The following is a 71,685-nucleotide window of genomic DNA, read 5'->3' on the forward strand; positions in this document are numbered from 1 at the left end:
AGCTGCAGATGTAACGCATTTATCTTGTACTGTTTTGTTTTGCTTTTGCTTTTTTCTTTTTTTTGGCCATGCCGTGAGGCTTGTGGGGTCTTAGTTCCCCTACCAGGGATTGAACCGGGACCTCGGCAGTGAGAGCACAGAGTCCTAACCACTGGACCGCCAGGGAATTTCATCTTGTACTGGTTTCAATCTAGCCTAACTCCCATGCATTACAGGTCTAAAAGAATTCTGCACTAATGGGGCTGCCTGAATGCTAAATGCAAATGGTTGGCATGGAAGAGTGTACACACTTATATATCGTGTGTAACTCTTCTGCTCATGCTCCATTGTGCTTTCACTTATAAAACACAAGTTCAAGGGAAAAATTATGAAGAATTGCAAAATGGCGACAGTTGAACATTAAGTCAACTGCAAGGTCCTTCTGAAAGCAGGGCCCTATGCAACTGTACAGGTTACATGCCTACGAAGCCAGTTCTAGTTTAAGAGTTCCAGTTAATCCACAACCTTTTCAACACTTGGTATTGTCAACCTCTTAACTTTAGTCATTTGGTGAATGTGTAGAGATATCTCACTGTGGCACTGATCTGCATTTCTTTGAACATTGAGGGTAAGCATCTTTTTATATGTTTATTAGTCATTTAGTGTGTGTGTGTGTGTGTCTGTGTGTGTGTGTGTGTGTGTGTGATGCCTGTTTGCCTTTTTTCTGTTGGCTGCCTGTCTCTCTACTTTTCTTGATTTGTAACAATTGTTTTTATATTCTGGAAAGAAGCATTATGTACATTACATGGGTAGCAAATATCTTCCTCTGTTCTGTGACTTGCTTTTACTCTCTTATAGTGTATTTTGATTACTAGAAGTTCCTCATTTTAATATAGTTTAGTTTGTCAATCTTCTCCTTTGGGGTTAACTGCTAGTTTGTATCTGGTTTCAGAAATCTTTTCTTTCCTCCAAATCATATTTTCCTATATATCATCTTCTCAAAGTTTTATTGTTTTGTCTTTCACATTTATATCCACAATCCATCTGAAATTTACTTTTTGTAAATGGTAAGAGGTAGGAGATCAAACTTTGCTGATGGTGCTTTTAGTCAATAAGACAATGGGTTTGGACTTCCCTGGTGGCACAGTGGTTAAGAATCCGCCTGCCAATTCAGGGGACACGGGTTTGAGCCCTGGTCCAGGAAGAACCCACATGCTGCAGAGCAGCTAAGCTCCTCAGCCACAACTACTGAGCCTGTGCTCTAGAGCCTGTGAGCCACAATTATGGAGCCCACAAGCTACAACTACTGAAGCCCGCGTGCCTAGAACCCATGCTCTGCAACAGGAGAAGCCACCGCAATAAGCCTGTGCACCGCAACGAAAAGTAGCCCCCGCTCACCGCAACTAGAGAAAAGCCGGAGCACAGCGACAAAGACCCAACACAGCCAAAAAAAAAAAAATAATAAAATAAAATATATAAAATTTTTTTAAAAAGCAAAAGAGTATGACCTTAAAAAAAAAAAAAAAGATGGTGGGTTCCCAGGACAACTCTGGTTAGTTCTATATAATAAATCCTATTATGACTTTATATTAAAATGAGTAATGTATTTTTGAAATGCCTGTAAAATCATAAAAGGTAAGGTTTTTTTGCTTGTCTTTATGGAAATGAGGTTAGTTCTTCTTTTTGTTGTTTTATTTATTTTATTTAATTAATTTATTTTTGGCTGCATTGCTGTGCGTGGGCTTTCTTCTAGTTGTGGTGAGTGGGGGCTACTCTTCTCTGAGGTGCGCGGGCTTCTCATTGCAGTGGCTTCTCTTGTGGAGCACAGGCTCTAGGCACGCGGGCTTCAGTAGTTGTGGCACGCGGGCTCAGTAGTTGTGGCGCATGGGCTTAGTTGCTCTGCGGCATGTGGGATCTTCCCAGAGCAGGGCTGGAACCTGTGTCCCCTGCATTGGCAGGCGGATTCTTAACCACTGCACCACCAGGGAAGCCCTGGGGAAGCCCTGAGTTTAGTTCTTTAGACAAAAGCTTCCAATAACATCAAGTTTAAGGATTTGGTTTCAGAATAGACTGTTCCACAGCTATTCCGAGTTCTACTTGCTAAGTCTTTTGAGTGCTTTGGTTAAAGTGAGGATGGCAAATGTGGGTGTATCAAAGTAAATGCGTCATAAAAATTCCAAGGGATCCTGGGATGATATTACTCTGTGTATATCTACACCTCATCGTTGTCCTGAAATGACAGCAATACCATGAATATTCACTCTGATCCATCGTGTTTGCCACCATCATTTCTTTTATTAGTACAGCAACATCCCTTCTTCCCTGGCTGTGGTCATGACTCTACAATGTATTCTACATTTGGCAGACAGTGATCTGGCCTTTATCTATTCAGCCTCATACTTTGCCATCTGTGCCCTACTCATACTGAGCTTCGCTCTCTGCTCCCCGCCGTTTTGCAGATGTTGGTCCCTTGAGAACCTACCTACATCACTCCACTTTCCTGGTTGGCTCCGACTTGTCTTCCAGGATTAAACATTATCTCATTAAGAAAGCCTGGTTTATAGAAAGTGCTCAATAATTTTAGGGATTGTTATTATTAAAAATAGTGCAAATAAAATCAACTATACTTCAATAAAAATAATGTAATTAAAAGTGTCTCCCTAATGTGATTATTGACAGAGTATATGAATGAGATGGGTATTTGTTGAAAGGAAGGATGAATGGAACTTCGCTTTTATCACTTTTAGCAACTCACCAGGTCAGAAGATTGAAGAAGCTTGTGGGGGAAAATCTGAGAAAACCTTCGCTTCAGATGACGCCGAGAATGTAACTCGTTTTCTCTCCCACCTTCATCTGAAGCCATCTCCTTTTTCTCAGCCTAACTGAAGTTTTGAGGCGAGATCATCGATTAGTTGGGGCTTGGCTCGGCCGCAGCCGCTCGGCTAGTTGGGGCTGGACCGCTTCCTCCGGAAGTGGCTTGGACGCCGTTGTGCCGGTGTTGTCTCTCCTCGGAAAGGTACTTGGGTGTGCCGTTCTGACATGGCGGACCCTGATCCCCGTTACCCCTGCTCCTCCATCGAGGACGACTTCAACTATGGCAGCTGCGTGGCCTCCGCCAGCGTGCACATCCGAATGGGTACGTCGCCGGGCCCGTCTCGGCCGCCCCTAGTCGGTCCCGCCGCGCCGCCGGCCTCTGAGGCGAGCATTCTCACCGGCCGGGCTTGGGGGAGAGCGCGGGTGTCCTGGGGTTCAGAGGGCAGCCTTCCCTTCTCCTGCCAGCCCCGCCGGCTCGGAGGAAGAGCGTTCTCCCTCCGCAGGGGCTCAGCGGGAGAGGAGGTGGTTCCCCAGCTGTGCGCTCAGAAACCTGAACCCATCGTGCCTTAAACCCTGTCTTCGGTGGGGAAGGGGACAGTTGAAAACCTCAGTAGCCTGAATTTGGCATCTTTCAGTTAAGAGAAACCTGGGGTTATTTTTTCGGTTAAAATAAGTTTATTATATTATCATCGTGACATATACGTGAATGGAGTTATCTGCTTGGATGTTTTTGGTTTAGGGGGTGTGAACTTGTTTCCAGGTTCCAATGTTCTTGTCTTCTTTGCTGGATTGTAAGAACTGTGAGGGCAGGGACCGTATCTATCTCGTTTATTGTTTTCTCTCTGCAGGACCTAAAACTCAACATAGGTGTGAGGATTATTGAGGCATTTGCTGGAAATGGAAGTTTCCTAGGTCAATCAAAATGCCATGTTAGTTATAAGTTATTATGCAATATCCCGCGGGTAGAAATTATTTTGAATTTGAAATGCTCAGCTTCATGTAATTGGAATTCATTGTCCGCTCTAGTTCAGCCAATTGATAACAGAAGCTGCAGCAGATTTTCATCCTATCCGGCAGCTGGAACTTGTTCTGGGAGAGGACTTATGAAGCGCTCCTGCGCTAAGAATCTTGATCTGTATTTCTGGAAGTGAATTTTGGATCTATTTTGGCAATAGAACTCAGTTTTTTTAATAAAAATTTTTTGTAATTGTGATACATACTACATTAAAAATTTATCATCTTAACCATTTTTAAGTGTACAGTTCAGTGTGTAGTGTTAAATATATTCACATTGTTATGCAACAAATCACCAGAACTTTTTCATCTTACAAAACTGAAACTCTGTACCCATCAAACAACTTGCCACTTTCCAACCTCTCCCAAGCCCCACCACTCTACTTTTTTGTTTTATGAATTTGACCACTCTAGATAACTTCATATAAGTGGAATCATCAGTATTCGTCTTTTTGTGACTAGTATATTTCAATTAGCATATTTTCAGGGTGTGTTCATTTTATAGCATGCGTCAGAGTTTCCTTTTCAAGGCTGAATAATTTTCCATTGTATTATTTGTATATCAGGAAGATACAATTTTCCATTGTATTACTTCTATTATTGCACCCTCACCAACACTGAGATCATCAAACTTTTTAGTATCTGGCAATCTGGTAGATCAGGGGTTGGCAAACATTTTCTACAAAGGGCCAAATGGTAAATATTTTCAGCTTTGTGGGTTCTAAGGACACTGTGTCACAGCTCTGCCATCGTGGTGCAAGAGCCCCCATAGAGGACACACACATGACAGTGTGACTGTGCCCAGTAACGCCTACAAGGTCAGGTGATGTGCTGGGTTTCGCCCTTAGCTGTAGTTTACTGACTCTTGTTGTGTTACTGACTCTGTAGTTTACTGACTCTTGTTATCTTGTTTTAATCTACATTTCTTTAGCTAGGTGAGCGAAGGTGAGCGTTTTTCTTTGTTTACGCAACTTTATTGGGCTCCCTACCAATATTAGGGATATAGCAGTAACCAGATAATATTTCAGTTCTCTAGAGCTGTTATTTGGGTGGAGGAGTAGGGGAGATAGACCCTAAAGAGTCAAGCAAACAAATAGACTACTAACAGTGATAAGTTCTCTGAAGAAAAGAAACAGTGATGGAGTAGACTCCAGGGTCTAGAATAGCAGCAATTTTAGTTCAGGAATGGCCAGGAAAAGAACTTGTAAAGGAGATGGCCGTTGTGTTGTACTGGAAGGAGCTAGCCAGGTGTATTAGTTGTCTATTGCTTTATTAAAAATTACCCCAAATTTTAGACGCTTAAAACAACACATAGTTATTACCTCACACAGTTTCTGAGAGTCAGGAATCTGGGAGAGGTTTAGCTAGGTGGCTGTGGCGCAGGGTGTCTCATGAGAGTCCACTCAAGGTGTGGGCTGGGACTGCAATCAGCTAAGGCTTGACTGGTCTGGAGGATCCGCTTCCTGGAAACCTCATTCATGCAGATATTGACAGAGGCCTTAGTTCTTTGCCACGTGACATTTCCATAGGCTGCATGAGTGTCATGGGCATGGTGGCTGGCTTCCTCGAGAGCAAGCAATCCGTGAGAGACCATCGAGGAAGCTAGTGTCTTTTATGACCTAGTCAGGGCAGTCCCACACACCATCACATCTTCCTTATTGTATTTATTAGAAGCAAGTTCCTAAGTCCAGTCCACATTCAAGGGGAGGGTATTTAGGCTCCACCTTTTGAAGATGTGTCAAAGAACTTACAGGCATATTTATTTCCCTCTGGCTACAAATTATTTTTCTTTCTTCCACATGCAAGCTAAGACCCTCTAAAAGTCTTATCCTATTATAACATCAGCTCAAAGTTCAGAATCTTGTTATCTAAAGGTATGGATGAGGCTCCTTGGCTCTGGTTCCTTAAGTATAGCTCGTATGAGTACATTTCCTCTCAGACTCTGTGGAACTAAAGAATTTTTTAATTACCTGTATCCACACACCCAACATCCAAAGGTAAGACAAGCATAATTTGGTGGTATTTTTGCCAATAAAATTCTTCAGAAAACTTTGTGGGTCTCCTGTGATTCTTACTGAGGTTCACTCCATTAGATAAAAGCCACACCCAAATGTCTTAGAGTGAGTTTTGGCTGAGATGATGAATGACTGTTTCCTCAAGCCTCTCAGAAGCCCTATTGTTTGAATGATTTTTTCTGAGGTACAATGTTGGATATTTGTGAGGTTCGTCTTGTTTTGTTTTCTTTTTGGCCGCACCACGCGGCGTGCGGGATCTTAGTTCCCTGACCAGGGCTGGAACTCATGCCCCCTGCAGTGGAAGCGCAGAGTCTTAACCACTGGACCTCCAGGTAAGTCCCTTTGTGAGGTTCTAACAAAGGATTTTATCATCACATGCTGTGTCGTCTCTTGCATTTAGTATGAGCGGCAAGAAGGCAGCAAGTGCATGCTTTGTCTGGAAATCTTACTTTGATCACCACTTCATTAGGCACATCTACTTTCCATGTTCCCACAGGTGACAGTGTTGCTAAATTTTTTGCCAGTACATAACAAGGATTCTGTTTCCTCCAGTTTCCATAAGATTTTCCTCTCTTTACGTCCTTACCCACAGCCTCTGTAAAGGCGTCATCCTTCTATAGTTTCTTCAAGGCTCTTTGAGCTTTTACCTCAAAGACCTACCCACTTCTACCCACTACCCGGTTCCAAAGCCTCTTCCATATTTTAGGTTTTTGGTACAGCAGCATTCCACTTCCAGGTACCAAAATCTGTATTAGTCTTTATTGCTGTGTAACAAATTACCACAAAATTTAGTGGCTTGAATAAATGTTTATTATCAGTTTCTAAGAGCCAGGTAGCTGAGCGATTCTAGCTCAGGATTTGTCATAGGTGTAGTCAGGATGCTGGCTGAGGCTGCAGTCATCTGAAGTCCTGACTGGTGGTGAAGGATACGCTTGCAGGAAGGCACACTCACATCACTATTAGCAGAAGGCTTCAGTTTCTCACTGGCTGTTGGCAAGAGACCTCACTTTCTCATGGATCTTTCCAGAGGGCTGCTTGAGGTTTCTCACAGCATTGGCAGCTGGCTTCTCCTACAGTGTTCATTCTCAGTGGGGACAGCCTCCAGGAGGGTGAAAATTGGTTCCTGAGGTGGAGAGCAAAAAAATCTCAGGTATTTCAATGGTTTATAGCCTTCCAAAGAGTTGTGATACATAAACATATGTACAGTATATTTGTGGCATTAAATTTTTTTTTTTAATTTGGCCATGCCACGTGGCTTTGGGGATCCTAGTTCCCTGACCAGGGATTGAACCTGGGCCCTCAGCAGTGAAAGTGTGGAGTCCTCACCACTGGACCGCCAGGGAAGTCCCTGTGGCATTAAAATTTTATTGGAGGGCTATTAGGATAAAAACGTTCAGAAGGCTTCTTAGATAGGCAATTTAAAAAAAAGGTTGATAAACACTGCTCTAGAGCAAGTGATCTAAGAAAGAGCAAGTAGGTAGCCATATTGCCTTAAAAATTTTTTTATTGAGGTATAGTTGAGAGGTGTTGCCTTTTATGACTTAGAAATAATACACACTGCCACTTCTGCCTTATTCTTTTTGTTAGAAGTGAGTGACTTGAAGGGAGTGTCAAAAGTTAAACCATCATTTCATGTAAAGAATGATAAGGGCATTTCAGGCAGAGGAAGCAGCAAGGGCAAAGGCCCAGAAACAGGAAGGATTTGGCATGTTTGGGGAGTAGAAAGGTGGCTAGTGAGGGTAATGCATGGTGAGGAAAAGGAAGAGTAGTATATGAGATGAGTTTAGAGAGGTTCCATATCATGTAGGGCCTGTAGGCCCCATAAAATCTTCAAAGTTTTATTCTAAGTTTAAGGGAAGCCATTAAAAGTAGTTAAGCAGGGAGTCACGTGATATGGATTACTTTACAAAAAGATTGCTGACAGTTGTGGAGAATGGGTTGGGACTACAGGTGGGACCAGTGAAAGCACAGAGACCAATTAGAAGGCTGCTTTAATAGTCCACGTGAGAGATCATAACACTGACTGGAGAGGCTGCAGAGGAGACCAGAGGTGGTCGACTTTGCAGGTGGAAGCTATGGTAGTTGTTGATGGATTGGGAAAAGGGAGGGGAATGAGAGATGACTCCTACATTTTTGGCTTGGGGGATGTTGGTGCTGGTTACAGATTGGGTAGAAATGAAGAGTTCCTGGTTTAGCCTGTTAAGTTTGAGTAGAAAGGGGAGAAGTAGAAGGGGAGAAATTAGGACTCAAAAAAAAAAAAGAAATTGAAAGATTGTTGTTTGGCTTGTTTTCTTTTTATATCAGATCTTTTATTTTTCCCTGTGAGCTGCGTATGTATATCTTTTGCCACTTTTTATGTTAGTTATTCAAAATGGGTATCAGGTGTTTCTTTTTGTGAGATTTGATTTACGTTCTCATTTTTAAAGTATAGAAAAGCTGTGATTTAGAGTATCTGCATAAGGATTATTTTTATGATGAATTTATTGGCTTAGCATAGGTTTCCTTTTTTTTTTGATTTATTTTATTTTTGGCTGCGTTGGGTCTTCGTTGCTGCGTGTGGGCTTTCTCTAGTTGCGGCGAGTGGGGGCTACTCTTCGTTGCGGCGCGCGGGCTTCTCGTTGCGGTGGCTTCTCTTGTTGCGGAGCACGGGCTCTAGGTGCATGGGATTCAGTAGTTGTGGCTCGCGGGCCCTAGAGCGCAGGCTCAGTAGTTGTGGCTCCCGGGCCCTAGAGCGTGAGCTCAGTAGTCGTGGCACACGGGCTTAGTTGCTCCGCGGCATGTGGGATCTTCCCGGACCAAGGCTTGAACCCGTGTCCCCTGCATTGGCAGGCGGATTCTTAACCACTGTGCCACCAGCGAAGCCCCCTGCATAGGTTTCTTTAAAATGTTTTTCTATTACAAAAGTAATAAATATTTATTGGTGATATATTAAAAAACACAGATTAGCAAAGAACTGAACATGGAAATCACCCTCAGTCATACTGCCCGGAGAAAACCATTATTAACACCTTCACTTGTATTCTTCCAGTCTTTTATCACATACGCACTTGTGCACACGCACATATACAAATAAACATTAAACACACTGTTTTGACTGTAGAACAGGTCCATAAAATGTTAAGGATTAACATTGACTTTCACTGCTTAACTGAGAATATATATTATGTGCAATGGGTTTGAGTTACATAAGGTACATTGTAGGGTATCAGAAGTAAAGAATATGATCTTTTAACAGTGCAGAAAATCCCTTGGGGGAATAATGGTTTGACCTTTGGTTTAGAATTAAATTTGTGGAAACATAGCCCAAATAACATTGTCTATGGCACATTCTTTGCTTTTGTGAAAAAGGCAGAAACGACTTCCCAAAGCTTGCAGACATCAGGGCCTTTTTAAGAAAGTAAGTTGTAGATCGGTTGTGGAGATGAACACTATCTCCTTTTTGTTCAAGATTACCTCTGCCTAGGCCAAAGTAGGACTGATTCTCACTGTGATTGTGAGTCACTGGTTACGATATACGTTCATTAAAACCTGTTTAAGACATGAGGAAAAACTCACTATGTTTTGGAAAGGGTGCCAGAAGGAAACACTGATTAAGATTTAATTGTGGGGTCTTTAAGAATTAAATCTTTAGTATTTATGAAAATTCCCTTATTCTTATGAAATATTTATTTTATTATTCGATATTTGGCAGACATGCCATCAAAGCACTTCATCATTCCTTGAGGAACCAGGTCTTTGGTAGGAATTTTTTTCAAAGAGAACATTTATCATATTCGCCTTGTCATGAGAGTCAAGAGACAATATCACATCTTTTGTTGTGTAAAAGTCATTCAATAGTGTTTTTCTTGCCTAAGAACAATGCTCTATAGAAGTTATGTGGCTCCATTATTGTTTCAGAATAAGACCTTTTCCCTGACTGGCAAGATTCACTTTTCATTAATTCAATATAAGTTTATTTAAAAGCATATAAAATTCAATGAGTATTTATTCTGTGCCAACTCCTTGGCTGGGTGCTAAGAGTATAAAAATTAATATTATTATCCTATTATTAGGGAGCTTTTTAGTCTTTACAGTCTAATAGTGAAAGACAATTAGACTTATCACTATAAAATAAAGTGACTAGAAGTATATTTAGGGTCCCTTGGGAACATGAGGAGGAACATTTAATTCAGACTGGGGAACTGAGAAAGGCTGAATTTTTTTTTTTTTAACATTTATTTATTTATTTGTTTGGCTGCATCGGGTCTTAGTTGCGGCCTGCGGGATCTTTTAGTTGCGGCATGCAGGCTTTTTTTTTTTTTTTTTTTTTTTTTTGGCATGCAGGCTCTTAAATGTGGCATGCCAGATCTAGTTCCCTTACCAGGAATCGAACACAGGCCCCCTGCAGTGGGAGTGCCGAGTCTTAACCAATGGACCACTAGGGAAGTCCCGAGAAAGGGTGAATCTTGAAAGATGATTAGCAGTTTGTTAAGGAGAGGTGAGAACTGTTGTTAATGTTTTATTTCTGAAGCTGGTGGTGAGTTGGATGTTCACTGTATCATTTATGTCATCTGTAGCTCAGAAGACGTTAATAAGTATTTTTAGATCATTAGGCCTTGGAGTTGATGTTTGGAGTTGATATGTGGATGTTGGTAATATTTTGAAAGTAAGAATTTCTTATATAGAAACTAGAGGTAAAGGTACTAGAAGTGAGAAATAAAAATAGGTGAGTGAAAGTAAGTTTAAATATTGTTTACCTTTTATGGAGAAATTCATTTTGGGGAAACATTTGTATTGCTTGGAAATTAAGATTTCTTTTTTAATTTTATATCTAACCATATGCTTTCTATTCCTGCTTTTCAGTTTCAACATAGCTTCGTTCTTTAAAATGTTCTGTTTTTAATCTTTTGCTTTGTTGTATGTTTTACAAATATGCATTTAATGTTTTCTTTTTATTTTGATGAAAACATTTGTATTCTGGCCCATTAACTTAATTTTTTTCAAGCTCATGCTTCCTGGAGGATAGTTATCACTTAAAATTTTTTATTTTTGGGGGAGGCGTTTTTTTGTTTTTAGTTTTAGTTACAGATTGCATTATTTGGATTAAGATTTAAAAAAGAATTCATATAACAAGTTAATGTTTCTGAGAAGAAATTTGATCTTGCTGTTCTCTGATAAATGCTTAAGAAAATAGTCATGTGTAACTTTTTTCTCTTTCAGGCTTTCTAAGAAAAGTCTACAGCATCCTTTCTCTGCAAGTTCTCTTAACTACAGTGACATCCACGTTTTTTTTATACTTTGATTCTATACGGACATTTGTTCATGAAAGGTAAGGTAATGACATGGTTCTGAATCATTTTCAGCCGTTGCATATCACTGAAAGGGCATAATATGAGCAAAGTTAGTTTTTTTTTTTCTATTAACTTTTAAGGTTAGAACGTAAAAACGGTTCATTATTAGCTCTTGTAAATAAGTTTTGATAAGGAAAATGTTCTACAATATGGTATTTACCTCTAAACTTTTTAGCTTAATTTCATAGGGTTAAGTCCTCATTTCCTGGAATAGTGTTAAGAATTTTTAACTGTGTATGCAGTTTTTCTAAGTCTTAGTTTTTTGTGTGTTTATTAGACTTATGCCCTGTCCCCAAAGCCCAAGACAGTGCTTGAAAAGTAAAGGTACTTAAAAAACGTTTAACTTACCTTAGTGTTGGTTCACAATTAGGAAGATTTCACTGAAAAGTTTTCAAAGGAGTTCCGTATGATTCATCCCTAATTTGTTTAAGATCTGACCTCCAAAATAATTATTTCCACGGCTAAAAGTAATATAGATTCTTTATATTAAAGGAAAGGAAAAGTAGAGAATGAATATTTTCTTAGAAGTAGATAATTTCTATTCTCCCTTTACGAAAGGGGAATCTTGAACTATTAGTTTGCTATTTGGAGTAAAGTTCTTTAATTTAAATTACAGCTATATAGTAAATACCCTAAAAAAAGTAGTTAGGTATAAAATTGGTTTATTATTTAATAGTTTTTATGTATTGTATTTTAGTTTAAAAAAGCAGTATGCTAATTGCAAAAATTATTCAAGTATGTTAGAAGTTCATGAAGTAAAAAGGCTAAGTCTTCCCCATTCATTGTGGGGAAGATTCTTCTTTTTTTTTAATTAATTTATTTTTATTTATTTATTTTTGGCTACGTTGGGTCTTTGTTGCTGCTCACGGACTTTCTCTAGTTGCGACGCATGGGGGCTACTCTTTGTTGCAGTGTGTGGGCTTCTCATTGCAGTGGCTTCTCTTGCGGAGCGTGCGGGATTCAGTAATTGTGGCACGTGGGCTCAGTAGTTGTGGCTCACAGGCTCTAGAGCGCAGGCTCAGTAGTTGTGGTACATGGGCTTATTGCTCTGAGGCATGTGGGATCTTTCCGGACCAGGGCTCAAACCTGTGTCCCCTGCATTGAAAGGCAGATTCTTAACCACTGCGCCACCAGGGAAGTCCCTGTGGGGAAGATTCTTTGTCTTCCTGCTCCTCCCCATCTCACAGTCCTCAAATTTTCCCCATGGAAAAATAATTTCTTTTGACAGTTTGGTGTAGATCCTTTCAGATTTTTTTTTCCTGTACTTTCACAAATACATAGACAAATTTTATTAAATTGGATAAAACTATAGTATTTTTAAACTTGAGAATGATTTAATTTTTTGTCTTTCAGTCCTGCCTTAATTTTGGTGTGTGCCCTTGGATCTTTGGGTTTGATTTTAGCCTTGACTTTAAACAGACATAAGCATCCCCTTAACCTGTACCTGCTTTTTGGATTTGTGAGTACTTTGACAATATCTGTTCCTTTAACATTTATTCCTGAGTTTTACATTTACTTATTTAATTGAATGCATATACATGTGTTACAGTAACAGAACAAAATTAATGAGTTTTTTAAAAAAATTCAAGGCTTTACCTTTATGATAATCTTCTATCAGATAAAATCTAACTAGAGTAAGCATATAAAACAAAGATATGTAATTAAGGGGAAAGAGAAGCTAGAGGATGAAGTTTAATATCCCTAACTCTTATTTAGGATATGAGTTTAGCTACTTCTGACATGGCTTAAACAATGACAAAATAACAATGGCTTAAACAAGATGGTTTACTTCTCTTTCATATAAAAATCTGAGTGACTGTTTAGGGAAGTTCTCAGGGGCCCATTCATCTGCTGTGGTTCAGACATTTCTAAAGTGTTGCATGGTATAAGATAGCTCACCACCATATCTACATTCTATCCATTTATTTAAAAAAATGAAAAGAGAAAGGAGAGAGCAAGCCTTTTTGCTTTTTGAAGTTGTATGCCTCTCTGCTCACATTCTGTTGACTAGAATATAGTCTTGTGACCAGATCTAGTTGCAAGGGAGGCTAAAAAATGTAATGATTAATCTGAACAGTTGTGTGTTGAGGCAAAAACTCTGTTAAGAAGGAAGAAAGAAAAAAAGAATATTCAGAGACAGTTTAAGATTCTGCCACACCAAAGTACTACTTAAATATTTTATTCTTCCTGTGTTTATTTGTGTGAGGTAGTGAGGTTTTTATAAATGTGCATGTGATTTGCAGTTTCATTTTTATTTACATTATAGTGAGTGAGAAAAATAGAATTTTCCATATTACTTTTAGAATCTTCCTGTTACAGATATGAAAAATCTAGTTGAGTTCAAGGAGTAATGGGATCACAGTTAGAATCTAAATATTCTCACAGGAGTTCCCTGGCGATCCAGTTGTTAGGATGTGGCGCTTTCACTGCCGTGGCCTGGGTTCAGTCCCTGGTCAGGGAACTAAGATCCTGCAAGTTGTGCTGCACAGCCAAAAAAAAAGCAATTCTGAATATTCTCACTTAATATATTGAGGTCTCATTTTCATTATGGTGGGCTTATTATCTGTCCCATATACTTCACAAGGCTGCTCTGAAGCTAAAATGAGATCGTGCATATGGAATCACATTGAACTCCTGGAAATTAGAACATGTACATAACATAGTATAAATTTTACATGCATCTATGTAATTTCAATTTCTTTTTCTTAGACACTGTTGGAAGCTCTGACTGTGGCCTTCGTTGGTAAGCCATAATTATGCTTCCATATGTTACAGTAACTTTTTAATGTTGGTAAATGTTTTGGATAAAAATGTGTTTGGGGCTAAAGCTTACCATCATGGAATGTCATATTTAAAAATATGGCATAGGATGAAGAATTCCTAAAATATAAGCAAAAATTAAATGTTTATATAGTTAACTGAGTTTAGAGGAAGTGGAAAAGAATTAGGAAGACAATAGGAATAAGAACAGTATTCATTTTATTTATCCATTTGTGAAAATAAGACAACCATAGCTAATCTTTTCCCTTATTTAAAGGGAGCTTAGAAGAATTGATAACATGTTTGGAGCCATGTACTTTCATCACATAAGCTCAGTATCTCAAATTGTCTGCATTGAACTGTACTTTATTATTATATCCTCATATTTCATCAAATGGCACTACAAGAAACAGTGTTCATTTCTGTTTTGTATTTTGTGTTAAATATATATTTAAAAGGAAGTATCTGTTATAGTTACTTGATGTACTCTATGTAATGCCTCAAGTAAAAAGTTTTGTGATTTATTAACAATAAAAATTCTGATTAACTCAGAATGATTAATTTGGCATACTAAAAAGATTAGAATTGACTGTTACTCTCAATAACAGTAAATTGTTGATCCTTATTGTTAATATATTTATCTCTTCCTACTTTGTCATTACTATTTTTAACTTTTTTATGCCAGTTTTATTGAATCTATTTTTTGGTAATTCATCTCTTCCTTTTATAAAAGAATCAGAATATAAATAAATAATAATAACAACTAAAAAAAATAGGGTTGAAATTTCTCAGCATAGAAAGGAAGTATTAATATTTACTTATTATTAGTGTTATTATCTATTAATGTTACTATTAATGTTATTATCAAGTCCATCTCTGTCTTCTCTGGCTCCCACCATTTGTAGGAGAGAGATTTATTTCAGGGTTATTGGAATCCACCTAATCTTACACTGAAATTTCTAATGAGAAGCAAAAGTGATTTCATGGTTTACCTTTTCTTTGTTCATCCTCCTAACCCTGTAATGGCATAAGTAGAGAAAGTCCAATTAGTTAGCATTTAGGAATAGAAAGAACTGAATAATTAATCCCCCTCAAATTAAAAATTACTTAAATGGTTTTGGGTTCAAAGTACGTAATTTCCTTTAAAGAGGTTATAATTTACTATTCTGTTAAAATGTTAAGCAGTTGTATTACAGTAGCCATAGTCAATCCAGATGGTCATTCTAAAACTTCAGAAGGGAATTCGTTATATATTCAGTAAACCCTCAATAATGTACTCCAAGATAATGCAGATTTGGATATAAAGCATTAGTGGTTGGTTTCTGTTCCCTGTGGTGTTGGTAAACGGCAGACAGCCCCAGACAGCCCCAATATTTTTCTTGCCTAGGAATTCCCAGCCAGCCACAGGACCCAGAACCATCCCTACTGATATATATATATATATTTTTTAACTTTTTATTTTATATTGGAGTATAGTTGATTAACAATGTTGTGTTAGTTTCAGGTGTACAACAAAGTGATTCAATTATACATATACATGTATCTATTCTTTTTCAAATTCTTTTCCCAATTAGGTTGTTATAGAATATCCTATTGATATTTAAGCCAGAGTTGACAGTCACCACTGTCAACTATGGTGATAAACTGCAGTGGGGACAGAAATGGGTGAGAACCATTTTACCATATCCCCCAAACTCCTAAACCAACTAGCTGTGTAATATCTCTCTAGTCATTTCTTTAACTTCATAATAACATGACCCCTTATGTTGTATATTTTGGAGCCTGTTTATTGCACTATGGGTGTGGTTTTACTGTACCAGTATTGAAGACTAAATAAGGAATCTTTCCATAATTGTTTTTATTAGCAAGTAGTACAGGACAAAATAAGGCATTTCTGTTATATGACAGAAAAAAAACTTTTTTTTTTACATCCTCCCATACACTAATATTTCTTTTTTTAAAAAAATTGAAGTATAGTTGATTTATAATATTTTATTAGTTTCAAGTGTACAAAGAAACCAATACTTTTTTTTTAACATCTTTATTGGGGTATAATTGCTTTACAATGGTGTGTTAGTTTCTGCTTTATAACAGAGTGAATCAGCTATACATATACATATATCCCCATATCTCCTCCCTCTTGTGTCTCCCTCCCACCTTCCCTATTCCACCCCTCTGGGTGGTCACAAAGCACGAGCTGATCTCCCTGTGCTATGTGGCTGCTTCCCACTAGAAAAAAACTTTTATATTGAGTATGTTTGTATGTATTTTAAATCAGTGTTTTGTAATTTTACAGTTACTTTCTATGATGTGTATATTGTTCTGCAAGCTTTTATACTGACTACTGCAGTATTTCTTGGCTTGACTGTATGTACTCTACAATCTAAGAGAGATTTCAGCAAATTTGGAGCAGGGTAAGTTATATTATCATGGTTATGATAGATAAGTATATTTAGTATTACCTAGTTTTGAGAGAAGTTCTATACTGTTAGCTTTGGATACTTTAAAAATGGAGGGTAATGAGAGGTCATCCCTTTGAGTACTAGGGCCAGGCCCTACTCTCCCAGAGCATGCTAGGAGATGGAAAGGGGCTTTGAGTCTTTTGCTTCCCCCGTATTGAAAGGGAAGTGAATGCGAAAAAATTTAAGCCTTCTAGAGAGGCTAGGCTTGCATGCTTTATAAATGGTATGAAATTTACCTAAATTATTTAGATCTTTGTCTTAGCATAACTGTTACCAAACGTTACCTCTACATCTTTGTGGCAAAAGCAAGGTAATTGTGATCCAGGAGTCTGCATGAACTTTAAAATCTTTTTGATCCATCTAAATTAACCTGTATCATTCTTCAAACTAATTAATATAGGGAATGATCCTTTTTATACTAGGATAATGGTACTGTATTGCCCTCACCTTGGTAAGAATGCATAGACTCTTTCCTAAGTTCACAATGGCCTTCTGTTGGCACATAATCACTCAAACATTTTCTGTTCTTTTTCCGGTTACAACACTAAAAATTTACAAGTGGTCTAGTTTTACAAAACTTTCTTTCCTCCCCCTTTTTTTCTGGTAATCCAGATTACCAGAAGTCTCTTGGGGGTAAAATAGAGTTGGTCAGCCAACACTGACAATTGTGCAGGATGCTTATAGTTGTATTAGAATGGAGTTTGATTTAGGGAGAGACAACATGTTTTTTTTTCCTTTCGTGTCTTATATGTATGTTGGGGGGGGTGTTTTTTATATATTTGTATGTTATATATGATTTATGATGTATATGTGGTTTCTCTCTCTGCTTCTTCCCATCCCAATCTCCATATGTACCCCTTCCTCCCATCCACTCTACTATAGACTCTAGAACTCCTTATATATCTTCCTTATATTTAGCCTCTTCAGAATAAATTCTTTCTTCTTCCTTATCTCAGCTGAAACTCAATTCCTCCCTGAGAACACTGTTCTCTAGCTGCTCATTCCCCCACACCCTATGTTGTTTGGGATGGGGGGTTAGTATTGAAAACTGCTTCAGTCCCCTAATGCTCCTTTCATTGTTCCTCAGCATGCTGGACATTCATTGCTTTAAGGTTTATGCTGTCTGGCTATATGCTTCATACTCTTGCTTATTACTGTTACTCATTCCCTTTTTGGTCAAGCCTCCCTCATGCTTTAAAGACGTTAGCATCAAACTGCATTTTAGGCCCATCCATCACCTTAGCTTCTTGATATCTCTGGACCTCTATCTACTTTGGCAGCTTTCATCTTCCTGCCGTGTCCACATCGTAGACGTCACATCATAGTGATTGTCATCACTAGGGGTTGTTTCATTGCTGAAATCTTAAATATCAGTGTCTCATTTTCTTTCTTCACCTTCTGTCCTCTATTTCTTTCATTTCTTTACTCCCACAACACCTGTCTCCTGTGCCTGTTCTTCAGCTACTGCTACTGCTGTTATAAACCACTCTTCATCTCAGACCTAAGAGTCGCATGTCTTCTACTTAACATCCATGAAATTCTGCCAGACTAACTTACTAGCTTACAAGTAGGTAAAATTTCAGTTGCTTTACAGTTCTTAATACCACCTTCCCCATACTCCTTGGTGCAGAAGCTTTGGAGTTTCCCTAGGGTTTAAGTATGAAAAAGCAGGTCCTGAGTCCGTTTCAATCCTGAAGGATCTATATGGTGAGGTGGCAAGATACATCAGTCTAACTTAAGTATACCAGATGTATCCAAGAAATTCTGTGGCCATTCCAGCAAGAAAACTGAGAGCTGGAATCTCACCATCCCTTGATTCACCAAAGTGGATTATAATACTATGTATGTTTAATTTCTGATTTAATTCTGTTGTTAAAGAACATATTTTATATGATTTCAGTCTTTTGGCATTTATTGAGATTCATTTTATGATATCTTGGTAAATGTTCTTTGCGTACTAGAGGAGAATGTATATTTTGCTGTTGTTAGATGAGTGTTTAATAAATGTCAATTAGGTCAAGTTGCTTGATAGCATTATTCAAGTCTTCTGCAGGCTTACTAATTTTCTGCCTGCTTATTCTATCAGTTAAGGCGAAAGTGGTGTTGAAATCTCCAACTACAAGTATGGCTTGGTTTGTTTCTCCTATTAATTCTGTAAGTTTTGCTTCATGTTATTTGAAGCTCTGTTTTTATATGCATAAATATTCAGGATTGTATGTCCTCTTGATGATCCCCTTATCATCATGAAGGGGTTATCTCTGGTAATATTCTTGCCCTAAAATCTACTTTGTTAAGATAGCCACCCCAGCTTTCTATTGATTGTGTTAGCATGGTATATCTTTTTCCATCCTTTTATATTTAGCTTATTTGTGTCTTTAGAGTTAAAATTGTTTTCTCGCAGGCAGCATATGGTTGGATCTTACTTTTTGTCCAATCTGATCATCTCTGCTATTAATTGGCTTGTTTAGACCATTTATATTTAATGTGATTTTTGATATGGTTGGACTTAAGCCTACTCTGTTGCCACTTGTTTTCTTTCTGTTTGTCCTATCTATTCTTTGTTACTTTGTTTCTTCTCTTTTTCTTTTGGATTGTTTAATTCCATTTATCTCTTTTATTAGTTATTAGCTGTAGTTCTTTTAAATAGAGGTTGCTTTAGGTTTTACAGTATACATCTTTAAATTATAGTCTGCCTTCAAGAATATACCATTTCATGCGCAGTATACTTAGGTTGCTTCTCTTCTACCTTTGTACTGTTGTTGCCATAACTTTGTTCCACATATGTTATAAACCTCATGATACATTATTATTATTTTTGCTCTTTTATTTTTAACTCTTTAAGAGATTTAAAATATAGACAAAGCCTTTTATGTTCACCCACATATTTACTGTTTCTGTTGTTCTCCATTTCTTTGTGTAGATCCAAATTTCCGTCTAATATTTTTCTGTCTGAGGGATTTCCTTTTAACATTTCTTATAGTGCTGGTCTGTTAGTGTCAGCTTTTGTGTGTCTGCAAAAAAATCTTCATTTTACTTTTGTTTTTGAGAGTAATTTTTGCTGGTGCAGAATTCTAGGTTTGGGCTTTTTCTTACTTTCAGTACTCTAAAGATGTCACTCCACTGTATTCTGGCTTGTGTAGTTCTGACAAGAAGTCTGCTTTTTTATCTGTGCCTCTACATAATATGTCTTTTATCCCCTAGCTACCTTTAACATTTTCTTCATAATTTTCAGTAATATGATTAACATTTTCAGTAATCTGATTATGATATTCCTTGGTGTGTTTTTCTCACATTTCTTCTGCTTCTTGGATCTGTCAGTGTAAAGTTTTAATCAAATTTGGAACATTTTTGGCCATTATTCTTTCAAACATTTTTAAGTTCCCCTTCTTTCTCCTCTCTGTTGAGACTCCAACTACATATTTGCTAACCTTCTTGATGTTGTCCCACAGTTCACTGGCACTCTGTTCATTTTTTTTTTTCTAGTCTTTTTTTCTCTGATTCATTCTGGTTAGTGTCTGTTGCTGTTCTCAAGTTCAATAATCTTCGTCAGTGTCTAAACTGTTGTTAATCCCAATCACTCTAATGGATATGCATGTTCACAGAATAATTTGTTATTGTTATTTGGTTAAAAAATGCAATTCTGTTTCATTTGTTCATTTATAGATTTTCTAGAAGTTTTATAGCTCTAGAAGAATTAAAATACTTCTGATTTTTAGCTTATGTCAATATTTATGTTCCAATTGAAAACTTTAAAAATAATACTCTTAACTAGTTTTGTACACCATAAAAACAAATGTTGAATAGATAGCTGTTCTTTCCATTCCTGGGTGTTCTACAGTATTCATTGCACAGTAAAGAATTCTTACATTTCAATTATCAGGCAAATATCAGGATGGATTTATTTCTTCAGAAAATGTTGAATGGGTTTACAAAGTTTTTTGGTTAGGAACAATATTCTAAATTATTAATATTTTGTTTTTATAGACTATTTGCTACTTTGTGGATTTTGTGCTTGTCAGGAATCTTGAAGGTAGGTTGTTTTAGGATGGTAACTTGAAATATAAATAATCTCAAAAAGCTATAAGAAGCATCTTATGGTCAGACACTTGGTTATAATTATCTGGGAACATTTGTATGTAGAATGAATTTTAAATGATATTTTAAAAAATCAAGGTCTTATGCCAATATTATTGATGGAAAGGAAGATGAATGAACAAATGAGTTAAATTACATAGAAAGAGGCCCTCACTTGTAACTGCTAACCTTCAAGTGGCACATGTAATTCTGAATAAGAAATATATTTTAAATTATTTGTATTTGGAATGCTACTGTTCAAAGTCAGGTGGGTAATTTAATAAAAGGAGGATATCCATTGGTTCATCCATTCACCCTTTCACACAACAGTAGTGGACCTGCCTTGCTTTTTTCTACTTTTAACATTTGTATTCAAAGTTGTACAGAATTATTAAATACATAGGTAGAATATATAACTTAAGAGCAAGTAATTTAAGTATTCTTAATGCTGTTTTTAAATATAAAATTATTATTTTAATCTCTTGCCTATAGGTATTTTTTTACAGTGAGACAGTGGAGTTGGTCTTGGCTGCTGTAGGAGCCCTTCTTTTCTGTGGATTCATCATCTATGACACACACTCCTTGATGCATAGACTGTCACCTGAAGAGTATGTATTAGCTGCCATCAGCCTCTACTTGGATATCATCAATCTATTCTTGCACCTGTTGCGGGTTTTGGAAGCAGTTAATAAAAAGTGATTGAAAGCAGTGTATAGAAACTGATTCATTAAGTAATAAAGTTTGAGATATAACTAACTATTAAATACTTTTAAGATTTTATTTGTACGCCATGTACTATATTATAAAGTATAAATCTCCTTTTTTTTTTTTTTTTTTTTTTTGCTGTACGCGGGCCTCTCACTGTTGTGGCCTCTCCCATTGCGGAGCACAGGCTCCGGACGCGCAGGCTCAGCGGCCATGGCTCACGGGCCCAGCCGCTCTGCGGCATGTGGGATCTTCCCAGACCGGGGCACGAACCCGTGTCCCCTGCATCAGCAGGCGGACTCTCAACCACTGCACCACCAGGGAAGCCCTAAATCTCCTTTTACTAGGAGATTTTAATCTCATTTAGAAAGGAAAAAAATATAAAAGATAAATTCCAGAGAATTATTCAGTATTAAAATTATATTAAAATGTTAATGACATTTCATTATTAAATGATATATTAAAAATTAAAATTCTGCTTGACAGATATTTTGACATAAAATATTATTAGTTTTTTAAAGTATAGGTTTCATTTAAAACTTATAGCAGTATACCAGTGACCAGTGAAACTTCGGCAAATTCCTGACTGCATTAGTTTGCTAGGGTGTCATAACAAAGTACCAAAGCACCAAAGAGTGCGTGGCTTAAACAGAAATTTATTTTATTACAGTTTTTGAGGTTAGAAGTCTGAGGTCAGGGTTGTCAGCAGGGTTGGTTTCTTCTGAGCCCTCTCTCTTGGCCGGTAGATGGTCATCTCCGTCTTCACGTGGACTTCTCTCTGTACTTGTTTGTGTCCAAATTTCCTCTTCTTATAAGGATACCAGTCATATTGGATTAGGGCCCATCATAATGACCTCATTTTACTTTAATTACCTCTTGATAAAGATTCTATCTCCAAATACAGTCACATTCTGAGGTACCAGGAGTTAGGACTTTGCAGTGCTCCTAATGTTTGTGTCCCCCCAAATCATTTGTTGAAACCTGATGCCCACTTGTGATGGTATGAGGAGGTAGGGCTTTTGGGATGTGCTTGTTAGGTCATGAGGATGGAGTTTTCATGAATGGTATTAGTGCTCTTATAAAAGAGACCCCACAGAGATCCCTTACTCTTTCTGCCACATGAGGTGACGGCGAAAAGACACAGTCTATGAACCAGGAAGAGGGCCTTTAAACTAGACACCGAATATGCCTGCTAAACTTCCCAGCCTCTAGAAGTGAGAAATAAATTTCTGTTGTTTATAAACCACCCAGTCTCTAGTGTTTTGCTTTGGCTGCCCGAATAGACTGAGACAGACTTCATCATATGAATTTTCAGGGGATGCAACTCAGCACATAACACTAAGCATTAAACTATTAAACTGAAATAAATTAGTAGTATATAGCTTTAGCCTTTGGTGAGTTTCAGATGTAAATTTGACTCCATCACTATCAATTAATTTTTGAATACCCAGTTGCATAATGCTATACTCAAGTTTAACATAGCATCATAGGTAAGAGAATTTAAATTGGAATCCTTACTAGGCAACTTACTGGTGATGTGACCTTTGGCAAGTTACTTACTCTTCCTTACTTACGTCTTTTACCTTATCTTTATAATGGGAATAATAACACTTACTTTATTGGCTGTTATAAGGATTAAATGAGATGGATATATCATATAAACTAAGTGCTTATTAATGTCAGCTGCTGTTATTAATGTTATTGTTGGTCCAAAGGGAGAATGTACTGAATTGTGACTAGAGACCATAAATAAGCAAATGGAGATTTGACATTTAAAAAATATAAAACAATACCATTTTTCATCCAGTAAATTATTGTTTGGTTTGCGAAATGTAGTTTCTTTAATAAAAATCGTATAGACATGTAATTAATTTTTTTTAATGACAGGTAAACTTTTAAAAATTTATCTTTCTGATATGACAAATGTTGTAATTTCTAAGAGTGTAAAAAGATCACAAGACCAAGAAGTTTGACAACCACTGGTGTATTTATTATGTTTTGTAAATCGACCATAGTTATTCATACATTCTTCTGTTAATGAATTTTATATGGTTCCTCCTTTTTTACTGTCACAATCAGTACTGCCATGTGTACATCCCTGTGTGTGTCCCAGTGTGCATAGATAGGAGAGTTTGCATAGGTAGGGAATATACCTAGGAGCAGAATTGCTGAATACAAGGGCATATGCAACCTCAATTTTTTACAGCAAGTAAAGGTGAAAATACCTAGACTCCACAAATAATAAAAAAGGGGAATTAGCAGGGCTTGGACAGAGTGACAGGTAACTGTAAAATGTACCAAGTGCAGCCAGGGAGGTAGGAGGAAAACAGGGAAGAGCAGTATCTGACAACTGTTTTTATTGAATATAATTTGGGGAAAGAAGTGCAGTGGGCCCTGTCTGCCTGCCTTCATTTCTTTTCTGCAGACCTCACACCTGGCTTTTATCCACTTGATCCACTTCTGGGGATTAGTGGTGTCAGCAGCCAGTTGTGGGCCTTTTTGGAGCAGCTGGGAAGTTCTTGTTGTTTGTTCATCTTTAAAGCTTTTTTTTTTTTTAAAGCTTTGTTTTGAAGTCCCTGTCACCTAGTGCCTGGGCAGCTTGGAGTCACCATCTGAATCCCATTCATCTTCCTAACCCTTACTAAGGGATTATTCAAATCAGGAATTCCATGGGCGAGGCCTAACTGTAGAGGCTCCATTAGCTGGTGCCAGTAGTGTAGCGTGGCTTTGAGATGGGAAACCATTCTGCTTCCTATCAGGTATTCAGTGCGACCCACTGTGCCTCCTGTCCCACAGGCTCCTCCTAGTTCTGTGATGGAGCTGAAGCAATGTCCAGTTTGACCCTTAAGCTTTATCCTACCATCAGGGGTTAAAGTTTCTTGAAGACAGTAGTTTAATTCCCATCATCTTTGTATACCCAGCATAGTGCCTATCACAGAATGCATACTCAAGTGTGTGAATGAGGGAATGAATTAAGGATATTTAAATACAGCAAGGCCATTTAACTATTCTGTTAGAACTGCTTTTATATAAACTGGTGAGGAACATGTTCAGAAAGGTTTTTTTCTCAATAATGCAATCTAGGATTCAGCCTTTTAAAACATCAGTAATGCAGAATTATGGCATATATTTAACACTATGACATTTTCATAATAGATAAACTTTTTTCTCTTTTTCGGTGCCAAGTATCTATTCAAAAGTCTTGGCCTGGTATGTTAAGCAAGATGCAGTCAATTTGGACTATCTGAAAGTGAGCTTTCTCTGATTTAAAATGCAATGTAAACATGTATTTTTGGGAAAAGTGGCCAGATCTAACATACAGTTAACTTTAAAATAGAAATTCACTTGCTGTATAGGAACTTCTTAATCTCTAAAGAAAGCAGGTTTTTCAACCATGTTTTTTTTTTTTTTTAAATATACCGCATGTTATGAGCTTTTTCCAGCCTCTGTTTAAAAAAACAAAAAACAGGGCTTCCCTGGTGGCGCAGTGGTTGGGAGTCCGCCTGCCGATGCAGGGGACACGGATTCGTGCCCCGGTCCGGGAAGATCCCACATGCCGTGGAGCGGCTGCGCCTGTGAGCCATGGCCGCTGAGTCTGCGCTCCGCGACGGGAGGGACCACAGCAGTGAGAGGCCCGCGTACCGCAAAAACAAAACAAAAAACAACTTGCTGTAGTCTGAGTTTATTAATTTCCACATGATGCATGGTTTCTTCAAGGACACAAATTTAAAGAAAAAAGGGACCCATAAATTGTCTCAGAATGAACTCTTTTACTAGTAACCAGACAGGAGTTTACTAGGCCATGATTAAAGACAATTCATTTACTGGTTCTTGGTGTATGTTGTAAATCTCTAGAAAATATTGCTTACAAATAGTCCCGTGCATGCTTGAATTTATTATGTGAAAATGATGTGAGCGGCCATTTGTTGAGCTTTTATATCCCCTACCTAGGATTATTAGGTTGTATTAGCTTCATTCTATAGATAAGGAAATCCAGGCTCTGAGATAGTACTCATATCACTCACAAGGAAGTGTTAGAACCATAAATACCACAGACCTGTACGGTTCCAAAGCCAGTGATATTAGGAGCATATGTAAAATAATAACAAAAAGAACTGGTGTTGTGATCAGCGTGACCGTCACCGAAGCCGAGTGTCCTAGGCTAAGTATTGTGTCTGGTGTACATTAGTGATTAGCCAGTAAACACTGATTGAACTGAATTAGTTTGATCATTTTACCCTTTGAACTTGTCTTCGGATGAGAAAGTGGTTTTTGTTTCTGGTAACAGCTTTGAGGTATAACGGATATACAATGAATTGCACATAAAGGATACAGTTTGACAAGTTTTGATATATGTGTACAACGGTGAGACCACCACCGGGGATGGGGAAATTTAAGGGCTGCAAATAAAGATCTTAATTCGGCTTCTAGAGGAACACGCGACGTGGTGAATGTGTGCGAATGGGGAGGTCTGACGTGAATCTAGAGGTCGGCTCTGAGCTCCCTGACGGCAGGGTCATCTGGCGGTTCTCCCTCCTTGGGTTAGTCTCGGGGCTACCCCGCTCACGCTCGGGACGCAGGCCTAGCTGGTGTACGACCCTCGACCCGGCTTCTCCTCCGCATTTCCCTAATCCGACTTCAGAACCTATCTGGGAGGAGCCCAGCTCCCAGCTCAGCACTCGCACCCAAGGCAAGAAGCGCGTCAGCCCCGGACCCCGCCTCTCGAGGCCGTCCGGGACGTTTCGGCGAGCAGCGAGCAGCGCGCCGCCCGGGGGGCGGGGTCAGTAGAGCGGGTTGCCGGGAAGGCGGAAGTGCGGGGTCTTCCGGTCGGCGTGAGCAGCGTGCGGTGTTTTGAGTTCCTGGGTCTTCTCAGGTGAGTTGTTTTTACCAACCGGCTCCAGTGGGGCGTGGGACTTGGGACTCGATTCCGCTGCTCGTGGAAAGATCTCAAGCCTCGTCCCTCTCTGGCAAGCTTGAGCCCGGGCCAGAGACGCAGGCCTTCTCTAGAACGAGGGTCTCCCGTTGTCTTGGTGCTCCGGGTGGGGCTTCCCGGTGCTCTGTGGGAAGTGGAGTTCTCCTTAGTGGTTCAGCCCCGCTGAGGGCTGTGTACCGCAACCCTTCTCTCCCAGCCCCTCGCAGGGCTTGCGTTGTTGTACACACGGGACAGAGTGAGTTTGTGATTGCTGCCGTCTAGAAATGTTACTCCACCAGTCGTCCGTTTAACAAATGTTTGCTTAAACTTTACTGTGTGCACAGTGCTACGCACTGGGGGATCCAGTAGCGAACAAGACCTATTTATCCCTTGCCTTCGTGGAGCCCACGGGCCACCGGGAATGACGGAAAATAAACTTAAGAATTTTAGATTGTAACACGTATTAAACAGGAAAGAAAAGAATGAGGTGGTAGAGAATAAAAGGTGAGCTTACAGGAGTCAGAAAAGCTGTCTCTGAGGTACTGAAGTGAAGGATCAGTTCCCAGGCAAAGGGACGGCAAATGTAAAGATACTGAAGTCAACGTCATTTTGACATTTTTCTTTTTCTTTTTTTTTTCAAAATAATGTCTTAGTGACTAACTGCCTATTGATGTGTAATTAACACAACAAACTGCACATATTTAAAGTGTGTAAGATATATCAATGTATACTCACACACAAACACAAATCTGTCAGCACAGTCAAGATGATGTTATAAGTCATTCCCACGAGCTTCCCTCTAAACTTTTTATAATCCCTATAAACTGTCCCTCGGTTGTCATTGATTGGACTTTCTTCAGATGTAATTGGTGCTTGAGGATGGAGTGAAGCATGAGATAAGAGTTAAAGGAGGCAGGGGCCAGGTGACAAATACCCTTGTAGATCTTGAATATATGAGTTGGAAAATCATTAATTCCAAGAAAGACAGTGTCTGCTCTTTAAGTTTTTAAAAGCTCACGTTGACCACCTTCTAGGGGATGGGCTGGGACTGAGGGGTTGAGGGAAAGCAAGAGTAGAAATAGACAAGTTTAAAATAGCTAGATTGATTTGAGGGGGTGGATAATGAGGAAAATTGGGGTGGGTGGAGTCGCCTGTAGGTTTGGGGGAAATCAGGATTCAGTTAAAAGATAAAATATTTTGTGATTTTTAAGTTGTTGCATAAATGTAAGGTGATGGCACTCTGCATTTTGGGGGAAATTAAATTTCTGCATCTTGTATGAAAACTACAGGAGCTTTCAGAATTGGCTTGACTCACAGTGTGCCAGTGGCCACGGGGAGTTTGGTTTGGTGTTCTTAATTGTTATTTAGTGGCTGTGTATGCCACGTTGATCCTCACATAATTTGCACATTATGCCATCATAAATCATGAACAGAGTGAAGAGTTTACTTTCCAGTTGTTCATGTTCTGCAGAGATGCCTTTTGACCTGGTTTTCCAAGGATTTGTTTTTTTGTTTGATGGTAAATAGTTGCTTTTGAAAATGTAATTTTTTAGCATTCCAGCTAAAATATGGCTAAAAGTTTACGGAGTAAGTGGAAAAGGAAGATGCGTGCTGAAAAGAGAAAAAAGAATGCCCCAAAGGAGCTCAGCAGACTTAAAAGTATTCTTAAAGTAGATGGTGATGTTTTAATGAAAGACGTTCAAGAGATAGCAACTGTGGTAGAACCCAAACATTGTCAAGAGAAAACACAATGTGTGGTGAAAGATGAAACAGGTGAGTTTATGTGTTTCATTTAAAAAAAAGTTATATCAACTTCCTTTTGTGACTTTTTCCCTTTTTCACTGTTTTCGATTCTTTCTCACACTTGCTTCCCTACAAACGTCCTGCCATGCCCACATAATTCTTTGGAGGTGCTGCTAGAGATTCTATGCTAAGCTATTTTAAAGCCACCTCATGTGAGTAGGTATGTTTTGGATTATTCAGAGTAAGCCTTTTGTGCTTATACAGTAGCCTAAGTGACTCAGAAATAGACAGTACTACAGGGGTAGACAAACCTAGACACGCTCTCGTTGGAAGGGTACACAGGAGTCAAGAACTAGGCAGGATAGAAGGAGGTCTTTCTTCATTTTACCCTTTGCAAGATCTAGGTTCCATTCTGAGAGTCCTCTGCCCTTATATTATTATCCTAAAGATTAGTTTCCCTGTATTTGATTTTGACAGATTCTAGGTATGTCTGTTTTAATATAGTCTAAAGTTGGAAGCTGTATATAATGTGTATAATAGTCATTATCCTCAATCCCTCTTCCGTTTATCCCCCACCTGTAAACCATTAGCACATCATCTTGACTATCTCCAAAATACATTAGGAATCTACCCATTTTTCTCCTACTTTCATGCTTTCACTTTAATGACAGTTATCTCTTGCCTGAACCACAGTGGTAGCCATTTTACCTCTCTCTTCAGCTTTTGCTCATTTCTGATTCATTTTTGACATATCACCCAGTATGATCTTTTAGGATATAAATCAATTATGTCATTCCCATGCTTAAATCACCTCATTATATTTCCATGTGCTTACCACAGCCTGCCTGGTCCTACTTAATCTCGTTCCAGTACTTCTCTTTAAAAAGGCTGTAACCACAAGCTGAAGTTTGCTTTGTCCTTCTCCCCTCAACAGAACATTGAGAACTCCATGAGAGCAAGGAGCTTATTTGGACCACTGTATCCCCAGAACCTAGAACAGCACCTAAAATAATCATTCAGTGACCAGTTATTGAAGGGCTAATGTATATCAGGCACTATTCTAGGAACTGAGGCAACAATGATGAATAACAGAAATGGCCTCCATCCTAGTGGGATTTACATCACATTGGAGGAGACAGAAAGTAAACCAGATAAATGAACTAATACAATATAATGTCAGGTAGCAGAGTCCACAGAAAACCTGTATACCCTGGTAAGTTCCCAGAGAGGGACATTATGGACATGTCCTTCACAATAGATAAGGTTGGTGATAGATGGACCACAGCATGGCTGTGCTGAGTTTCCTGCTAAGTCTTCTGTTAGAAGAGCTGGATACCTGAGTGTGACCTGGGTAAAAAAGTGTGGCAGCCCCAGGATATCCAGGTCTGTTCTGTCACGAAGCTTGCTGCTTACTGCTGTTCCTCTTCCAAGTACTCTTCATTGGAAGTGGCCAGTCATTCCTAATAGTTTATTTTCTTCTAAGGCCTGTCCATTAGAAGCGTGGGTACACTTTTTATTGACACAACAATTTTATTTAGCTCAAGAAAGCACCTAATCCGAGGAGTGTTCTCATAACTCGCGTGTTTTCAGAAGCATAAACTTACCCCTAGTGAGGTAATTCAAACCCATATCTCCTAAATGTTTCCTGTTTAACTTTCACTGTTGCAAAGGACAATCATAACAATGTTCTCTTCTTTAAAAAATTTATTTCTGATTGAAGTGTAGTTGAATTACACTGTTGTGTTAATGACTGCTGTGCGGCAGAGTGACTCAGTTATACATATGTATGCATTCTTTTTCATATTCTTTTCCATTATGGTTTATCACAGGATATTGACTATAGTTCCCTGTGCTGTACAGTAGGCCCTTGTTGTTTATCCATTCTATATATACCAGTTTGCATCTACTAATCCTAAACTCTGACTCCTACCCTCTCCCACTCCCCTCCTCCTTGGCAACCACCAGTCTTTGTCCCTGATTCTGTTTCTGTTTCATAGATAGGTTCATTTGTGTCATATTTTAGATTCCACATATAAGTGATATCATATGGTATTTGTCTTTCTCTTTCTGACATACTTCACTTAATATGATAATCTATGGTTGCATCCGTGTTGCCACAAATGGCATTATTTCATTCTGAGTAGTATTCTATATACGTACCACATCTTCTTTATCCGTTCATCTGTCGATGGACATTTATGTTGTTTCCATGTCTTGGCTATTGTGAATAGTGCTGCTGCAAGCATAGTGGTGCCTGTATCTTTTTGAGTTACAGTTTTGTCTGGATATATGCCCAGGAGTGGGATTGCTGGATCAAATGGTAATTCTATTTTTAGTTTTCTGAGGAACCTCCATACTGTTTTCCACAGTGGCCGCACCAACTTACATTCCCACCAGCAGTGTAGGAGGGTTCCCTTTTCTTTATACCCTCTCCAGCATTTGTTATTTGTAGACTTTTTAATGATGGCCATTCTGACTGGTGTGAGGTGATACCTCATTGTAGTTTTGATTTGCATTTCTCTAATAATTAGCGACATTGAGCATCTTTGCATGTGCCTATCGGCCATCTGTATTTCTTCTTTGGAGAAATGTCTCTTTAGGTCTTCTGCCCATTTTTTGACTGGGTTGCATAACAACATTCTTTAGAAAGTTTCTTAGTGACTAAATAGATGATGTCCCTACTTGCTCACAGATACTTTTTATGTCTTTCATGGTTGTGGGAACACATGGCATCATGTGTATGATTCTACTGAATGTGCTGTAAGGAGTTTTTTGAGTGTTAGTCAAAGAACATTGCACAAATAAAGGAGTTGTTTTTTTTTTTTGCTTTTGTAGTTTCATGCCACTTTTAAGTTCAGTGTCCTCATTGCATTAATTTGCTTCTTCATGGGGTTGCATTCATGAGTATTAATAGTTTTTCCATTTTTTAATTCAGATGACATGAAAATGGAGACTGATATTAAGAGAAACAAAAAGACTCTTCTAGACCAGCATGGGCAGTACCCCGTATGGATGAACCAGAGGCAAAGAAAAAGGCTGAAAGCAAAGCGAGAGAAAAAGAAAGGAAAAAGCAAAGCAAAAGCCATCAAGGCAGCGAAGGGTTTGGCTTGGTAGACCCTTAAAAACTTGAAAAATGCCGCATGGAACAGGTCTTTGATTAGAATGTATACATTGATTTCAGCTTCCACCAAATGGAAACTTTGTTTCCATTTTTTAACTTGGCTTTTTTCTTCAATTCAAGCCCAACTGTAACCCCTCAAATTTGTCTTGGTAACTTGAATAAAATATTTTCTTTGATGAATGAAAGCTACGCTGATATTTTAATTGAATGCTATCCAATATGCAGGGATTATCAGACATCAGAATTCTCTCGAGTATTAATGTGGTTGTAATCATTCAGTCTTAGGAAGGATGAAACATAATATTATACTGACAAATTTGAGCTAACTCAAATTTAAAGTAAATTATATATCATGTGAAAATATGTCAGTGGATCATATAAGCAGTACTTGTTTGGAGTTATGATTTTGGATAATTCAGAATAAAAGATAGTCTGTCTAGATCTTGAAGATCTGTTCTTTCATATATCCTTAAGGTTTCCTAGTAGTAGAGAAGACCAGATTCTTCAGTTAAATTTTTTAAAAATTAAAAATTTTTAGGTGGAATATTGACATGTGAAAATTATTATGCTCCATCTTTTTAGGAGATTAGAACATCCTGGGAACTAGTTTAATGTGCTTCAGTTTTTATATTATTCTCAGAGTATGATTCTCAGAATTAGCTTTTCTGGATGTGTGGTGAAAAAAATATATTACATGGTCATTAAGCTTGGGAAATGCTACATACTTGAAGATTCAAAAACAATATTAGCTTAATACAGGCATATCTCGGAGATACTGCACATTCAGTTCCAGACCACTGCAATAAAGTGGACTACATGAGTTTTTGGTTTCCTAGTGCATGTAAAATTTACATTTACACTATTCTGTAGTCTGTTTTACAATAGCATTGCATGTAAAAAAACGATATACATACCTTAATTAAAAAATAATGCTGTTGGAAAAATGTGCTGATAGACTTATTTGACAGAATGTTGCCACAAACCTTCAAGTTGTAAAAAAAAATATATATATATATATATAGTCATATAGAGATCTAGCAGACTTTTCCAGGTGCTAGGGACCCAGTGAACAAGACGAGGTGTCTGCCCTCACGGGTATGTACTCAGAAGGGGCTGTTGGCTTCAGAGAAAACCAAGTGAAAAATGAGACTTAGGCCTTTCTCACCTTCTGAGATGGCCCACACTCTGTGGAGTGTGTTTCTCTCTAAATAAATCCACTTCTTACCTAAAAAAAAAAAACAACAAAAAATGAGAGCTAGTGGAATAAGGTCACTTAGGCATCAGGTCACAAATTTTATACTGGGCACACAGCTACGCTGGGACACAGTATAGAGATAGATAGGACAGGACCCAAATCGTTTAGGAGATTTGAAGCTGAAATTTAATGCTAGTAAAATCTTAGGATTATTTTATATAATAGGCTTTTGTCAATCTATTCAGTGGTTAGTTCACCAAAAAGTTAGTGGATTATTTTTAAATACTTAAGGAAGCTAACAGAAGATGTGAGTTGGAAAGTTCAAGAAAGTTCATGGCCTTTTTTTGTAAATTTTGTAAATTTTGTAATTTTGTAAAAAATTTTTTACAAAATTATACCTTTGGGTATAATTTTGAACAGAGTTTGTGAGGAAAAGGCAAATACATAAATGTTTATTCATGAAATAAAAATTTGCTAACATTATCTAATTAAGCCATGATGATATCAGCCTAAATATACCAGCTGTTTCCTTTTTTTTTTCCCCATCATAGGAATTGTCTACATCAGTGATGTTACACACTTAGTGCATATTTAAAATTTGGCAGCATTGTTACGTATGTTTTTCCTGGATTTTTGAGGTCAGAAGCCAGTACCAGGGATATCATGTTTTCTGAGGCTGATAATCTCCAATTTGACTCCAATGGTAGATAGTAGCTTTGAGCTTTCATCCAGGGCCTTTCAGTGATGTTAGTCTGGTCACTTAAGGTTGTCTAGTCATGAAGTTTGTACAGTCAGGATTTAACTTAAAAGTTAACAAAATCAGAGTATCACTATCAAAAAACGTATTTGAGAAACATGTTCTCAAGTGTCCTATGTCCTCTGGCAAGTTGGCTGTGAAAGAGAAATTGTCTTGCATAGCTTGTGATGGGGACCTCCACGGTCACTGAGTTCCTGAATTGTGTGGCCAGCAGGATTCTTCCTACCTCCAAATTTTAGCGGGAAATTTAGACTAGCATTCCAGAATGAGTGCAACGTATGATCACCTCTTTGTTGCTTTTTTCCTGGAGGTTATAAATTGAGAAGTATAGCATAGTCCTTTAATCTCTTAAATGATTAGCTTCATAAAATTTGTCATCTCTTTATTTGACTGATATTTTCCAGAGAATTCTGTAAAACCACCAGATGGAGCTCAAGCTAAGCACCAGATCATTTTTTGGAATTATATTGAGTGGGCTGAATCACATTAGGGATTGAATGTGACATTTTAGTTTTGTTTTTTAAGAAATTAAGTTTAAAATATCATCTAAGGATAATCAAAACTGCTTTCATTTATTGGTTGCTTTGCATATCAGGCTTTGTTCTAAATTATTTAATCCTAAACTCTTCAATCGAAGTATTAACTCATTTAATCCTCCCAGCAATCCTTTGAGTTTGGTATTGATATTATCTCTCTATACACCAGGGGAAACTGAGGCACACAGGCCATATAGCTGGGATTCAAAGTCAGACAGTCAGGCTCCAGAGCCTATGCTCTTGCAGTGCCATTCTGCCTCTCAAGGGTGTGCAAACTCTTGCTAAGTAAAAAAGGTAGTTTTAGGGTAGAATACTTATTTTTGGTTCAATCTGTTCGGGGGGCTCAGGATCAGGTGAAGAGCTGGTTTCAGTAGAGAAATGATTTATTGACCCCTTCTCAAATCTCTAGGCCTAAACCAGACTGGAGTTCCTTTGGTAGCATGCCCTTAGAATGGGCTGATCCCACCCTAAAGGTATAGCCCAGATTCAGTGGTACCCAAGCTACTAATCAGAGAAGGAATGTGAACTGCCATTGACACTCTAAAGTAGAATCTAGTGGTTTTGACTACATGTTTTTTTCTAATGTCACGTTTTAGATACATTTTCCCCCTACTAGTTCACATGCTGCATAAATATGCAGCAGAATATACTTGCTTATGAGGAAATCTGAATATTTTCAAAATTTGGATCAATATATCTGGGATATGATTTTTAGGAGTTGGAGAAAAAAAAGTAACTGGCTATAAATGACGTGATTTAAATATCTGAAATGGACTGGTGTTGATGGTGAGGGTAGTGGTGTGCAGGAGTAGTGAAGTGCTAGCCACGAAATAGAATAAATAGGAGAAATCTAAAGAGACCTCAGGGAATTCCCGAATTTATAAATACTACAATTGAGATGCAGATGGTGGGCTGTTGACTAAGATTACTAGCTAAGCAACTAACTTCTGATGTCACCTGGCAGAGTGTTTCACATTTATGCTATAGTCAAAAAATACAAAGCTTTTCCCCTGTATTTGCCGGAATGTAAAAACACCATTGCAGCAGGCACATGCCAGTTTAACAAGGAAATGTTCGGGGGGAATAGGGAACTGTTAAATACTCATGCCAGGTTAAGGCCACTCTGTTGTTCCCAGGACCCCATCAGGCAGCAGGAGGGCCAGGGCGAGGTTTGTGCCTGCTTACAAAAACCCTTAAACTTTACACAGTTGAATGCCAAGAGTCCTTCGCACCTATTCTAGAATAGGAGAAGAATAGGATGCGGTGTCAAATAGGACTCATTTGCTAGAATACTAGTGATAACACCGACAGTTAGAGAATGCTTACTGTGTTAAGTGCTTTACCTGTATTATTTCATTTAATCCCTAAAACAATACTGTGGGGCCAGTACTCTTATTATCTCTATTTGCAGAGGAGGAAACAGCTTTGAAGAGGTAAGTAAAGTTGCCTAAAGCTGTGCAATTATTAAGTAGTGGGCAAAGCTGTCCCAGAGTGTAGAATGAATGTCTCTGAAGGGTTTGATTGAATCTAAGGAAGAACCTTCTAACTAAGATGTTCGTTGGGAGGTGGAACAAGCAGCTTGGGAGGATATCCTGTCAAGCTAAGACTGGCCAGCCACTTGTTTGGCATGTGGCAGAATGGACTCAAATATTGTACTTGGAATTTCAGTAGAAAGCTGGTGAAGTACTTTCCAGCTTAGAAGGGCCTTGCAGGAAGTTGTCACTTTGAAATGTGTTGTGCTTACTTTGCCCTTAGATAGTTTTTTGGCACCCCACGATTGCAGACTTAAGTATCGTTTTGGTGGAAGTAACAAAATCTGAAATCTTAAATTTGTTAATGTCGTTAAGTCTGGTATTCATTCCACGAAGTTCCACTTTAAAGTATGGAAAAACGTTATGAACATCTGCTTTAAACAATGAATGGGGTGAAGTCCTTTGCATTTTAATTTAAAAACGGCATAGTTTTATAATACATTAAGTTTATAATATGCAGAGTGTATTTAATTTCCTAAAGCGATGACTTGTCTTGGCATTATGCTGTCTTACGAAACACTTTCTCATTCTCACATTGTCTTTATAGTTTTCAATATCAGCAAAGCCTTTAAATAGTCTTAGTTGGGTGTTGTGTATCACTGTACAGTAACTGCTAGTACATATGGTATTTCTGATCCGTGTAATAAAGTACATTTGTCATGTATCTTGTGATCTACATACCTTTCAGCTGTTACTTCATAAATCTGTTCCATCAGAGAACTGCTTTGTACAGCAGTGGTTCAAGCTGCTTCTAATAAACTAATATTTTGTGTCTTTTATATGTAATCAACAGGGAGTATTATAGACTTGTGCCTCTGTGGAGAAACATTCCACTAAACTTCTTTTCTCTTGACAATAATGGGGGGAAAAAATAGCTTGGGAAGATCACAGATGTTCAAGAAAATATGTTGTTTGCTCCTAAAAGTCAACTGAAGATCTTTTGTATTGCTCCAGGTTTTTTGTTTGTTTGTTTGTTTTTATTTATTTTTTTAATGCTTTAGAGAAGAAACAGTTTGAGATATGTGATGGGAGCACGGGGAGATAGGATTACAAATTTCAGTGGAGACCCACATTGGGTGCTGTTTTTCAGAATTCTAAAAAGCTTCTTCTTGCTCACACAAAGGGGTGATATTCTGAGCAGAGTGGTAGGTAGTTGGCCAAAGACTGGTCATTCCTACCTGCTTTCCTACTCAGACATAAGCATTCTGCTCTAGGTTTAGTTTTTGTTCTGTCCCAAACTTCAAACTAATACTGTCTTCACAAGAGCATAGGTATTTACTAACGCAGGCAGTCCCTTGAGTAATTGGATAGGGGCTATTGTCTTTCTCCAGCTGTAGAAATTTGCTCAGTGGGTAAGCCCTCCACAGACTAGGCAATGGGTTATTGATAACTGTGTAGTAAAATATTCATGGAAAATGCTTAAGGAAGCTGTATGCCATGGGTGAAATTGGTATGGTTGTCCTTTATAAGCCTGTGAATCTTTAAGAAGAGTTGCCATAAAGAGAATGGGAATCGGCTGTTCCGAATCTCCACTGACGAAATGGGTTTTAACTGTAGCAGAAGGGATTTGAGTTAAATGTAAAGAAGAACTTCTTGAATGTGAGTGTTATTTGAAGCCAGGTATGGGTTGAGAAGAGGCTGTTGAATTGTCTCTGGAAGAGAGAGAGAGCGCTAGAGAAAGAAATGAAAGGGGGCGGAGAGTGGGAGACCCCCACTTGAGATGATTTAAATGTAATTCTGCCCAATGGTTATGAGTCCTTTATTCTCTTTTCTCACACTCACATCTCAGGTTTTGAGGTTTAAAAGGTCAGACCTAAAGAGTATACTTTAGTCATTAGAACTAAAGTGCCAGAGGACCCCTAGGTCCGGAGGTTCTTTTGTTGTAATTCTTAATTGAAATGAAATGCTAAGTTGTGACCAGTGGATGAGAAAATTGACTCAGGGTTGATTTTCCACCCTTGTCATTAAAGACCAGTGTACACACTGAGCTCACAGTGCCAGAGAGGAATTTGACATTGAGCAATTTCTGGAAAGGCAAGTGGTTGGTAGGCTGTGACCACTTAGGCTTGGGATGGGTTAGAGGGCTGGGGGAAGGGTACAGCTGCCACGTTGCTGCTTGGGCATGTGCCTACTAAGTATTTTTTCCAGGAATACTCCAGCAGGACCAGAGGGTTGCAGATCAAACTTGGCGCTTTAAATTCCAGAGAGCAGAGGCTGAGAGGACAGGGTAAGTTTACCCTTTCCTTTTTTTTTTTTCCTGCCTGTCACCACCCTGTCCTGTCCCCATTTGGTACTCTTTTGCACCTCCCTCTTCTTTGCTTTCCTTCAGTCTGTTTTTCTTGCATATAACTGAAAGAAAAAAAAATTTTTTTAAATAAAAACTTAAAGCTGCGAGTTAAACATTATTTACTTCTTAGGGAAAAAAAAAATCCCACCAAGTTTAGTTGTAAGTGCTTTTGTTTATAAATGACCCCTGGAATTTTTCTTTGTGGTCCAGTGACAATAGCTCACATAGATTTCCCACTTCTGTGCTGTTTTTCCTCACCAGTTTGTCTTTCTCTCTTCCTCTGCATTTTCCTCTTTTTTTTTTTTTTTTTTTACTTATTTTATTTATTTATTTTTTGGCTGCATTGGGTCTTCATTGCTGCACGCGGGCTTTCTCTAGTTGCTGTGAGCGGGAGCTACTCTCCGTTGCGGTGCACGGGCTTCTCACTGTGGTGGCTTCTCTAGTTGTGGAGCACAGGTTCTGGAGCGCAGGCTCAGTAGTTGTGGCGCATGGGCTTAGTTGCTCCGTGGCATGTGGGATCTTCCTGGACCAGGGCTCGAACCTGTGTCCCCTGCATTGGCAGGTGGATTCTTAACCACTGCACCACCGAGGAAGTCCCTCTTGTTGTTCTTAATAGTTTTACCACCTATGCATGAATCCCTAAATACCATAACTTTGTTTTGTCTATTATTGTTTTTATTATTTAAAAAAATTTTTTTTAATTTATTTTTGGCTGCGTTGGGTCTTTGCTGCTGCTCATGGGCTTCCTCTAGTTGCGGTGAGCAGGGGCTACTCTTCGTCGCAGCGCGTGGGCTTCTCATTGCGGTGGCTTCTCTTGTTGCGGAAGACAGGCTCTAGGCCCGCGGGCTTCAGTAGTTGTGGCACATGGGCTCAGTAGTTGTGGTTTGCAGGCTCTAGAGTGCAGGCTCAGTAGCTGTGGCGCACGTGCTTAATTGCTCCGAGGCATGTGGGATCTTCCCAGACCAGGGACGGAACCTGTGACCCATGCATTGGCAGGCAGATTCTTAACCACTTCGACACCAGGGAAGTCCTGCATTTTCCTCTTTTAAAAAAATTTTTTTCTTCACTGGCCTCTTTTTCTGTGTGGATATTACTTCAATTTCCTCCTTAGGCTCAAATCACTACCCTTCTTGCATTCTCTCTCTCCCCTCTCATCTCAGTTTTTCCACTTACTATGTTTTTCTTCCTCTTCGTTTTCACCCTCATCTTCTAACTGGATGCATAAATAGAAGATACGCTTTACAACAGGGGCAGGCCAATTGGCTGGTCATCTGGTTTTGCAAATAAAGTTTTATTGGAACGTAGCCAGGCCCACTCATTCATGTATTTTCTATGACTGCTTTTGTGCAACAGAGGCAGAGTTGAATACTTATGAGTGAGACCCTCCTCTGGCCTGAAAATCCCAAAATATTTACTATCTGGCCTTTTAATATATTTAAAAAAAATTTTTTTTGGCCTTTTAAGAAAGAGTTTGCTGAATCCTGCTTTAAAATATTTTCTGTATTTATTAATGAAGGCTTTTTTGTTCCTTATTTGGAAATTCAGGTGAGTTGGATCTGTTTTATGTCTCCCTACTTAGTGAAATTGAGTTGCATTTTATATTTGCAAATTTCCCCATATTTCTCACTTAAAGGCAGTGGTATCCAAAAGAAAAAAGACAAGCTTACCGTCCTGACTATCAAAGCTAAGTGAGTAATGGTGGTCGTTTGTGGTGTGTGTGTCTGTGTGTTTAGATGTCTTCCCCACCTTCCACCTCCTACTGGGCTCTTTTTAGTCTTTGGGGGGGAAAAAAAGATAATTCCATTGTAAAGCTCTTCAAAAATCTCGCAGCCAACTTTTCCTTTAAGTCTATGAACCATTTTTGGAAATGTTAAATGCTGGAGAAAGGACTCTTAATTTAATATGGCACCTAGAATACTGACACATAAAAGCATTTCAATGTAGTTTTATTTGGTGGATGGTCTATTTGAAGATGTTTCACACAAATACCCTTACAGATTGGTTTCATTAACATGAAATTAATATGAACTAAAATAATCATAAGACTTAAGGCTGAAAAATGTTTTAGAGATGACCTATTTTAACCCTGCGCTTTTCAACAGATGAGGAAACTGTTGACGTCCCACCTTTACCAAGATATTAGGAGTTCATGACCCAGTTCAGAGACCATGTCTCTTTACTCTCAGGCCATCTTTTTCTAAACCATAAGGCAGTGACAACTGGCCACACAAATGTAACATTCTGACTAATGTCAAGATTAATTCTATTCTTTTCCTTTCTATAAAAAGAGGGGCTGCTAAATGCTGTGGTTAATAACCAAACCTTTCCCATTGGTGGCTGTGCCTCTTTACCTCACAGGCAGTGTAATATCTTTTAGTTAAAATGAAACAACACAGTAACAAACTTCTCCTCTTGCCCTGTGCCCCCATAAAAGGCTAGATTTTTGTTTGTTTGTTTCTACCCTCTTCTAATTCACCCTGTGTAGTTATCGATTTCTTTTTATATTTTATTATTTTTTCTCATAAAAGTAATACGTGTAATGTTGTAGAAAACCTAGGAAAGTCTAAATGAAATACAATCATTCATAATCCAGCCACCCAGAGAATATGTATATGTGTCTATATTTTCATAACTGTCTCAACACTGTACAGTTTTATATTCTGTTTTCTTAACTTTACATCATGAGGATTTTCCCCACACCACTGAAAATCTTTTGAAACATTCCCTCATATTCTGTCTCGTGGGTAAACTACATTTTCTTGTTTGCCTGTGTTTGGACATTTAAATTTTTTACAAAATATTTTTGTGTGTGTGATTAAAATACTTCCCTGTAATATTAATGGCCTTACTAATCCTTATCTGATATATTCTTGTAGAAGAGTTTTAGAAGAGAATGAACTTTTCTTAAAAAGACTCCTGATCCATATTGCCAACTCACTTTCCTGAAAGGCTGAAACAATTAATAATCCTTCCCTGGAGCATGTGACTGCCTGTCTGGGGCACACTGGAGGGGCTGTAAATTAAGCTTTTAAAACATTCCTTTCAATATGTCACTCTCCAGCTAGGAAACTTCCCATGGCTGCAAGATCAGATCTAAGCTTCTTAGTGTGTACGCTCTTCCATTTCTTCACTTCCAGCTAATTTCTCAACAACCGCAATCTGGCATCTGCCCCCATCTGCCTAGAGGCATCGAGGAAACAGCCCTAGACTAGACTAAGTGTCAGGAAACTAGGGTTCAAATCCCAGCCCTGCCACTTAGTAGTATGTGACCTTGGGCAAGTAACTTAATTTCTTTAAGCCTGTTTCCTCAGGCTTTAAAATGGAAATAAAAAAACAGACCTTGATTTTGGGGGCTCCCATGAGATAATAGAGGTAAGAAATATTTTTAATCTGTGGAACACTGTCAACGTTAGGGGGAGTATTGTTATTGAGACTGCTCCTGGGGTAGTGTGGTATCCACCAAATATTTCTGATCCTCGTAGGCTCGTGGGAGAATTTTACTTCCACACCCCTTGCATTGGAATGTGGCCACATGACTGACTTCCGCCAATGAGATAGGAGTGGAAGTGACACATGCATTTGCTTGCAAAATCTTTTACAAGCTAGGCCTTAGTCAGCTACTCTCCCATTCTCTCTCCTGTGCTAAGGGCAATGCTGCAGGTGGTTGCTGCCCAGGTCCTGAAGGAAGAACATCAGTGTGGAGAGGAATTCCCTGCCACCCAGTGATGGGCATGTATCTTGAGCAAGACTTTGTTTTCTAAAGCCTAAGGTTTGGGGTGGTTTGTTACTGTACTCTCACCTAGTGGTACAAGCCTACTCTTGGTGTGTCTTTCTGTGTAGTCCTTGGTATGACTGAAATTTTTTTTTTTTTTTTTTTTTTTTTGCGGTATGCGGGCCTCTCATTGTTGTTGCCTCTCCCGTTGCGGAGCACAGGCTCCGGACGCGCAGGCTCAGCGGCCATGGCTCACAGGCCCAGCCGCTCCGCGGCATGTGGGATCTTCCCGGACCGGGGCACGAACCCGTGTCCCCTGCATCGGCAGGCGGACTCTCAACCACTGCGCCACCAGGGAAGCCCTGACTGAAATTTTTGAAACCCTCTTTTCCTTTGACTTGGTGCCACTCACACTCTTGATATTTTCCTCCATCTCTGACAAATCCTCAGTCTCCGTTGTATTCTCTTCCTTTTCCACTCAAATATGCACATAAGATGAGTATCTGACTTCCTCTCCTTTCGTTATATGCTTACCTTCGTCAACTTAGTTTACTCTGACAGCTTTAAATATTATGTCTTTCTTAGCCCTGTATGTTTGAAAAAGGTTTCCAGTTTGAGGATTACTGGTCTACCCTTTTTCTTATGCCTTGAGGGCAGGGACCCTAAACTGGAATCAGATGGCCAGCTGGCTCTTCCACTTGTCTACCTGCCAGAGACCTAACCTCTCTATGCCTCTGTTTCTGCATATGTAACATGGGGTTAATTGTAGTTCCTACTTCACAGGTGGTTGTGAGAATTAAATAAGAAAATATATGTAAAACACTTCCTGCCTACCTAGGACACAGTAAGTTTACTATAAATGGTGGTGGTTGTTTGGTTGTTACACATCTTTTCTCTCCTTCACTCCCCAAGTTCTATCTCCAGTTTCTGGTAAGATATACTTAGAAGTAGAAGACCCATAAGAAGTGTTTGTTTTAGTTCTAACATCACATTGATGGCTGATAATAGGAGTGAAAAATTGGTACCCTTGCCCTGAAGATGCTTTGAGCAGTGTTTACTTTTTTTTTTTTAAGGAAAAGTCCCAAATCAAAAGAGCTTTTATTGAATCTTTAATATATCACAAATGAGTCTGAAGAATCATCTGGTATCTTTCTGTTTCTGTAGCCAGACCACTCGGATCTTGTTCATCAGCCTACTGAACTGTTCCTTTTTCAGAAACATAGATACCATCCAAAAATTTTCTGATGTCCTTGTTTTTAACTGTTGTGGCTTGCTAAATCAAAGCAGCTGAATTTTTTTTTAAACATCTTTATTGGAGGATAATTGCTTTACAATGTTGTTTTAGTTTCTGCCGTATAACAAAGTGAATCAGCTATATGTATACATATATCCCCATATCCCCTCCCTCTTGCGTCTCCCTCCCACCCTCCCTACCCCACCCCTCTAGGTGGTCACAAAACACTGAGCTGATCTCCCCGTGCGATGCAGCAAGCAGCTGAATTTGACACAAGTTTAATATCATTTCGTTCAAGAATCAACTCATCTTTCTGGGCTTGAGATACTGAACAAGCAACGCCTGGCCTCATCTGAACCCTGTGGGTGTATTTTTCACCCCGAAAATTTCAGATTTCAACAAGAGAACCATTCTCCTGAATAACAACGTTGATGGGGAAGTGCGCATACACAGACCTCATCTGAAACGGAAGCCCATTGTAACACCCTTGATCATGTTCTATACATGACTACAGATAGTGTCAACAGTTGCCAGTTCCTTTCTATTTCCCTACCGTTTGTCAGCTTGGAGCCTCTTCTTTTTCTTTCCAAGGAGACTGAGTTCTACACTGATGTGATTGAAGCCCCATTGCAGGGTGCCTCTGGGGCCCTTCACAATAATCGTGTGTCCCTTTGGAGTAACGTGGACATTTTTTGGAATGTCGACAGTCTGATTGTTGAGAATGGTCTTCATTCTTGCAGCAGATGTGGCAAAGAGCTCTTTTTTTTAAATTGAATATTGCCTTTAGGTGGGTCAGGCACTTCTAAGTTCTCACAGTAATCCCTACACTCTGTCGTTTTCTACACAGTTACCTGACTGACCCTGGGAGGAAATCAGCTTTCCGCAAGCCTGCTCTACCTACACTCACTCATCTTTCCCTTATGTACTCCGGGCCTATCACTGCCAGGCACCCTGGCTTCCACTGGCTTTTCCCCTGAGAACATCTTTTTTTATGATAAAATACACATAGTATAAAATTTACCATTTAATCTGTTTTTAAGTGTACAATTCAGTGGTGTTAAGTACATCCACAATGTGGTGCAACCATCACCATTATCCATTTCCAGAAATTTTCCATTACCTGAAACAGAAACTCTGTCCCAGTTAAACAATAACTCCCCATTCCACCCTCCTCTCAGCCTCCAGTAACCACTGTTTGACTTTCTGTCTCTATGAATTTGCCTATTCTAAGTATACCTCGTACAAGTGGAATTATACAGTGTTCATCCTTCTGTGTCTGGCTTCTTTCACTTAGCATAATCTTTTCAAGGTTGTGGCATGCGTCAGGATTTCATTCATTTTAATGGCTGAATAATATTCTATTGTATGGATATACCACGTATTGTTTATCCATTCATCTATTGATGGACATTTAGGTTGTTCTGCTGAGAATATCTTGAAGCTCACGGTGCTGGCTCATCCAAGTTCTTCAATCTCAGATAAACTTCCCTTCTTGAAACTCCTTTGTACTCTGTCTGCCTCAAAGTCATATACTGAGTGATGAAAATATTGGGGAAGGAGGTCGGGAAGGAGCAGAGGAAGAGGTCCCAGACCATGTAAATGTGATGGTGATAGATCTTTAATTTCTTTTTGCAAACAAATGTATGATTTTAAAAAATACTCTTAGTTAACAATTATAATGCTGTAGGTTTCACATGTTTTTTTTTTTGGTAGCTGATTTCTTGTGTTTTTCTATGCGTTTTGACTGCTACAGGTAGCTTTTGTTGTTGTTTGGAAAGTTGGTGGTAGGAGATACCCAGAGCCCCTCAAAACTGTACTTATGCTGACTTGTGACACCTATTATTTTGTTTGGGATATAACTTCTGAATTTGGGAGGGTTGCATATCTCATGTCTTTGGCACAGTATATTAAGTTTCTCCAGGGAAGAGACCATTCTATGTTTGGTGTATCCAGATAAAAAAGCTTATATTTCTTAAAGAACTTGATGCATACTTGACACTCCTTAAATCGTTTCCTTTTACTTTCTGTTTCTTTTCGCAACATCAACACAATATCATGCAGCTAGTAGGCATGTTGTAGTTTACTATTTACTCCATAGCTTGATTCAGCTATGGAGTCTAGCTTTCCAGAGTGCCTGCTTTTTTAAATAAAAATTGACACTAGAATATTTGAAATATTCATCTTCCCTCATAACCACAAACATTCTAATTAGAATACATTCAGTACTGATCTTGAGCTATAATACAAAGTTATCCATTTATATCAGCACTGAGTAGAGAAAAAAAATTTCAGGGGCAGAGGATGAAGTTTTTCCTTGCCTTCTCTGTGAGCTGTGCTAGTTTGCATCCCTGGTTTATATAGTAAAATATTTTAGTGCTTATTATAGCATCTTAACTCCCTGAGATTTACCAATGTAAATGTGATCTTAATATTGTATTATATTTCATTTCACAGGTTTGTTTCATAACCTCAATAGTTATTTCTATTTGCAATTCTGTTTCCTTTCTAAATGTGTTAATAAAATGCTTGCACTAGGATTGGCTTGATGCCAGAATTCAATATGGTCATTCTTCAAGTAAGTGATAAAACTCGTGACAGTGTAGCACTTGGAGATCTTTGGATGCATCCTAACTATACAAGTGGGGAAACTCTTAGTTCCTTATAGAGTTAAATTAAGGTCAGACCTGGTTTCCGACATGAAGTTCAGATGTATTGGCAGATCCCCATGCTTGCATTTATTATACTGTAATTTGGGGCTTAAAGAGTTATATCCAGTCCATCCCCAACATCTGGATAGTGTTTATAACGATCACATTTGATCCTAATGTAATTTTGTTGGGGAATTCACTAGAATTCCTCTGTTGGCTACATTACAACTGAACATGAGATCTGCTAAAATATTACCCCAAACTAGTGTATATCTACAGAGAATATAAATATAGATAGATTTCATCCCCCATCCAACCCCCCTGCCACTAAGGCATCATGATCAGCTAGCGGGGCTTCCTTGTCTCCATTGATAAAAATGGGGGTGATGCTTTAACAGCAGCCAACATTCATCAAGCGTTTTGAACCTTGAAAAGCAGAGCAAGCACAAAAATCTTTCGAGGGTGATTACTGTACATGTGCAACCACAATGGCAGCATCATAGACTCAACAGACAGGGATGACATGAGCTTGTTGGTGATTTTTTCCTTTCATTTTCATTTTGATTTAGATGCAATTCCTTACTGTTAGGAAAACATCACTTGGAAAGTAGAGCCAAAGGATTGGTTTTAACCACCCTCCCCCATCAATGGAAGCCCCAAATGGATCAAGTTGAACCTTTTAAAGGCTATTAAGGGAGCCTTTAATTATGTGAGGTGGACACGGAGGAGGGCACAGGGGAAGTTTGGCAATGCAGTTTTAGGACCTCCCAGCCCTGCCAGCAGGGAGATTATTAGCATATTTCACGTAATTTGTGCACAACCATATACTCTTCCCATGAAATAATTTTAACACTCAAAAAGAGGTAGATGAGAAAAGAAAAAGACAGATAGGGAAGGACAGAGGCTGCAGCAATCTTTAGAGAGGGAAAATTATTTCATTAAATCTAAATAGCATATGCTTTTCTGATGCATAGCATATGCAAGTCAATGCAAATTATTTAATAGCAGTGCACTCAGAGTAATTTCCATTTCCTCCCTTGCTTGTGACGGGAATATTCCTTTTAATCAGATTAGATGACATCCTCTGCAAACTTTTGGGGGTTTCAACTTAATTTACCATGCTAAGTAGTTAGGGTAATTTGAAGTAAAGCAATCAGTGGGCTGAAATGAAGCCAAACCTCATTTCTGTCTTTGCGATGCGGAGCCGGCCAGCTGCGTGAGCCCCACAGGGCTTCTTTCCCCTCCTCTCCTCGCCCTGCTCCGCAGCACCCGAGACCTCAGCAGAGTTACTAGTGGCCAGTTCCTTGTTTTGATGGCACCTAGTCAGATCTGTTTTGCATCCACAGAGCTTGCATACGATGCTGTATTCCATTGGCTCTCGATGACTGTCACAACTTATGGTGCTGCCTCAAGCAATGATGGAAAGATGAATTCACACTCTTTAAAAACTTTTTCACCTGGGGAGGTCATGGACCCCTGAAGGGGTCTTTAAAATGATCTGAAGGGGCCCTGCAGATATTCCCAGTCTAGAGGTTCTGGAAAAAGGGAGCAACATTCAGTCCAGTACCATGGATGGGCAAGAAAAGTCTGCAGGGAAGAATTCATGCGAACCCACACCTAAAGGTGACAGCCACTTATCAGTGGTGCCTGTGCTGCATGAGTAGTGCCTTGGCAAAACTATGAAGCTTGTTTTGAGCTGTTGCTCACAGTTGTGTGGGCTTTGTGTCTCACGATTCCAGGGGGTGCCATTGTCTTGTAGTCAATGGGAGAATCTGGACAGTTGATACCTACACTTGTCCAGCAGATGGCAGTAAAGGGTCTTTTAAATTTTTTTTTTTTTTTTTTTTTGGCTGCTTTGGTTCTTCGTTGCTGTGCGCGGCTTTCTCTAGTTGCAGGGAGCAGGGACTACTCTTCGTTGCGGTGGCGCGGGCGTCTCATTGCGGTGGCTTCTCTTGTTGCAGAGCACAGGCTCTAGGCGCGGGCTTCAGTAGTTGTGGCTCGCAGGCTCTAGAGCGCAGGCTCAGTAGTTGTGGCGCACGGGCTTAGTTGCTCCGCAGCATGTGAGATCTTCCCGGACCAGGGCTTGAACCTGTGTCCCCTGCATTGGCAGGCGGATTCTTAACCAGTGCGCCACCAGGGAAGCCCCCCAGTAAAAGGTCTTAAGGATAAAATTACTTTTAAAATTGTATCAACTAACAGCTTGAACTTCAGGACCAGAGGCTGCTTGACCTTCCCTTTCACCAGTCCTCTGTTTTATGGATGGTGGTGTTTGGGTAAGGGAAAGATTTTAATTGCTTAAACTAATTCCCTGCAAAGTGTTAGCAGATGAGGTTTAAGAATCATCTATGCCAAGGCTGCTAGGGATTTACTAGCCACTGGGATATAAAAGATAAATTTAATGATGAAATTTCATGTACCAAGACAAGTAGTAAAAGTTCCTTTCCCTCTTTTTTCTTCAAATCCACCTTTCCCTCATGGTAATGCCTCAACTGGGATCTTGATTTTGAGGCAACCAAGATTTGCTCCCTGTGGCCTAGTGAGGCGTTTCTCCTTAAAGTCTTGTTTACAACCTTTGGATGTGGCAGAGATGGAAAAGAACAGGCTGCAATCAATTAACTCTTTAAAAATGATTAAGGACGTCATATAACCAAAGCAAGTCCCTTCCTACATGCAGGGAGGGATTCGGGCTTAGGGTTCTCTGAGTGCCTGCTGCGTTTTTCCATTCCTTGTTTTCCTTAATCCCGAGGCAACCCTAAAGTAGTTATCACCTCCCCCATGTCACAGAGAAGAGAACTTCAGGGAAGTTAAGGGACCCACAGGAAGTCTCTCAGTTAGCATGTGTATTCAAATCTTAACCTGGCTTACCCCAAAGCTCAACCTTGTGTCCGTAGAGCACTCTACCACATGACTACTAAAAAGGGGACTGAGGGAGACTTCTTTGTGATTCTTTTGCCTTTTTGTTGAATGGGTAAAACATATGCATGATAAATTCAGACACAGGAACAAATAGGTTTCTGTCCTTCCATTCCTCCTCCTCTGGCCACACGCCCTTTACCCACCACAGGCAAAGTTTCCTATGTGTCCTTTCAGAAAAAGTTTGTGCTTTTATAAACATATACATATATATTCTTCTTTCCCCTCATGTAAATGGTAGCACACTACACACAGTGTTGCATCTGTCTTTTTTCACTTAGTGTATCCTGGAGGTGAGCTAAATAATTCTTTTTAACAGCGGCTGAGTTGGGAATACTTTCCATTGTATGTTTGTGCCGTAATTTTATTTAGCTTAAATTGATTTATTTAACTGATGTATTCAATATTTATTTAACTGAGATTGATGAACCCAACAGAGATTATATTGTCGAATGACTATATTCCTGTCAATGTAGCCAGCCTTTAGAAATATCTTCATGAACAAATGCCTCAAAACTGGAATAAGCAGGGACTTCCCTGGTGGTCCAGTGGTTAAAACTTTGCCTTCCAATGGACGGGGTGCGGGTTCAATCTCTGGTGGGGGAGCTAGGATCCCACATGCCTTGCGGCCAAAAAACCAAAACATAAAAGAGAAGCAATATTGTAACAAATTCAATAAAGACTTAAAAAAAAAAAACTGGAATAAGCATACGGCCTCCCAGAGTCACTTAATAGTAGGTACATTTTTGAAGAAAGTTATTTTGTGTTTTAAAAATATATTATCATTTCTAACATGTGCCTACACACATGTACACACACACACACACACACACACATACACAGACGCCACCTGAACTAGAATGAAAAGTTACCTAAGAAAGATACTAAGGATGTTTAAGAAAAGTTAGCAGTGCTTACAGGATCCTTATGCCCCTTTTACGGTAATTGAACAATGAAACGTAGTCTGTGATCTGTCTAAACCTCAACTCTCTTTCTTTGGAGTAGGACGACACGCATCAGTAAGAAAAAAGTAGGAACAGATCAGCCTTCCAGGAGAGAAAGAGAAGGAGTAATAATAAAAGAAGGAATTCTAAAATTTCTGAAGATAAAGAAGGAAATTCCTTTCTAATCCAATCTAACTTCAGTCTCTTTGGATAGGAAGAATTCTTTCTGGGCTGAGGTGAATACTGGTTGGCTTTCTATGTTGACACTTTATTAAGATGAACTACAACTTTATTTTTTTTAATTTATTTATTTATTATTTATTTTTGGCTGTGTTGGGTCTTCGTTTCTGTGCGAGGGCTTTCTCCAGTTGCAGCGAGCAGGGGCCACTCTTCATCGCGGTGCGCGGGCCTCTCACTATCAAGGCCTCTCGTTGTGGAGCACAGGCTCCAGACGCGCAGGCTCAGTAGTTGTGGCTCACGGGCCCAGTTCCTCCGCAGCATGTGTAATCCTCCCAGACCAGGGCTCAAACTCGTGTCCCCTGCATCGGCAGGCAGACTCTCAACCACTGCGCCACAAGGGAAGCCTGAACTTCAACTTTAAAAGTGCTTAAGAGTTCCCCAAAAGGTGGAATTTATCTCTCGTTAACTTTATGTGCTCCCCAGAAGTTACAGGGAGCTTGTTTCAAAGAGAGAGAGAGAACACAGCAGTTATTTTCCCCATATCCATCTATATTTAAGGTCAGGCCCTGTCTAGGGATTTCCAGTATATCAGTGAAATACCTGTGATGATGAGACTTTCAAATATTCTACATAGTTTCATTTTTCCTCTATCTTAGTTTTTCTATTCAAATGACAAATCAACCAAGTTATCTATTGAGTATTAATATTTATCCAATATTTCCAGTATGGTACTTTGATTTCCACATTTGTGCTATTAATCAAATTTTGCCCTATGTCCAGACACACCTGTTTCTTTTTTTTTTTTAACATCTTTATTGGAGTATAATTTCTTTACAGTGGTGTGTTAGTTTCTGCTTTATAACAAAGTGAATCAGTTATACATATACATGTGTCCCCATATCTCTTCCCTCCTGCATCTCCCTACCTACCACCCTCCCTATCCCACCCCTCTAGGTGGTCACAAAGCACCGAGCTGATCTCCCTATCCTATGCGGCTGCTTCCCACTAGCGATCTATTTTACGTTTGGTAGTGTATATATGTCCACGCCACTCTCTTACTTTGTCCCAGCTTACCCTTCCCCCTCCCCGTATCCTCAAGTCCATTCTCTAGTAGGTCTGCATCTTTATTACCATCTTGCCCCTAGGTTCTTCATGACCACTTTTTTTTTTTTTTAGGTTCCATATATATGTGTTAGCATACAGTATTTGTTTTTCTCTTCCTGACTTACTTCACTCTGTATGACAGACTCTAGGTCCATCCACCTCACTACAAATAACTCAGTTTCGTTCCTTTTTATGACTGAGTAACATTCCATTGTATATATATGTGCCACATCTTCTTTATCCATTCATCTGTTGATGGACACTTCAGTTGCTTTCATGTCCTGGCTATTGTAAATAGAGCTGCAATGAACATTTTGGTACATGACTCTTTTTGAATGATGGTTTTCTCAGGGTATATGCCCAGTAGTGGGATTGCTGGGTCATATGGTAGTTCTATTTGTAGTTTTTTAAGGAACCTCCATACTGTTCTCCATAGTGGCTGTATCAATTTACATTCCCACCAACAGTGCAATAGGGTTCCCTTTTCTTCACACTCTCTCCAGCATTTATTGTTTGTAGATTTTTTGATGATGGCCATTCTGACTGGTGTGAGGTGATACCTCATTGTAGTTTTGATTTGCATTTCTCTAATGATTAGTGATGTTGAGCATCCTTTCATGTGTCTGTTGGCAATCTGTATATCTTCTTTGGAGAAATGTCTATTTAGGTCTTCTGCCCATTTTTGGATTGGGTTGTTTGTTTTTTTGTTATTGAGCTGCATGAGCTGCTTGTAAATTTTGGAGATTAATCCTTTGTCAGTTGCTTCATTTGCAAATATTTTCTCCCATTCTAGGGTTGTCTTCACCTTGTTTATGGTTTCCTTTGCTGTGAAAGTTTTAAGCTTAATTAGGTCCCATTTGTTTATTTTTATTTCCATTTCTCTAGGAGGTGGGTCAAAAAGGATCTTGCTGTGATTTATGTCATAGAGTGTTCTGCCTATGTTTTCCTCTAAGAGTTTGATGGTGTCTGGCCTTACATTTAGGTCTTTAATCCATTTTGAGCTCATTTTTGTGTATGGTGTTAGGGAGTGTTCTAATTTCATTCTTTTACATGTAGCTGTCCAGTCTTCCCAGCACCACTTACTGAAGAGGCTGTCTTTTCTCCACTGTATATTCTTGCCTCCTTTATCAAAGATAAGGTGACCATATGTGCATGGGTTTATCTCTGGGCGTTCTATCCTATTCCATTGATCTATATTTCTGTTTCTGTGCCAGTGTCACACTGTCTTAATTACTGTAGCTTTGTAGTATAGTCTGAAGTCAGGGAGCCTGATTCCTCCACCTCCATTTTTCTTTCTCAAGATTGTTTTGGCTATTTGGGGTCTTTTGTGTTTCCATACAAATTGTGAAATTTTTTGTTCTAGTTCTGTGAAAAATGCCAGTGGTAGTTTGATAGGGATTGCATTGAATCTGTAGATTGCTTTGGGTAGTAGAGTCATTTTCACAATGTTGATTCTTCCAATCCAAGAACATGATATATCTCTCCATCTATATGTATCATCTTTAATTTCTTTTATCAGTGTATTATAATTTTCTGCATACAGGTCTTTTGTCTCTTTAGGTAGGTCTATTCCTAGATATTTTATTCGTTTTGTTTCAATAGTAAATAGGAGTGTTTTCTTGATTTCACTTTCAGATTTTTCATCATTAGTGTATAGGAATGCCAGAGATTTCTGTGCATTAATTTTGTATCCTGCTACTTTACCAAAATCGTTGATTAGCTCTAGTAGTTTCCTGGTAGCATCCTTAGGATTCTCTATGTATAGTATCATGTCATCTGCAAACAGTGACAGCTTTACTTCTTCTTTCCAATTTGAATTCCTTTTATTTCTTTTTCTTCTCTGATTTCTGTGGCTAAAACTTCCAAAACTATGTTGAATAATAGTGGTAAGAGTGGGCAACCTTGTCTTGTTCCTGATCTTAGTGGAAATGGTTTCAGTTTTTCACCATTGAGGACGATTTTGGCTGTGAGTTTGTCATATATGGCCTTTATTATGTTTAGGAAAGTTCCCTCTATGCCTACTTTCTGCAGGGGTTTTTTTGTTATCATAAATGAGTGTTGAATTTTGTCAGAAGCTTTCTCTGCATCTATTGAGATGATCATATGGTTTTTCTCCTTCAATTTGTTTATATGGTTTATCACACTGATTGATTTGCGTATATTAAAGAATCCTTGCATTCCTGGAATAAACCCCACTTGATCATGGTGCATGATCCTTTTAATGTGCTGTTGGATTCTGTTTGCTAGTATTTTGTTGAGGATTTTTGCATCTATGTTCATCAGTGATATTGGCCTCTAGTTTTCTTTCTTTGTGACATCCTTGTCTGGTTTTGGTATCAAGGTGATGGTGACCTCGTAGAATGAGTTTGGGAGTGTTCCTCCCTCTGCTATATTTTGGATGAGTTTGAGAAGGATAGGTGTTAGGTCTTCTCTAAATGTTTGATAGAATTCGCCTGTGAAGCCATCTGGTCCTGGGCTTTTGTTTGTTGGAAGATTTTTAATCACAGTTTCAATTTCAGTGGTTGTGATTGGTCTGTTCATATTTTCTATTTCTTCCTGATTCAGTCTTGGCAGGTTGTACATTTCTAAGAATTTGTCCATTTCTTCCAGGTTGTCCATTTTATTGGCATAGAGTTGCTTGTAGTAATCTCTCATGATTTTTTGTATTTCTGCAGTGTCAGTTGTTACTTCTCCTTTTTCATTTCTAATTCTATTGATTTGAGTCTTCTCTGTTTTTTTCTTGATGAGTATGGCTAATGGTTTATCAATTTTGTTTATCTTCTCAAAGAACCAGCTTTTAGTTTTATTGATCTTTGCTCTCATTTCCTTCATTTCTTTTTCATTTATTTCTGATCTGATCTTTATGATTTCTTTCCTTCTGGTAACTTTGGGGTTTTTTTGTTCTTCTTTCTGTGATTGTTTTAGGTGCAAGTTTAGGTTGTTTATTCGAGATGTTTCCTGTTTCTTAAGGTAGGATTGTGTTGCTATAAACTTCCCTCTTAGAACTGCTTTTGCTGCATCCCATAGATTTTGGGTCGTCATGTCTCCATTGTCATTTGTTTCTAGGTATTTTTTTATTTCCCCTTTGATTTCTTCAGTGATCACTTCGTTATTAAGTAGTGTATTGTTTAGCTTCCATGTGTTTGTATTTTTTACAGATCTTTTCCTGTAATTGATATCTAGTCTCATAGCGTTGTGGTTGGAAAAGATACTTGATACAATTTCAACTTTCTTAAATTTACCAAGGCTTGATTTGTGACCCAAGATATGATCTATCCTGGAGAATGTTCCATGAGCACTTGAGAAAAATGTGTATTCTGTTGTTTTTGGATGGAATGTCCTATAAATATCAATGAAGTCCATCTTGTTTAATGTATCATTTAAAGCTTGCATTTCCTTATTTATTTTCATTTTGGATGATCTGTCCATTGGTGAAAGTGGGGTGTTAAAGTCCCCTACTATGAATGTGTTACTGTCGATTTCCCCTTTTATGGCTGTTAGTATTTGCCTTATGTATTGAGGTGCTCCTATGTTGGGTGCATAAATATTTACAATTGTTATATCTTCTTCTTGGATCGATCCCTTGTTCATTATGTAGTGTCCTTCTTTGTCCCTTCTAATATTCTTTATTTTAAAGTCTATTTTGTCTGATATGAGAATTGCTACTCCAGCTTTCTTTTGGTTTCCATTTGCATGAAATACCTTTTTCCATCCCCTTACTTCCAGTCTGTATGTGTCTCTAGGTCTGAAGTGGGTCTCTTGTAAGCAGCATATATACAGGTCTTGTTTTTGTAACCATTCAGCTAATCTGTGTCTTTTGGTGGGAGCATTTAGTCCATTTACATTTAAGGTAATTATCGATATGTATGTTCCTATTCCCGTTTTCTTAATTGTTTTCGGTTCATTATTGTAGGTCTTTTCCTTCTCTTGTGTTTCCTGCCTAGAGAAGTTCCTTTAGCATTTGTTTTCAAGCTGGTTTGGTGGTGCTGAACTCTCTCAGCTTTTGCTTGTCTGTAAAGATTTTAATTTCTCCATCAAATCTGAATGAGATCCTTGCTGGGTAGACTAATTTTGGTTGCAGGTTTTTCTCCTTCATCACTTTAAGTATGTCCTGCCAGTTCCTTCTGGCTTGCAGAGTTTCTGCTGAAAGATCAGCTGTTAACCTTATGGGGATTCCCTTGTGTGTTATTTGTTGTTTTTCCCTTGCTGCTTTTAATATGTTTTCTTTGTATTTAATTTTTGACAGTTTGATTAATATGTGTCTTGGCGTGTTTCTCCTTGGATTTATCCTGTATGGGACTCTCTGTGCTTCCTGGACTTGATTAACTATTTCCTTTCCCATATTAGGGAAGTTTTTAACTATAATCTCTTCAAATATTTTCTCAGTCCCTTTCTTTTTCTCTTCTTCTTCTGGAACCCCTATAATTCGAATGTTGGTGCATTTAATGTTGTCCCAGAGGTCTCTGAGACTGTCCTCAGTTCTTTTCATTCTTTTTTCTTTATTCTGCTCTGCAGTAGTTATTGCCACTATTTTATCTTCCAGGTCACTTATCCGTTCTTCTGCCTCAGTTATTGTGCTATTGATCCCATCTAGAGTATTTTTAATTTCATTTATTGTGTTGTTCATTGTTGTTTGTTTCATCTTTAGTTCTTCTAGGTCCTTGTTAAATGTTTCTTGCATTTTGTCTATTCTATTTCCAAGATTTTGGATCATCTGTACTATCATTATTCTGAATTCTTTTTCAGGTAGACTGCCTATTTCCTCTTCATTTGTTAGGTCTGGTGGGGTTTTACCTTGCTCCTTCATCTGCTGTGTGTTTCTCTGTCTTCTCATTTTGCTTCTCTTACTGTGTTTGGGGTCTCCTTTTTGCAGGCTGCAAGTTCGTAGTTCCCGTTGTTTTTGGTGTCTGTCCCCAGTGGCTAAGGTTGGTTCAGTGGGTTGTGTCGGCTTCCTGGTGGAGGTGACTAGTGCCTGTGTTCTGGTGGATGAGGCTGGATCTTGTCTTTCTGGTGGGCAGTTCCACGTCTGGTGGTGTGTTTTGGGGTGTCTGTGGACTTATTATGATTTTAGGCGCGTCTCTGCTTATGGGTGGGGTTGTGTTCCTGTCTTGCTAGTTGTTTGGTATAGGATGTCCAGCACTGTAGCTTGCTGGTCGTTGAGTGAAGCTGGGTGCTGGTGTTGAGATGGAGATCTCTGGGAGATTTTCACCGTTTGATATTATGTGGAGCCGGGAGGTCTCTTGTGGACCAGTGTCCTGAAGTTGGCTCTCCCACCTCAGAGGCACAGCACTGACTCCTGGCTGCAGCTCCAAGAGCCTTTCATCCACATGGCTCAGAATAAAAGGGAGAACAAGTAGAAAGAAAGAATTAGTAGAAGTAGAAAGAAAGGAGGGAGGGAGGAAGGGAGGAAGGAAGGAAGGAGGGAAAGAAGGAAAAAAAGAAAGAAATAAGATAAAGTAAAATAAAATAAAGATAAAATTTAATAAAGTTATTAAAATAAAAAATAATTATTAAGAAAAAAAATTTTAAAAACAAACCAAAAAAATGGACGGATAGAACCCTAGGACCAATGGTGGAAGCAAAGCTATACAGACAAAATCTCACACAGAAGCATACACATACACACTCACAAAAAGAGGAAAAGGGGAAAAAATCATAAATCTTGCTCTCAAAGTCCACCTCCTCAATTTGGGATGATTCGTAGTCTATTCATGTATTCCATAGATGCAGGTACATCAAGTTGATTGTGGAGCTTTAATCCGCTGCTTCTGAGGCTGCTGGGAGAGAGTTCCCTTTCTCTTCTTTGTTCTCACAGCTCCCAGGGGCTCAGCTTTGGATTTGGCCCCGCCTCTGCTTGTAGGTCGCCTGAGGGCGTCTGTTCTTCACTCAGACAGGACGGGGTTAAAGGAGCCGCTGATTCTGGGGCTCTGTCTCACTCAGGCCGTGGGGAGGGAGGGGCACGGAGTGCGGGGCGAGCCTGTGGCGGCAGAAGCCGGCGTGACGTTGCACCATACTGAGACGTGCCGTGCGTTCTCCCGGGTAAGTTGTCCCTGGATCCAGGGACCCTGGCAGTGGCGGGCTGCAGAGCCTCCCCGGAAGGCGGGTGTGGATAGTGACCTGTGCTCGCACACAGGCTTCTTGGTGGCAGCGGCAGCAGCCTTAGCGTCTCATGCCTGTCTCTGGGGTCCGCGCTTTTAGCCGCGGCTTCTGCCCGTCTCTGGAGCTCCTATAAGCAGCGCTGTTAATCCCCTCTCGTCTTGCACCAGGAAACAAAGAGGGAAGAAAAAGTCTCTTGCCTCTTCAGCAGCTCCAGACTTTCCCCGGACTCCCTCCCGGCTAGCCGTGGCGCACTAAGCCCCTGCTGGCTGTGTTCACGCCGCCAACCCCAGGCCTCTCCAGGCGCTCCGACTGAAGGCCGAGCCTCAACTCCCAGCCCCGCCCGCCCCGGCGGGTGAGCAGAGAAGCCTCTCGGGCTAGTGAGTGCCCGGTCGGCCCTGATCCTCTGTGCGGGAATCTCTCCCCGCTTTGCCCTTCGCACCTCTGTGGCTGTGCTCTCCTCCGGGGCTCTGAAGCTTCCACCCTCCGCCACCCGCAGCCTCCAGCCGCGAAGGGGCTTACTAGTGTGTGGAAAGCTTTCCTCCTTCACAGCTCCCTCCCACTGGTGCCGGTCCCGTCCCTATCCTTTTGTCTCTGTTTATTCTTTTTTCTTTTGCCCTACCCAGGTACGTGGGGTGGGGGGGTTCTTGCCTTTTGGGAGGTCTGAGGTCTTCTGCCAGCGTTCAGTAGGTGTTCTGTAGGAGTTGTTCCACGTGTAGATGTATTTATGGTGTATCTGTGAGGAGGAAGGTGATCTCCGCGTCTTACTCTTCCACCATCTTCCCGGAAGCTCCCCGGTTGAATTTTTTTAAAAATATTTTTTATTTGACAGACTTCAAACTTAAAGTTGCAAGAAAGGTTAAAAGAAATGTATATTCTTCACCCAGAGACCCCATTTAAATTTTGCCAGTTTTTCCAGTGGCACCTTAAAGAATCTGATCCAAGGTCACATGTTGCACTCAGTTGTGTTTTCGTCAGTCTCTTTATTCTGGAACATGTCTTCAGTCTTTTCATGACATTGACATTTTTGAAAATTATACACCTGTCATTCTGTAGACTGTCCCTCTATTTGTGTTTTTCTGATGTTTTCTCATGATTAGACCCCAGGATGCATTTTTAGCTATGATATCATGGATGCTGTGTTTCCTTTATTGTATCTGGCATGTGGTGTCTGTCCTGTGAGTGGTGGTATTCACTTTGACTTCTTTTTTTTTTTTAGAAGATGTTGGGGGTAGGAGTTTATTAATTAATTAATTTTTGCTGTGTTGGGTCTTCGTTTCTGTGCGAGGGCTTTCTCTAGTTGTGGCAAGCGGGGGCCACTCTTCATCGTGGTGCGTGGGCCTCTCACTATCGCGGCCTCTCTTGTTGCGGAGCACAGCCTCCAGACGCACAGGCTCAGTAGTTGTGGCTCACGGGACTAGTTGCTCCGCAGCATGTGGGATCCTCCCAGACCAGGGCTCGAACCCGTGTCCCCTGCATTAGCAGGCAGATTCTCAACCACTGCGCCACCAGGGAAGCCCCAACTTTGACTTCTTGATTAAGATTGTAGTGTGTGCCTTGTCTCTCCGTTGTAAAATTATTTTCCCCCTGGTATTAATAAGTACTTTGTGGGGAGATACTTTGAGACTATATTCCTCACTCCACTTCCACCCGCTAGTTTTGGCATCCATTGATGTTTCTTGCAAGAGTTAATTATTACTATGGTGATTGCCCCTATGGTGGTTTTCTAGATCCATCATTCTTTCTGTATTTATTGGCTGGCTTTTTACTTTAAGGAAAAGCTTTCTATTCTCTTCATTTATTCATTCATATCAGTGAGGACTCATGAATTCCTACTTACCAAATGGATCATAATCCATTACTGTCATTATTTATCTTGAGGCTCAAATTGTCCCAGATTTGGACAGTGAGAGCCACTTCAAACTGGTTTTGAATCCATGTCTTCCAGATCTGAAGTTTCTCCAGATACCGTTTACATTACGTTAACTAGAAATAAAGGAAAAAATAAATGCAAAATTAGAAAGGCAATGAAGTAGGGATAGTGCATGGCATAGTTAAGTATTCAGGCTTTGAAATTACCTATTATTGGTTAAAATCCTGGCTTCATCTTGCCTTAGTTGAATGCTATTGGGCAAGTTGTCTGCCTTGCTGTGCCCTCATTTACTCATTTATAAAGTGGAGATGATAAGATTTATGTTACTGGGTTGTAAGAATTAAAAACATAATGCGTTGTATATAAAGAAATGTGATGCAGTGCCTGGTACGCAGTCAGTGTATGATAGGTGGCGGCTGGCGGCTACTCTAAATAATATGAGCCACGTTCTCCTCATCTTTAAAATGGGGACAAAAACACATCTCACAGAATCATGAAAGAGTAGATGAGCAGTGTGTGTAAAACCATCTAGCACATGTAAGTGTTTTTAAAAGTAAGCGTTATTATTAATATTATTATTCTCTGAGCTTTCATTTCCTCATCTTTAAAGGGGCGACACTATCCATGTCACAGATTTTTTTGTGAAGATTAAATGAAATTACATACGTAAAACTCCCAGCCCAGTGCCCAGGACTTAGAATGTGCACCGTAAATAGGAAGTATTGTTGTTGTCGGAAAGCAGGTTTAAGAACATCTGGAGAAGTTACAGGGAAAATACCACTTCACCTGAGGAAAATCATGCGTGCTCTGTGTGTGTGTGTTGTATATGTGTTGTATGTGTGTTGTGTATGTGTGTTGTGTGTGTCACGTATCTGTGTGTGTTGTGTATGTGTGTGTTGTGTATGTATGTGTGTGTTGTGTATGTGTGCTGTGTGTTGTGTGTGTTGTGTTTGTGTTGTGTGTGCTGTGTGTGTTGTGTATGTATGTGTGTTATCTGTGTGTTGTGTTGTGTATGTGTGTTGTGTACGTGTGTGTATGTATCTGTGTGTGTTGTGTATGTATATGTGTGTTGTCTTTGTTGTGTATGTGGTGTGTGTGTTGTGTTGTATGTTGTATCGTGTGTGTTGTGTATGTGTGTGTTGTGTGTGTTTTATTGTGTGTGTTGTGTATGTGTGTTGTGTATGTGTGTGTTGTGTGTGTGCTGTGTTGTGTATGTATGTGTGTGTTGTCTGTGTTGTGTGTATGTTGTGTGTGTTGTGTATGTGTGTGTTGTCTCTGTGTTGTGTATGTGCTGTGTATGTGTTTGTTGTGTATGTGTGTGTTGTATGTGTATGTATGTGTGTGTTGTGTATGTATGTGTGTGTTGTCTGTGTATATGTGTGTGTGTGTTGTGTATGTATGTGTGTGTTGTCTGTGTTGTGTGTGTTGTATTGTGTGTGTTGTGTATGTTGTCTGTGTGTGTGTCTGTGTGTATGCGTGTGTGTTGCATATCTCTGTGTGTGTGTTGTGTATGTTATGTGGGTGTTGTGTATATATGTGTGTTGTGTGTGTGTATGTGTTGTGTATGTGTGTGTGTTGTGTATGTGTGTGTGTGTGTGTGTGTATTGTGTGTGTGTGAAGCCAATGACTATAGCTTACCACTCAGAGTTCGAGTCTCTTTTTTTCCTGAATCACTGCTTGCTCCTTTGGGCTGGAGCAGAAGGCATACTTAAATGTAATTGGTTTGGTCAAGTGCAGTGGTTTAGAGATGCACTCACATTCCCTAATCTCATTTTTATCCACTTTCCTCTAACAGGGATTCTAATCGGCCTCCCCACTGATTTACTTCACTTCCTGTAATAAACGAGCACTCAGAAGTGACATTAAAGATGTGGAGGCAGTCACTGAGGGATCAGCACCTCAGCTGAAATGGATACAAGGCTATTTTTAAGCATAAAATCAACAGATCAGCATTAATGTTTGTAAATTAATAAGTCCTGCCTTCGTTTCCATTTTCCATTTTCATTTCAAAACAAATCGCATTCAGCAGGTCTGCAGCCAATCAAGTCAAATGCCAAATTAGGTTTATCCTTCGTAACTAAGACCGATAACATCGGACATTGAAGTCTCAAAAAAACAGGTAACTAGTGCTTGGAAAACCTCGCCAAGTGGTCGTCTCAGAGAGAGGTTGAAAGTGGCTTGATGCCAGCCTAGCACTATCCCTCCTCATTCATTCAAAATAAATGCCAAAGGCGTTTCATAATCAAGTATTTTACAAAAATGAAGTAGAGTCAGTTCCAGGCTTTAAACACAGCTGGGTGGCGCTGAAGCTGAAATAGTCCAACAAGAATCCCAAACCATTTGGTTTGGTGTGCCAGATACTGTCAGTCAACACGCTACATGGATTGTTTCAATTAATCCTCACAGCGATATTGGGTGGCAAATACTATTATTACCCCAATTTTTGGACAAGGGATCTGAGGTAAAGAAACTGCTTAGCTAAGGTCGCAGGACAGCAGCTCAGTGAGGATTCACACGGAGGCAGTCTGACCCTGGAGTTCAAGCTCTTATCCTCCTCTAAATACCAGAGGGATTAGAGTTTTGTTATTACTGCTCTTTCGTTTTTGATACTTCTATTTGATTATGAAGCTGTTGGTTGCGCTAGGAATTCACTTCGAGCCGAGTAATGACCTCAGAGGATGCTGGATCATGATTGCTTCTGCATCCTCTCTGCACGCAGACTGCCTCCTGTGGCTGGATGCTCTGTCCCGTTTCTCAGACTAGCCCAACAGCAGCCTGAAGCGCAGGGAGGCTGCCCAAGCGTTTATTTCATGATCGAAAAGCTGCGGCCAAGTACCTATTTGTTTTGTTTCTGTGACTTTTCTCCAACAGTGATATCTAGCTATGTGACTTCCGCTTAGTTATTTAACCTCCCCAGCCCTCTATTTTGGAATCTGTACTCTGAAGTGTTGGATGAGATGTTCTATAATATTCCTTCCATCTCGGACCTGATGAGTTTCTAAACGGCTGAGTAACTAGGTTATTATCTGTGTTCCTCAGCCTCTCCAGGGACCCATCGCCCACTACCCATCGTTGACTCTTTCATTCCCCCCACCGCCTCATAATTTTGTCCTCCCTTTTCCTCTTTTTCTATCCTTTCTCTCTTGCTTTTTTTCCTTTTTCCTTTCTCACCTTTCTTGTGCTGTATTCCCTCCTGCTTCCTCTCCCCACCATTCCTTCCTCCCTCCTTAGATTTCCTGTCTCTGCCCCCTTACTGTCTTGTCTTCTCTCACCCGCTCCATTCCCCTCTCTCTTTTCTGTATCTCTCTTTTCTCTGAATGTTCCCTTCTCTCCTTCTCTTCCTCACCGTTTTCTTTTTCTTTCTTTCATTGAATTCAACACACCATATTTTCCTTTTGCTGCACTGTTTAGATACATGTAGATCCTTGGAAAATAATAGGATTGATCAAAGGAAAATCAGAATGTGTGGTACATTTCTTTCACAAAAGAGGCGTGAACACTTGGGATAGCTGGGAGTTTGGGAGCTGAAAATATATTATCTCAGTTTCTCTGTGATGAAAGATAATCTCTTCACTGCCCTTGCAAATATGATTGTGGTTCTTATTCAATAGAAGCTATTTTTCTTGGGTGTGCCATGTTTTGGGTGCCCTTCTAGAATAATCTAGGTTCCTATTTATAGTAAAAATAGCACTTACAAGTTGGTAGTTTTATTTAGAAAACTTGAAACAAGAGAATGATCCTCAAAAGACCCAGACCAAAACTTATACCTCTGTGAGTATATCAAATTGAAAATTCACAAATTATATCAGCTGGATTTGGGCTCTAAATGAACACAGTAAATGATGTCACTATTTTATCTTGTATTCTTTCTCTGTGCATCACAAATCTATTTTGTATCCCTCCATTTTTAGTTAAATATTGAAGACTTATCCTTTTCTAAAAGGCTTCTTGTATGTATATCCCAGATATCTTAAGTAGAAAAACAACTGTTTTGTTTCGAGTAATGGATCGTCCATTTATCTTCTGACACACAGGCATTAGTTGGATTTTAGCAGAGTGTTTTTAGATTTTCTTTCAAAAAACAACCATTTTTTTCTAGGCCCCTTTTCTGCGCCAATTGAAGTGAGACCAGCCTTTGAAAATAAAACAATGTTTGGATACAACCTTAATTTTAAAAATCACTCATGCTTGTAGAACCTGTTGTTTTAAATTCTTGTTGTGGTCTGGGACTTAATACTGTGTGCTCTTGTAAACACTTAGATCCATTCAAATTTCCATTCTTGTTTCTCAGGAGGGGCCGATCGCTAAAATCATCAGTATGCTTCCAATATTGTTGTCTTAACTCATACCAGTATTTTTAAGGACATACAGATAGACCCATGTTTGATGTGAAGGGATGAAGAAATTATCTTTGAGTCCTAATATCTACCAAATTTTCCACACCATCTTATTTTTAGAGATCTCAGATAACCATAGCTTTTGAAAGGGGCCAGGTTGATACTTGGTTCAAGAGGGACCCTACCCTCCTCTCAGAATTTTGGATTCCAGCCTCAAAATATACATCAGGTTTGGAATTTAATTTAATTCTTGGAAAATACTTTCTTCATAGATTCTTTAATAAAAAAGAGATTTCAGAAGTCTCTGATCAGGTGGTCTCCATGTAGAGACCTACGGGACACTTCCTGATTTGTGTGAAAGGACCATGGCTGCTTAGTCCTGGGCTTAACCAACAGCTGGGGCAGCTCTGAAGCCCGCTGGCTGTGGCTGACATAGGCTTACATTCGAAAATGTCCAGGCCCCCAGGAGCTCCCAACTCAGAGCACCTCAACAAGGGGCCGGGCAGGATGATAAATGGGCTCATTAGTGATGTGTGGATTATCCACAAGGGCCTTCTGCACCTGAGACACAGAAAACATTAAAGAGGAGAACAAGCTAAGCTTCTGAAAAGTAGAAAGATGCCATGAAAAGAGCATACACTCAGTGGGGAGATGACATTGGACCTGCTCTTCAGGAATGGACCTTATGAGAGAACTTGCTCACAAAGTCACTGGCAAAGGTGAGCCATCTCCTGTAGCCTGTAGTAACCTCATGACTTCTGAAGGGAGGACCAAGATCTGTCCACTGCTCTTTACAGAGAGATAATCATTTTAGCACCTACACATACCACCTCCCCTCTTTTCTCATCAGCTTCATTCTACTGGGAACACTATGAGAGGGTGTTTCCATGAAGACACATTTGGCCAGGACTACTCCCCTTCCTCACATTGATGCCCAGACAGAGCAGATAGATGACCATCTATGCTTCTAGTGCAGAATGTAGCTTAAACTTTGTTTTATTAGAAGCATTGCTGTTCAAAATGAGATGCCTGATCATTCTGGTGACGCTCAACAATTTGGATGTCTTTTTTTGTGAAAAAGGAAATCAGCACAGCTGGGTATTTTAAGTAAAATCGGGCCACCACAGTGGAGCTGTGGATGTTTGGCAACGTGGAGGCTGCTTTGTACCGAAAATACAACTTTCCAAATCCAGGTCTCTCAGTCAAACGGCCGGTAGATGGCACCATGAGCATCTGATATCAGATCCAAGGCTGAGAATATTTATCTTCTCAAAGCTCTTCTCGAAATATTAAGCAAAACTTTGACTGTAACGCAACCATATTTGGACAAGCAGGTTTATTTTACTTTAGTCCTTTGTTATTAGAAACATACATATGTGTGTGTACTGTGTGTATACATTTTACTATCAAACCCTGAAGTTCTGGAAAGTATCCTTGATGGTTAGGATGGACTGTAAACTTTTACAGTATTATTTGCAGGCAGGTTTTTCGATTTCTTATTTAACTCACTTTTTCTTAGTGTGAGGTTTAGTGGTTATGTGTCATACCATTGCTCAGTAAAACTCAGGAGAATGTTTTTTCACGTTCTAATACCCCGTAAAAGAAGCTCATTCGTAGAAATGCAGTGTGACACATTGTGTGTCTTTTAAAAGAACAACATAAATAAACGTTTTCATTCCAATGAATGCATCTATAATAAAGATATGCACACAAACACATACAGCTCTTGATCAAGATTAAGAAATAAAAGAATGTCTATATGTGTATAACCGAGTCACTTTGCTGTACAGCAGAGATTGGCACAATATTGTAAATCAACTACAATAAAAAGAAATTTTAAAAAGAAATAGATGGATATGGTTTAGAATAGGAATGTCGCCTCCATCTCAGACTCTGCTCCACCCCCAAACCTGAAGGTTTCAGAGTAGGAAATGATTCTTAGAATTCAGCTGTAGGTATAACATTTGGAAGGGACGTTATCCCCTAACTGAACAAGCCGTTGCCTTGGGTGGAAGTCTGAACAAAACCTTCGACTATCTCTTCGTGGATATTCTACTTGCTGGGTAAGCAGTCAGACAAAACGTGGTGGACACAGACAAAGACTGTAGGGCAGACTAGAGGGTCTAAGACCAAAGTCAAATGCCCAAACTGTATTTGGAACAGAAGCAAAGTTGGGGTCAATTATCAGAAGGGTATTTATGAGAGACACCAAAGTTCCAGAGGCACATGTAAAAAGAGAAACTGGGAACATTCAAGACTCAAGGTGAAAGGTGCACACATGTGGTAACTAGGACTTATGAGCAGGGGTACAAGATTAGCTTCTGGGATGAATATTGTTTGCCTGTAATTTTGTTCTATTTGAAGATGCAAGATTTGCCTTCAAGGATGCCTCTTTGTCCTTCTTAAATGGCACTCTTTTTTTTGCATGCAGTATCTGACAGACATTGACTTCTTCTTAATCACAAATATTGACTTCAATCATTAATTCAGAGCTTACTTAATTTCTAACTTTGACACAGAGTTATATCTTGCAGAAGATAAAATAATCATTCTTTGAGGTACCCTGGATAGAAGGGGTGGAGGAGTACTGGGGATGTCCATAGAGGGTGAGCTGCTGTTGGGTTTCTGCAGGAATTTCTATCATTTGGGTTGCAAGTTGGTTTGGGGAAAGCCTTCAGGAAGTTGAGTGGGAGAGAAGGACAGGCAGGAACTGCAGGAGAAGAGAAATCCTAGTCAAAGGCATCATGCCCAAGGCCTGATGTTTGCAGTGACAGAGCTTTCAGTTGTCACCAGGATATATTGGGGGAAAACACTTTTGCATGTGACATTTGGAAGCAGATTCAAATGTAGTTGGCTTTAGGGGTCTTTGTATCACCCTTCCTTGAGATGGGCACATTTTCATCAGCTCATTGATCTTGATGCACAAGGATTAAAATAGTTAGAGGCAAAGAGCGAAGCCACGTTATCTTCAGTCGAATTCGAAATACGAGGAGAAAGAAGTATTAGAGTTTACCAAATGGCAACAGAAACTAGTCTGTGGGAAAAGAAGTTTTGTTTTCAGTCTTCCAAGATATTTCAAATGGCAGACGATAAAAAATAATATGAAGACTATTGAGGAATTGCCTGAAACACACAAGAAAGGACCAGGCAAACAGTTAATAATGAGAGCAATATTGCTTTAGTGTCCACAGGAATGTTCAAGACTTTTGAGGGGAGAAAGTGCAGAGAGAAAATGTACCTAATTGCTTCTAAATGGCTAAAACAAGCTAAGTCTGATTCTTCCGCTTCACAGGGGAGCTAGAGATGTTGGAAAGTCTGGGAGTTTCTTCAGTTCATTCAACAAAGAATTATCATTGTGTAGTTCTAGCGTTGGTATCAGACCTCGTTTTGAGTTGACGCTCCAACAAATACTGACTGTGTGATTTTCAGTAAGTTGCTTATAGCTTCTCCAAGCCTTAGTCCGACAGTCAAATCTACCTCGAGGATTAAATGAAAGTATGTTAGTAATGACTGTAGAAATACTATCGTTCATATTAATAGACATATATCGAATGCCTACTATATTCTAAGTACAGCTCATCAGTTTAAAGTTTCTCCCTAATTATTTATGTCGTAGGTGCTAGTTCAGGACTTTGTGTCATGGGGGAGAAGCTATTTTTCCCAAAGACTGAGGAAGGCAATGTGCAGGAGCTAATCTTCAAGGTCTGCGGAGCACAGAGCTTAGTGTCCCCTCAGCAAAAACATGGTAAAGGATCGTTATTATTATTTTAAAGAGAAAGAAAGGAAAGATATATTGTTGGGTTTCCCTTGTATGTTTTCATTGTTATTCCTTCTAAGTTTCTTCTAGACTCACTTCCACTACATTCTAAAATAAAATGCCTTATAGACACAGGTACTTAGCAGGGACTTTGGCCCAACACCCTATGATGGAACTGCTCCTTGAGCTGCCAGCGTATTTGGGGGTTCCACATTTGCCAGCCACTGCCTTCAGTCAGAACGGGTCAATGGTGTGGACTGGGCTTTCTACTCCAGGCAACAGAAAGAATTAATTACTTGAGATATCTGTAAAATGAAAACTAAATATAAATGAAGAGTAATGTGAGTATTGCTGCAGAGGGAAGCATGAAGCCTGATTCTTCTTCTCCTGTATAAAGCTTCTCAACAGGATGGAATTTTAGGGAATGTTTTCAAACAGAATTTGGAAGCACCCTTTAAAAAAAATCTGCAAGTGTTAGTTTTGCTGTGTAATAACCAGCCACAGTACGTCAGTGGTTTACAATGATAAGCGTGGGACTCTTGCATAGGTCTATGCGTTGGTTAGGGTTCAGGTGGAATTCAGGTCTGCTCATCATGTCTTATTCCAGGACCCAGCTTGGAGGAACAGCGGTCAACTGAGACATGTTCTTCCCATGGCAGAAGTCAGAAGCTCCCAGAGGGGTGAGTGGAAACGAGTGATGCCTTATAAGGCCTAAGCTACGAACTGCTGCGTTGTCATTCACCCCACATTCCACTGACCAAAGCAAGTCATGGGTACAAGCCCAACGTCAGTGGAGTGGGGAGAGAATCTGAAAAATATTCTAATCTACCATAAGTAGATATTCCAGTTAACTGCCAGAAGCTATGAGGTAGCAGTGATTACAAATTAACCAGTATTTGGTACAGATTTGGTGATACGAAACCATGCTTTCAAGTACTAAAATTCAATGAACTTATTTCTGTCAGGTTTCTTAAAGCCATTACTGATGGTAATGGGACATAAGAGCTCTAAAGAGCTTTTTCACAGCCACTCCTGTGCTAGCAGGGTAGGAGGAAAGCGCAGTAATGTTGTCCACCAGTGGCTCCATCTCTAGGGGGAGTTTCACCTGTCCCCTGCTCCTCCAGCAGATGCTTTTAGATTAGCAAATGACTTTCCTTCATGTAATAGACGCTTTTCACACTGCTGTTTTTTTTTTTAATGCATCTTGGGACAAGAGAGACTGTACATGAGCCCTGTAGAAGGGGAATCTCAGTTTCTTGTATCACTCTGGGTCCCTGGACATCAGCCCCATTGACCCTCTAAGCCACACGTTTTGGGGCTTGTCTCTTTGATGCAGATCTCAGGGGTTGGGGTGCTTGATGGGGCGACAACTCCTCTCTCTTTGGGGGGAAGCACCCGACTGGTGAGATTCCTCCCTATGAGTGTTGCCATGCCATGCTGGGAATGGAATTTTTGCCGAGACTGTGTCTCTGCCTTGTCTACCCATATCATTGTGGTCCTTGTTTCCTTTGTTGTGGAGAAGCAGGTCACCTAGTTTTCAGATCTTTTTCAGAGGGAAATGATCCATATGTAGCTGTAGGCTTGGTGTGTCCACGGGGGGTGGTGAGTTCAGGTTCTCCCTATGCCACCATCTTGGACCTTAGATGGCTATTGCTATCTTTGACCAGAAGCCCACTTTACTTTTCTATATGAAGCTTATTCTGCTTCAACCCGTAACATGTCTGGCCATAAATTTGTCCTCAGTCATTCAGGAAGCGTCTTTCTTTACGCTATAGTATCAGGCGGGAACCCTGGTTTTAAGTAATAACTAAAAGTGGGGACAGACAGCAGTCTGGGAGCACTTCATCTTTACTGTCACTCTGTTTGCTGCCCAGTGCAGTTGTCTTGTACTGGGCTCTGCCTTCTGTCTCTTCGGCCATGATGCTCTGGCCAGGCTTAGAGATACTTTTCCCAGGAATCCTCCCCAGACCACAGACTCAGCATCTCATGGCCATTCCTCTGTGTAAAGGATGCTACCTTTGCCACTTTGTCCTTCATCTCTTCCCCAGTTTCAGAGAAACTCAAACTCCCCTATGACCTCAACTCCATCACTTTGCCCTCAAGGGCTTACCCACTTTAATCTTCAGTGTGTATAATCTATGGAACTACTACTTATTCCCCAACCTGAGTGAGGGCTGGGGGTAGCAGTGCTGGGGAGTCAGTATTATAAGGCCAGTTGATTAGCTTAGAAATGCAGTACAGGTTCCTGTTTCTGGGATGGTGATGGGCAAAAAGATGTTAACGCTATGTATTTTTTCTTAATAATTCACACTGTTATACTCTGCTTGGAAGCCCTCTACCTCCCTCTTTCCAAGGGCTTCTCTTCTCCCACTTCTTGCTCATTTCACTGGGTTTTTTTAATTTACTGCCTCGGGGAAGAGATAAAGTCACCTTTTCAACAGGTAAGTCGAGTCTCTACAGTAAGTGAAAGCCTTTTCTCATCTAGGGAACATTCTGTTATACAGTTGAATCTTATCAGCATGACCATATTTAATTGAGTGACTTCAATGTCCATGTTTGCGATTGTTTTTGAAATTTTAGAGCCCACGTTTATAATTGTTTTATAATTGCTTAAACATTTAGAGAAATTCAGTTTCTTCTTCTCTAAGGAAAAAAATTAGTTTAATTCTTCTGCACTATGAATGAATTCTCTCTTTTTCGGATGCAGTGACTGGGTACCACTGGCAAAACAGACTCCTAAATAACAATAACTCAAATATCTTAGAAGATGTTAAGAAGCATTCAACATTTTAGCTTAAACCCAAGATTTATTAAATATTTGCCTCAAGTATAAGCCATTTCTCTCCCTCTGCCCCAGCTCCCCAATTAGTATTTCATAAAGAACATAATTTTTAGAGTTTTTGATTCACATCATTTTTCCCCTCACAAAGAGTGGTTTAGAACATGGGTTTTAGAGTGTGTCAGAGTTCGGGTCTAGGCTCTGTAAAATAACCCCAGTGTGATCTAGAGGAATTTCTTACCCTTGATTTTCCCTACCTGTGAAATAAGGCTAGTGTCACTTACCTCAGGGACTAGACAATCACAGGAAAACATCATTCGTAAAGCACTTTACCCAAATGAACACTAGACAGATTTGAATATTAACTAATGTTATTGTCACATAAAAGAAAAGATCGAACTTTTCTATAGATTCTTCTATGTACTGTAAGGACTGTAAAAAAGGATATGAAATTTTATGAAGCTCAGAAGTTTTTCTGGACTTCTCAGTTCTGACTATAAGATATGACATCTACCTTCATGAGAAAACTGGGTGCATGTTCTAAAGGTATTAGAGAAACTGGATATAAATTAGTTTTTTTGTTGTAAAGTTCTATTTCACATATGCCTGTGGCCACCAGTCAAAGGATTGTTATGCCACCTTCTGTTGTAAAAGGCAGAGTGAGGGACTGTCTGTAGTCAAACCCATATTGTTGCTGTCCCCTCCCTGGTCTCCTCTGCATCACATTTCCCAGAATCTCCTTCTTCATTTGTTCTAGACTTGAGTCTGCCAGTGTGAGACCCAAGGGTGAGGTCTGGAAGGAAGTTGAGAAGGAGAGGTCATTTCTCTCCAGAGGTATTTTCAGGCGAACCCGTGGGCAGATGACACAAGAATGGTTCACAGCTGCTGCTGGGTGAGCGCCTACTTATTGCCTGCTTTGGTACTCTCAGAGGTTGATGCAGTTGGAGGTGGCTTTTGGAAACTCATTTGCTTTAGTGCAGGCTGAGACCATCAGAAAGGCTTCTGGAAGAGCTCTGGAGAGCCACCCACATAGTGCTGCAGACTGAGATCTTCGGTGATAGCCTCCCTGACCATTTTTCCCCGGGCCTTCCAATAGTTGTGTAAGCCTCTATTTCCCTCTGTGAAAGCCCTTCCTGCTTAAAATACATAGAGCGGCTTCTGCTGTCCTGATCAAACCCTGACTGAAATTGGCAACATGGTATACTGAACACTAAACTGGGAGTGGAAAGATCTTGTATATTAGGGTCATTCCATCTCAGCGCACGTTGACCTAAATCATTCTTTTTAAAGCAACTCTTGATTTTCCATTTTGTAGATGTATCCTAATTCACTTAACCAATCCCTGGTTGAAAGACACTTAGTTTCTCCTTTCTAGTTTTCCTCTAACACCAATGAACATCCTTGTATTTGTACTTTGCACACTTGTGTGAGAATATCTATGGGATAAAGTCCTGGAAGCGAAATTGTTGTGTGCCAAAATAGTTGTAGCAGTTCCAAGAACAGTGTCTGATTTTTACTTTTGCCTTTTAGAAACCATACGTGTGATTGGGTGAATTAATTAAATAATCTGAGTTTCACTTTCTCTGTCAAAAACCCCTGACTTTTTCTAAGAAAGATGTTCTTTATACCCAAGGGAGTAATGAAAGTGAGAGCACAGATATTGAAATCCACTTTCTTTCTAGAGGACCAAATTAGACACATTATGAAAATATTTCTCGTATTTTATATTTAAAAAATATATATATCATTTGAGGGTAGTTGATTGGGCTTTCAGTAAAGTAAGTCAGAAAGGATCCCATTACCATATGTTAGCTGGGAAACAAAGAGACCGCGAGGTGAGAACTTCTTGCTTCATGCCTCCTTCTCTCTGAAACGCCAGAACTCTGTGGGAGGATCGTGTTTGTATATTTGTGGCTGGATATATATTTGTGTGGGAAGCAAGAAATGCTTGAAACTTTATTATCAAGTTTAGAAGTTTTATGCTCTTCTTTACAACTAGTATCAACACATATAGCTTCCATAATAAAATCTGTCCTTTTTAAATTTTTTATGAAAAGGCTAACTAAAGATTTGCCTAACTAGATGGAAACATGTACCTTAATGCTAGGATCACATTTCTAGTTAGGGAGGTAAGTGTTCCTAGACCTTGGCTTATTTAGGATCTCAATTCTGAGGCTAAATTGCAAGTTGGATAGTGCCTAATCCATAATCAGTACTCAAGAAGTATTTGTTAAAAGGATGAATGAATGTATTAATTACAGAGGGTATGGTGACACTTATTTTCATTAAAAATGATTTGTGCCGCCTTGAAGAAAATATTCTTTGTCATTGCCTTTGTGAAAGAAAGACAGCCTCCCACGAGGCTGAAAACCTTATAGAATTTCTGGGTTGAACTTCTTTTTTCAAGAATACCAGAAGATACACTAGCTGTTTTTTGAATGAAAAGTTTCACTTTCATTTTCGAGCAGGATAAATTATCTTTGTCTTGGCCAAATAGGTGAAGGTAGAGCCTTGATCTGGTAGTGGAAGGTGGGATTGGATGGATTCCCCTTTGTCCACCTTTTCCTCATTCCTGGATCTGATGTGCAGATCACTTTGGGGAATGATTAGTTGGTACCGAGATGGGAAGTGATGAGAAAAATTAAAAGTAATGGCTACTTGATGGTAAGCCATGTGAAGACCTTACATGGTTCAAGCTGTGAGCTATTCCTAAAATGGAATTATAAATGGGATTTTAACATGTAAAGCCAGGATTGATGGGAAGGCAACACAGAAAAAAAAAGTGTGTGTTGTAACACAAACAAACAAACAGACATTGGTCTTGGAAGCCAGATAGATTTCACTTCACATTTTACAAGTTGGGTGACGTTAG

At 39.5% G+C, this 71,685-nt stretch overlaps 2 protein-coding genes and 1 pseudogene across 4 annotated transcripts; 2 read left to right on the top strand and 1 right to left on the bottom strand.

Moving 5' to 3' along the window:
• Positions 1–2,965: 2,965 nt before the first annotated feature.
• Positions 2,966–21,213, top strand: TMBIM4 (transmembrane BAX inhibitor motif containing 4). 3 transcript variants are annotated; one of them, XM_065887422.1, is made up of 7 exons: positions 2,966–3,115; positions 11,022–11,130; positions 12,506–12,611; positions 13,862–13,895; positions 16,209–16,326; positions 20,359–20,404; positions 20,941–21,213. In XM_065887422.1, exons 1-7 carry the CDS (start codon positions 3,019–3,021, stop codon positions 21,145–21,147), a joined length of 717 nt encoding a protein of 238 aa, XP_065743494.1. In that variant the 5' UTR covers positions 2,966–3,018; the 3' UTR covers positions 21,148–21,213. The 3 variants fall into 3 exon arrangements, with proteins under 3 accessions (XP_065743494.1, XP_065743496.1, XP_065743495.1); XM_065887423.1 differs by having other exon boundaries at positions 3,074–3,119; positions 11,061–11,130; positions 20,941–21,147; XM_065887424.1 differs by lacking the exon at positions 20,359–20,404 and having other exon boundaries at positions 3,019–3,115; positions 20,963–21,020.
• A 6,420-nt stretch (positions 21,214–27,633) lies between these two features.
• On the top strand, positions 27,634–31,372 carry LLPH (LLP homolog, long-term synaptic facilitation factor). The gene is made up of 2 exons (XM_065888110.1): positions 27,634–27,838; positions 30,744–31,372. The coding sequence occupies exons 1-2, from the start codon at positions 27,634–27,636 to the stop codon at positions 30,920–30,922; spliced, it is 384 nt and encodes a 127-aa protein (XP_065744182.1). The 3' UTR covers positions 30,923–31,372.
• Positions 31,373–42,140: 10,768 nt separating this feature from the next.
• Positions 42,141–42,914, bottom strand: LOC136130922 (large ribosomal subunit protein uL6-like; annotated as a pseudogene).
• Positions 42,915–71,685: the final 28,771 nt, after the last annotated feature.

This window comes from Phocoena phocoena, chromosome 11, assembly GCF_963924675.1.
Source record: "Phocoena phocoena chromosome 11, mPhoPho1.1, whole genome shotgun sequence".
In the NCBI taxonomy this organism is placed as follows: domain Eukaryota; kingdom Metazoa; phylum Chordata; class Mammalia; order Artiodactyla; family Phocoenidae; genus Phocoena; species Phocoena phocoena.

What these genes read in the sequence shown, in the direction of transcription:
- TMBIM4 (XM_065887422.1), top strand. Translation starts at nt 3,019, where the DNA reads ATGGCGGACCCTGATCCCCGTTACCCCTGCTCCTCCATCGAGGACGAC. An exon ending in CGGACATTTGTTCATGAAAG is followed by an intron (nt 11,131 to 12,505) that starts GTAAGGTAATGA and finishes TTTGTCTTTCAG; the next exon opens with TCCTGCCTTAATTTTGGTGT. An exon ending in TCTGACTGTGGCCTTCGTTG is followed by an intron (nt 13,896 to 16,208) that starts GTAAGCCATAAT and finishes GTAATTTTACAG; the next exon opens with TTACTTTCTATGATGTGTAT.
- LLPH (XM_065888110.1), top strand. Translation starts at nt 27,634, where the DNA reads ATGGCTAAAAGTTTACGGAGTAAGTGGAAAAGGAAGATGCGTGCTGAA. An exon ending in TGTGGTGAAAGATGAAACAG is followed by an intron (nt 27,839 to 30,743) that starts GTGAGTTTATGT and finishes TTTTTAATTCAG; the next exon opens with ATGACATGAAAATGGAGACT.